The sequence below is a fragment of the Akebia trifoliata genome, chromosome 14 (genome assembly GCF_017979445.1).
Source record: "Akebia trifoliata isolate Shusen 1 chromosome 14, ASM1797944v1, whole genome shotgun sequence".
Lineage (NCBI taxonomy): Eukaryota > Viridiplantae > Streptophyta > Magnoliopsida > Ranunculales > Lardizabalaceae > Akebia > Akebia trifoliata.
In genome coordinates, this window is record NC_141388.1 from 7,717,634 (window position 1) to 7,789,088 (window position 71,455).

At 34.2% G+C, this 71,455-nt stretch overlaps 6 protein-coding genes and 1 non-coding gene across 19 annotated transcripts in view; 4 read left to right on the forward strand and 3 right to left on the reverse strand.

Annotated features, from left to right (window-relative positions):
- Nucleotides 1-289, reverse strand: part of LOC147385961 (L10-interacting MYB domain-containing protein-like) — a 3,584-nt gene extending 3,295 nt beyond the window's left edge. The window contains exon 1 of the mRNA XM_086423970.1: nt 1-289. This exon is cut by the window's left edge and continues 263 nt beyond it. The gene's annotated coding sequence lies outside the window, so the exon portion shown is untranslated.
- Nucleotides 290-7,837: 7,548 nt separating this feature from the next.
- LOC147385962 (pentatricopeptide (PPR) repeat-containing protein) lies at nt 7,838-15,245 on the forward strand. 11 transcript variants are annotated; one of them, XM_086423239.1, is made up of 5 exons: nt 7,838-10,404; nt 11,295-11,452; nt 11,964-12,034; nt 12,145-12,198; nt 13,060-13,649. In XM_086423239.1, exon 1 carries the CDS (start codon nt 7,872-7,874, stop codon nt 10,335-10,337), a length of 2,466 nt encoding a protein of 821 aa, XP_086279365.1. In that variant the 5' UTR covers nt 7,838-7,871; the 3' UTR covers nt 10,338-10,404; nt 11,295-11,452; nt 11,964-12,034; nt 12,145-12,198; nt 13,060-13,649. The 11 variants fall into 11 exon arrangements, with proteins under 11 accessions (XP_086279365.1, XP_086279368.1, XP_086279364.1 ...); XM_086423242.1 differs by having other exon boundaries at nt 11,382-11,452; nt 13,060-13,648; XM_086423238.1 differs by lacking the exon at nt 13,060-13,649 and adding an exon at nt 15,063-15,245 and having other exon boundaries at nt 11,295-12,034.
- Nucleotides 15,246-16,593: 1,348 nt separating this feature from the next.
- On the reverse strand, nt 16,594-17,372 carry LOC147385963 (Thioredoxin superfamily protein). Its single transcript, XM_086424328.1, has one exon. It carries the CDS (start codon nt 17,324-17,326, stop codon nt 16,667-16,669), a length of 660 nt encoding a protein of 219 aa, XP_086280454.1. The 5' UTR covers nt 17,327-17,372; the 3' UTR covers nt 16,594-16,666.
- Nucleotides 17,373-24,093: 6,721 nt separating this feature from the next.
- On the forward strand, nt 24,094-24,165 carry TRNAG-UCC (transfer RNA glycine (anticodon UCC)). The gene has a single exon. It is a non-coding gene; the product is annotated as a tRNA-Gly (tRNA).
- A 105-nt stretch (nt 24,166-24,270) lies between these two features.
- LOC147385965 (splicing factor U2af small subunit B-like) lies at nt 24,271-35,561 on the forward strand. Of its 3 annotated transcripts, none has more exons than XM_086422187.1 (6): nt 24,271-24,608; nt 32,027-32,113; nt 32,199-32,280; nt 32,794-32,920; nt 33,021-33,458; nt 35,098-35,561. In XM_086422187.1, the coding sequence occupies exons 1-5, from the start codon at nt 24,372-24,374 to the stop codon at nt 33,448-33,450; spliced, it is 963 nt and encodes a 320-aa protein (XP_086278313.1). In that variant the 5' UTR covers nt 24,271-24,371; the 3' UTR covers nt 33,451-33,458; nt 35,098-35,561. The 3 variants fall into 3 exon arrangements, with proteins under 3 accessions (XP_086278313.1, XP_086278312.1, XP_086278314.1); XM_086422186.1 differs by having other exon boundaries at nt 24,273-24,608; nt 35,167-35,561; XM_086422188.1 differs by having other exon boundaries at nt 24,311-24,608; nt 32,002-32,113; nt 35,167-35,561.
- A 2,424-nt stretch (nt 35,562-37,985) lies between these two features.
- On the reverse strand, nt 37,986-43,285 carry LOC147385966 (histone deacetylase HDT1-like). Its single transcript, XM_086422115.1, has 10 exons — nt 43,132-43,285; nt 42,055-42,125; nt 41,732-41,947; nt 41,578-41,593; nt 41,429-41,473; nt 40,760-40,920; nt 39,324-39,413; nt 39,100-39,190; nt 38,393-38,522; nt 37,986-38,291 (listed from the first exon to the last, which is right to left on the reverse strand). Exons 1-10 carry the CDS (start codon nt 43,142-43,144, stop codon nt 38,228-38,230), a joined length of 897 nt encoding a protein of 298 aa, XP_086278241.1. The 5' UTR covers nt 43,145-43,285; the 3' UTR covers nt 37,986-38,227.
- A 344-nt stretch (nt 43,286-43,629) lies between these two features.
- On the forward strand, nt 43,630-58,479 carry FK (Ergosterol biosynthesis ERG4/ERG24 family). The gene is made up of 13 exons (XM_086422114.1): nt 43,630-43,782; nt 43,898-44,015; nt 44,223-44,293; nt 44,411-44,467; nt 46,501-46,592; nt 47,928-47,975; nt 49,992-50,112; nt 50,209-50,255; nt 52,405-52,486; nt 55,135-55,211; nt 55,304-55,423; nt 57,974-58,048; nt 58,124-58,479. The coding sequence occupies exons 1-13, from the start codon at nt 43,735-43,737 to the stop codon at nt 58,275-58,277; spliced, it is 1,110 nt and encodes a 369-aa protein (XP_086278240.1). The 5' UTR covers nt 43,630-43,734; the 3' UTR covers nt 58,278-58,479.
- Nucleotides 58,480-71,455: the final 12,976 nt, after the last annotated feature.

Genomic DNA, 71,455 nt, shown 5'->3' on the forward strand with positions numbered 1-71,455 from the left:
GAGAGAGAGGCGAGATCGAGAGAGATCTGTCGAAGGTTATGTCGAAGAGAATAGAGTAAAGGGGCAGGGGCAAAATCGTATTTTCACCTCAACCGTTTATTCGGTGTTTTATTCCCCCGCAAACGCGATTACAAAAGCGTCTCAACCGAGCTTCTCTAATTTGCGTTTCCAAACGCAATTATGAAACGCAGATTTTAAACGCCGTTTTTAACAAACGGTAATTACGAGTGAAACCGCAGCTTTTCACCGCAAACGCAATGAAAGCCGCGTTTTGAAGCGGTAACAAACAGTCGCTTATTGTTTGTAATTATGGATTTTGTAGGTTTTTTTTTTTTGTTTTTTTGTAATTGTGGATTTATTGGGGTTTCGAACACTTGACCTACACTTCCTGAGGAGCTTATCAAGGTTCGTTTTGCCACTAAGCCAACCTTGGATTTAACCTTTTATATGAGTAAGGATTTGGATTTTTTTTTTGTTTTTTTGGTGTGTGTGTGTGTGTGTGTGTGGAGGTCTCAAATGTAAAAGTAAGGAAATCTTGTAAAATCAAATCTACTCGCATGAAATTGACATTTATTATTATAGGGTGTTTGGTATATTTGGATTATTCCTTGCAACATGCTCAATTTGTCCAGTATTTTATAGGATGCATCTAATAATAATAATAGTGTAGGATATATAGGATGCGTGTGCAAATGCACAAATATAAAAGAGGCTTATTTGTAATTTAAAATAAAAGTCATGTTGAGATTTTAAAATTGACATCGATTCTCATTTTACTGGCATGGAGGTGTGCACAGAATCATAGATGTTTTCACTCGTATCTCGATGAGAAGCATATATAATTCGGTAAACACCTCCACACCAACAAACTGAGAATTAATGTCAATTTTAAAGTCACTCTAGTATTATTCTTTAAACTATTGATTAAAAGGTTTTTATAAATTAGATAGTAATAAAAGTTGTGTTTGTAAATTTTAAAATTAAGTAACGTGATACAAAAATTTTCCTAGGTTTTTGACTAAAAGGACCCTATTAATGTTAAATGTAAGTATAAAAGTGGGGGCATATTTTATCACTCAAACTTTGGTGTTGAACCGCTTATTCACGGTCTTCTCTCATTATAATAATAAAGAATCACATGTTGAATCATGATTGTTGAGGTAAATTCCGAAACATGGAAGACTACTTGAAGTTTCAACTCTTAATGTATATCATATGTCATATTATTAGACCTGAGGCACGGGCATACTCTTTGGGATTAAGGGGGTAAAATGAAAAAATAAATAAAATTGTGGGATATTATTAAAAAAATTAGATTAAAGGGTAAAAAATAATAAATAATAAATTAGATCAAAAGGAGTAAAAGTGGAAATATAATAAAATTAGAAAAGGTGAAGAGAATAGGTAATAAAATAGATCGAACAAAAATTATGGTTCAATGGGATGCTTATCTTAGTTGGATGGAAGTGTGTCCCCGCAAAAGATAAATGTTTGTTTGGCAGTTTAATTGCATTATTATATAGAGAGTAATGAGACCTTTTGGTGCCTCTTCGGATATGATTTGTGGGCAAATCCTATGTAAGATTGTAACCTTCTTTTGTTGGTTGGGGATCTACTAAATACCCCCTATTACCTTTTAAAAAAAAAACACACAGAGAAAGGCAAGGATTATAACCTTTTTCAAGAAAAGAAGAGAATGGCGGGAAGAGATGTGTATGGCAATGGTTGAAGTAAACGATATTTTCTTTACGAGAGATTTTATTACCACACCAACCTTTACTAATGCCACCCCAATTTATAAGAGAGATTTTATTATCACACAGTTGGGGTGGTGTTAGCAACCGTTGGTGTGGTAATAGCAACTCTCTTTCTATAATTATCCATTGGATTTGATATTTTTTGTTGTTAACAAAATAAGGGTGTTAAGATGCTAAATGAATAGAATACAACCACGTGTCTTCACCTTGAGGGGTTGGTTCAATGGCAATTTCGGACCAATAAGCGGTTAATGCTCGTAGATCGTGAGTTCTATACCTAGTATGAGCATTAATAGGGGTGCAACTTGGTTCGGTTCAGTTTGGTTTGAGATCAAATTGGAATCAAACCAACATAGGTCGGTTCCACTAAATAAGAACCAGAACCGAACCAAATTCTATTGGAGCCAAACCAATCGATTCTACAGGTTGTCAATATTCTATAAATTGTAAGTAATATATTTTAATGTAAAACTAAACATATAATAAACATAAATTTCATACAATAAATCACTAATCTATTCATAAAAAGCCATGAGGTTATCCATAAAAGATGACTAAAATATGTCCTAACTCCTAAAATAATTCATAAAAATTATTATATACATATATATTTATTTATTGCCTAGGGGATTGGTTCTTGGTTTGATTCGGTTCTATACAAGCTTGATCCGAGAATTGAACTAAATTGATCGGTTCTCCATTTGTTGTAACCAAAACCGAACCGTAACTTGTTCCAAACGAATCAAACCACCTTAAAGCTATCGATTTGGTTCAGTTCTTGGTTTGAACTGGACCAAGTTATACCCTTAAGCATTAATTCCTCAGGAGCCACCTGCGAGGGCATTACGTGGTGCGTGTGATGTGCGGGCATTGCACATGCCTCGGAACTTGTCCTTGGACAAGATCATGGTATATGGACTGGGCAAAGCCCATATACGGGTTTGGTTCCCTATCTATAGGGATATTCGACCATCTAAAAGAAAAAACGCGTGTCCTCACAAAAATATAAAATTACTTAGGAAAATTTAACTCAAAAGATGTTATATTCCTAGGTATTCCCCAAGAAAATGAATATTACAAATCCAAACCATCCATCTGTTTTCTTGTTTGGTTTGGTTTGGTTTGATTTGCTTGGATGAGAATTCGGTTCGATTCTAATTCTTATTTAATGAAACCGACTTATGTTAGTACGGTTCCCATTTGGGCCCAAATTGATCCAAGTTGCACCCTTAGTTACAGGGTTTTTTTTTTTAAAAAAAAAAAATTTAATATCAACTAAGCTAATTTTGGATATAACATAATATATATATTTGCAATTTAAAAAAAATCAAATAACATGGCTCTGGGATTGAAATTTTGTTTGTTTTTAAGGAAAATTATTTAGGGTATGTTTGATTGCATGGAAAGTGACTTTCCATGAAAAAATAGTTGTGGAAAATGGGTAAGGTTGGAAAATCAAATTTTATTGTTTGATTTTATTTGGATAAAATCATGAAAAAAATATGAGGAAAAAGAAAAATAGGAGAAAGAAGGAGAGAGGAAGAAGAAGATGAGGAGGAAGAGTGAGGGGGGATGATGTGGCGGCGGTGGCAGTGGCGACGACGACGATAGCAGTGGAGGTAAGTGAGGAAGAAGAAGGGAGAATGTGGTGGTGATGGTGACGGCGACGGAGGTAAGTGAGGAAGAAGATGATGAGGAAGATGTGGGGAAAACGTGGTGGTGATGGTGGCAGAAAAGGTGAGAGAGAAAGAGAAGGTGGTCGGAAATGATGATAACGGAGACAGAGACGATGACGGCGACGGTGACGACAAAGTTAATGTAATAGTGGTGGTGGTGGTAGGGAAGAAGAAGATATGAATGGGGAAGAATTGGGGATGGAAAATATGGGTGGAAAAGTGAAATCCATGTTTTGGTGGACTTTTTGATTGGGGCGGAAAATGAATTTCCATTTCCATGTGCAATCAAATACTTGAAAATATCATTTTTCATGGAAATTGATTTTCCATCATATTTTCCATGTGCAATCAAACATACTCTTAAAGGACTGGCAGATGGATTTTTTTTTCATAGTCCCTAAATTTTGGGCATTCTCTTAATAGTCCATTTAGTGAACTTTTCTTTTCTTAACAATCCTTGGACCTCGGAAATGATTTAAGAAGGAAGAAGAAGTCATTTTCTAGGTCTTTTTCAAATATTTCTAAGATATATGTAAAAAACTATAATTTTTTCATTTTTTCCTAGTTTTTGAATGAAAATCAGTCAAGATTGATTCTTTTAGGTTGTATTCATCTAAACAAATCGTTATCTCAAGTTCTTAGCCTATGTTACCATGTATTAGTTAAAAAAAACTTGAAAATTTAAAATGGGTGGATTTTACTAGTGTCACCACTGTTTATTTAAAAAGTGGTGAACTCGATAGTAAATAAAAAGCATCGAATTCAATAATAAATAAAAAATGGTAAACTCGACAGTAAATAGTGGTGAGTTCAATAGTAAAAATTGTAACACTAAATAAAAAAGGCATCAAGTTCGACAATAAATGAAAAAACGACCAGTTAATGATACCATTAAGAAATAAAAAAGCTTGCTAAATGTCTTATCAAACTATCACACAAAACTTAGGCACTATTTAGAAATAAATCCCTCTGCCAAATCCTTTAAGTAATCTCTCCTTATTTTTAAAATAACATTTTATTATAGTAAGGTTACATGTAAATGTGGGGTATTTTTCAATTTAGAGATCTTCTATTGCCACACCAACTTTTATGCACATCACCCCAAGATGTATGCTAATTCTTTGGGGTGAATTTTCATTTGGTGAGTTGAATATGACAAATTCCCAAGTTTGATCAATTGTTCAGTTTAGTTCTCAAAACATGCATCATCATTTTTATAACCTACGAACTCGTGAGTTCGTCACTTTTTAATATCTACGAATTCGTAGATATACCATAGAATTCGTTGATTATAAAAGTGAACAGTATGCCAAAATGCATGTTTTGGGAATTAAAATGAATAGGGTGCCGAAACTAAAATTTTGGACATAAGTTACCCACATTTTGGGGAAAATCCCAATTCTTTGGTTATTTACATATGAATGGGGTGTGGTTAGCAAAAGTTGTTGTGGCAATAGGACCTCTCTTAATGTATCTGTAGTCAACCCAATAATTTGGATGACTTTAACCTTTCCAAAGGAGGTTTATGTTAAAATAATAATTATTTTACGTTACAAACCGACTTCAATATTTTCTATCAAAAATCAAAATTTTAGTTAAGAGCGGACAGATTGTGATTTTTAAAATCAAAATCCAAAAATTACAACATCCTATTCCTACCTAATAACTAGGGGTGCAACTTGGTCTGGTTCAAATCAAGAATCGAATTGACTGATAGCTTTGGGGTGGTTTTGTTCGGTTTAGAACAAGTTGTGATTCAGTTCCGAGTTATGAAAATGGAGAACTGATCAATTTGATTCAGTTCTCGAATCAAACTTGTATATAACTGAACCAAATCGAGAATTGAACCCTTATGTAATAAATAAATATATTGTGTATTATTAATTATTATGAATTATTTTAGCAGTTTAGACATATATTAGTAATCTTTTATGGATAAACTAATGATTTTTTATGGATAAATTAGTGATTTATTGAATGAAATTTATATTTCTTTTTTCATTAAAAAAAATATTACTTACAATTGGCAACCCGTAGAACCAATGAAATTTGGTTCGATTCTAATTCTTATTTAGTGGAATCGACTTATGTCAATTCGGTTCAAATTTGACCTCAAATCGAATCAAGTTGAACTCCTACTCATAATCTCAACCCAAATCGAAAATCTTACAATTATGCAACAAGTTTCTGAAATTGCAAAAATAATTGTGAAGTCATCTCAATAAGATACTACAATGTGATAGACGAATAACAATGAATATTTTGCTAAGAGAGTTAGGAAGTAGTCATGAAATTGGATTAATCAATGCATGAGTCCAAATTTTTGTAATACATGAGTGTGTACATACGGGGCTACTAGGATTGGCAATGATCCGAAATATACCTGATGTCAAAATCGATTTATCTTATTTGAAAAAAATATGAAAAATCGAATTTTTTGACCAGAATATTAGATCCAAAATGATTTCGGATTGGATTTGGATCTACCTCAATCCGCTCTGAAAAAATCCAATCCTTAATTTCATATAAATACATATAGATAAAATATTTTAATCTTTTTGGTTCCCCTCTATATTTATAGTTGAAAAGTAGATTTTTTTTTAAATTATATATATTATTTTATTTATTTATTTATTTATTATTATTTTTTTGAACATTGATCATTTGAAACTAAGATAAGTGTTTAGATTGATTTCAGATTAAGAATGAAATAAAATGGATCGGATTCAGTTCACATATTCATTAATTCGTTCAGATCGGGTACATGTTTAAAAAATTTTGAATCGGTATAAAAGTGGTATTGATCTAATACCGAACTGATCCGTTATCAGACCTAAGGGTTACTAGTGATTATAAAAAAAATCTAATCAAGCATAAACCAGAATTTTGTGTGACACACATGCTATGTAGTACCTACTAACTCAAAATAAATGGAAAAGTCTTTTCCAATATAGCACACACCCCTCTTTTTGGATGACGGGGTATCCCGACTAACAAGGTGAGACGATCTGTCATATCCCCCTCAAGAAAAATAAAATAATAGCTCACTTCAAAACAACTTTGAGGTTCAGTGTTCAAGTCCAGCTTACCCATAAAATAAAATAAAAAAAGATAACAAGATAACGTCCAAGACCGTTAAGGAGATTGAAGCCCAACACCATTGGTTCTTTTGTATATATATAAACTAGAGGATGCTTGTGCCTTACATCCTTTTTGGGATTAAAGGATGTAAAAATGAAAAATAAACAAAATTTTAGTTGAAAGTATTATTTAAAAAAAAAATCTAAGATAAAAGATAAACGATAAACGATGAAGAATAATAAAGTAGGTTAAAGAGGAAATATAGTAATAGTAAAGTTTAAAGGGTAAAGAGAAAAGATAATAAAATGGACCCTACAAAACTATTATTGGATGGAATGTTTATCCATTTATCCTCCCAAATAAATCCCACAATTGTATTTTGAATAATGTTGAAGTGACCTCAGGTTAGAACCTCATATCTCACTTCTTGACGTGAAAGTGTATCCCAATTTTAGGTCACTCCAACATGATCGTAGAGGTTAATTTTTCATCATTAAACCTTCAAAATAATTGGAAAAATATGGACAACAAAATAACGCAAGATTTTTTACGTGGTTCAACAAACATGCATACATTCACGGGTTCGAGGAATCGTTTTAGTATAAATTAACCTCCGTTACATGACCTCCCCTCCTTGGTCTCTCCCTTTATCCTCATTTTTTTTATTTTCCTTACAATAGACTCAAGACCTTTAAATATATAAAAAAGTCATAGAGAGAAATCTTAACCGTAGTTAAATTATAATAGTCATTTTTACCCTTATACAAATAAATTAATTATTTATTAGAAAATAATCTTTTTAAATTGAGATTCTTTCCTAATTACACATAATTCTACTTAAATATTGTCAAGTACCTACCTTGAAATGCGTGTTGATAGTGTGAATAAACTGTCAAGATGAAAGATGATTTTATCTCTCCACGACTCTTGTATTTTATTATGGAGACTAACATCCTCTTTGGCAGTTAAGGAGGGTAAAAAATGAAAAAAAAAAAAAAAAATTGAGGGATATTATTAAAAGATCTTTGGAGTTGGAAAGAATGATGGGGGTGGGGGGAAGATGAGACTAATAATAATAAAGTTGAAAGGGTTAGAGAAAAGTATATAAATTAAGTCCATACTGGATCTGGACACAGTTAATCCAAGAACGATCCAATGGGTTGTCAACCACAATCCGAATCCTAAAGTATTGGATCAGAACGCTTTTGATTTCAGAATTGATATCATCTCGTCCGAGTCATATGAAAGTCAACGAGTTAAATCCTAATCAACTCACTAACCGAGTTATAAAAACACAAACCATTGTTTTTTACAAGGAATGGTTCAGGGGTTTAAGCAGTAACAGCTACACCAAGAAATGGCGAAGAAGGTCTATCTTCTCCCACAATTTACTCGTATCGCCCTCATAAAATCAAGATATTCGTCTCTAGTCCCTCTCTGTAGGTTTCTCAGTTCCGACTCTGTATCAGAGAAGCTCGAACAAAGCGAGGAAAATGTGACGAAGAAGCACGAAGAAGATCTCAAAGAAGAACAAGACTGCCATGAACAAGTAAGAAAGCTTCAAATACTTCTTCAACAAGGTCGTTCTGATTCCGCTCAAACCCTAATAAAATCTCTAATTCTCTCCAAAACCCTCTTCGCCTCTCCATCTGATCTTCTCGGCCTATTCTCCAATTCTTCTCCCGCCATTAAAACCTCCTTTGTTGATCTCCTTTTCTCAGTTTGTGTGGAATTACAAATTCCGAAAGAAACAATAGAGATTTTCTTTTTTATGAAGAAAGATGGAATTTTTCCGTCCCTTAAGTCCTTAGATCAATTTTTGGCAACGCTAGTATCACTGGGAAAGTACAGAGAAACCCTAGATTTATTTTCGGAGATTATTAATTCTGGATTTCGTCCCGACTTCTTGACTTACAATAAGGCGGTTCAATCTGCTGTGAAATTGGGGGATTTTAAGAGAGCTTTTGATTTGATGGAGAGTAGAGGATGGAGACCCGATACGTTTGCGTATAATGTGATCATTTCTGGGTTTTGTAAGGAGAAGAGGATGAATGATGCAGGAAGTATGTTTGGTAAAATGCTTAAGAAGAAAGTTAAGCCGAATCGAGCTACGTTTAATACGCTAATCGATGGGTATTGTAAAATGGGCAATTTAGAGGAGGGTTTTAGGATTGGAGAACGGATGGAGGCGATGAGCGTATCTCCGAATCTGATTACATTTAATTCTTTGCTCAGTGGGCTTTGTCATGCTCAGCGGATGGATGAGGCGAAGGAATTGTTGAAAGTGATGGAAGATCGTGGGCTTTGTCCCGACGGGTTTACTTATAGTATTCTTTTCAATGGCCATTCAAGGCGTCATGATGTTGATGGTTTATTGGCTCTCTTTGATGAGATCACTAAGAAAGGAATCCAAATCAGTGATTATACTTGTAGCGTTTTGTTGAATGGGCTTTGCAAGGAAGGGAGGATGATGGAAGCGGAGGAGATTCTAAAGAAGTTAATGGGAACGGGTTTTGCTCCAACAGCAGTTATATATAACACTATGGTGGATGGATATTCTCGGGTCGGTGACATGAACAAAGCCCTTTCTACAATCCAACAAATGGAGAATATCGGATTGAAGCTGAGCTGCATCACTTTTAATTGTCTGATTAATAAGTTTTGTGAGATGAAGGATATGGCCAGGGCAGAAGAATTGGTAAGAGATATGACAAAGAAGGGAGTTCCCCCAAATTTAGAGACATATAACACCTTGATTGATGGCTACGGACATGTTTGCCAGTTCAATAAGTGTTTTGAAATACTTGAAGAAATGGGAGAGAAGGGGCTTAAGCCCAATGCCACGGGCTATGGTTCCCTCGTAAATTGTTTATGCAAAGATGGTAAGCTTCTTGAGGCTGAAATTCTCGTTATAGATATTAGAAGTAGAGGAGTTATGCCGAACGTTCAGATTTATAATATGCTTGTTAATGGTTATTGTAAAGCGGGCAATTTGCCAAATGCTTTCAGGTTGTTCGGTGAAATGAAGGAATCTGGGATTTCCCCAAATCTTGTAACGTACAATTCTCTGATAAATGGGCTCTGCAAAGAAGGAAGAGTTTCGGAAGCCGAAGAATTAGCTAGTAAAATAAAAAGTGAAAGTTTTAGTCCTGATACGATCACTTACAATTCCCTAATTTCTGCATATTCCCATATTGGAAATTCCCAACGAGCTATGGAGCTATATGAAACCATGAAGAAGTTGTCTATCAAACCCACACTGATTACTTATCATGCTCTAATTAGTTCTATTAGCAAGGAAGGAATGGTCCACGAAGTAGAGAAGTTGTATCAGGAAATTTTAGAGCAGAATCTATCTCCCGATCGAGTTCTTTATAATGCATTGATTCGTTGTCATGCAAAGTACGGAAATGTGCCCAAGGCATTTTCTCTGCACCAAGAGATGGAAAACAAGGGAATAGTTGCCGACAGGATGACATATAATAGCTTGATGATGGGGCATTTTAGGGAAGGGAAAGTTCAGGAAGCAAACCATGTCTTCATTACGATGAAGGCTAAAGAGTTAGTACCTAGTGCTGTTACTTATGAAACGTTGGTCGAGGGACATTGCAAACTAAATGATTTTGCTGGAGCCTACGTTTGGTATCGAGAAATGTTTGAGAAGGGTTTTCTACCCAATACTTGTATTTGCAATGAACTTATAACAGGCCTCAGAACAGAGGGTAGGTTGCAAGAGGCCGAGTTGCTCTTGTACGAAGCGAGGGAGAAAGGAGTGCTTGAATGGATCGGCCGCGAGGATATACTTTCTGTTGCGAAAATTTAGTGGAGGAATGTTTTCTCTTTGTGCATAAACTCTTGATGCAGTTGACGAGCACCGAAAAACGAAATAGGTAATATATTTGGAAAACTGGTTTTATGTTTTTCAATGATTTTTTTCCTAGTTTTATCTACTTTTTTATGATAAGTGGAAAAGGAGAGAAGGGAGTGTAAATAATTGTTATATTTTTCTTGTTGGTGTAAAACTGTAAATTCACATTTAGTTTCTTTTGAAGTTAAAGGTGAACTGATATTATCAAACAGTAGGCCAAGCATTCTGAAAAGCTTCTGTAATGATCAATTCTTTTATTGTGACTGTACACTATTTTTATTGTTGCACAGGTGCCTTCCAGATTCTTCTGTGAATATGGATGTCCTGATTCTCTTACCCATCAATTGGTTCAATTGAATTAAACTTACAACACGAACTCTTATGTGATCAAGTTCGTGGACGCTTTGAAATCAAAATGTTAACTTTCTTAAGTTAAAGATTTTGAATTTTAGACCATGAGTTGTATGAAATCCAAATAGACTGGTCTCTTCAAAATTACCAAGTTAATGTCCAATTGGACATGAATGTTTATTGTCGTCATTATTGATTTGTTATTTTTTGGTGCAACTTCTTTCAAGAATTTAGGGGTTTAGTCTTTGAAGACTTCATTTTGAAGTGGGATTATATGAGCAGTGACTAGATGTAGTTGGTGATGGGTTGTTATTACTTTCTTCTATTTTTCTTTGGTTGTTCTTGGATGGTCTTCTAGACCTCTTTCGTTGTTTCTTGCTTCTTTTTAGTGGTAATGAAATCTTATACTTACCACAAAAACTTGTTGGCTGAAAGTGGGGTTTCCAAAATAGTGAGAAACTTGAAAATATATTAATTTTCTTCATCAGGAAAAAAATCCCATTCACTTCATCCAGAATTTGGAAATATGCACCTTCTAATGATAGCATATTCGATGTCCAGGGTTGAGTTCCTAGTGAAATCTCACCCACATTTGCAGTGGATTTAAAGCAATTAAGGCTTTTATTGAGCTTTATGGGCTTCTCTCAGGTGATCTTTCTTGGTGTTCTTCAAGTTCTCTGGCTCCACAAATCAGTGGTGTCTGAACTGATGGAAGATAGGTATGCTTTGCCATTTGAAATCATTCTTCCCTTCATACTTTTACTGGTTTGAGTGTATTCAGGTCATAACTTAGACCCACTTTGTTTACTCAAAATGTCAGAACCATTGTTTAGGAGTTTGAAGGTATTGATTAGTGAATGTTAACCAACCCTTTGGCGGCTACAAGACAAGTTCTAGGGTTAAGGTTTTTACAGTTTAGAGGGTCCCCAGAATAGTTGTATGAGCAAGGGGCTACTATGAACCTCTCAATTAAATATGAAACAACAGTAGCAGGGGCAACACCACCACTGCCACCAAAATCTTACATGTTTCTTCTTTTTTTAGTTTAATTATTCCTATCAAATGTACTGCAACAAACCCAATTCAAATTTAACTAGGTTCGCTAGTCTTTGTAGAGTATCTAATAAAAAGGGAAGGGAGGTGGGAGACCTTCCTTCACTTTATTTGTGTCAAATTTCACCGCAAATGAAATTTCCATTTATTCTTTTTCATTTTCGGATCTCTCTGCAGCATTACCATGCTACATCTAACAGTTCCATTTTGGAGTGAAATGCCCCTCATTTGTCTTGTCTTCCACAACGGTTTGTCTCCTCTTCAATGCTGATTTACGAGATAGATGTTAAATTCTAAATTTTCTCTTTGTATGGCTCTCTCTTTGGTACAAAATTCACATTTTGTTTTGGGTTCACAGAAAGGAAGGAGAATAGGAGAGAGCTAATATTGCTTCTAAGATGATTGGTGCAAGGTTTGCCTCATCTCTTTTCATTTTCTCTCAAATTGCACCCAAAAAAAAAAAAAAAAAACGGAATAATTATTTATTATTTGAATAACATGATTTTAGTTATAAAAAAATTAACTTAATTTTTTTACAGATTGTTGACAAAATAAGGCCTGCTCCTCTGTGAAAATAAGAACGATGTGTTTTTTACAAATCATATTAGGTCTTTTTTTTTTTTTGGGGGTGAGTAAGCTGGACTTGAACCACTGAGCACCGACCTCAAAGTTGTTTTAGGTTTTCCTTTTGTGATCTAGGTTTTGTTTATCACGTTGATCTTTAGCAGAATTTTCTCCCCTTCATCGATTATTTCTTGATTCTTGAATGACGGTGAGGAATGAGCATTTATAGAACATAAAATAATAAAGTAATGATTTTTTTTCATTCGAAAATATTGATTTCTTTTCTAGCATTGACCTATTGAATCAGCGTATTTTTTTTTTTACTATGTTTGAATGATGTTTTTTATTTATTATTATGAAGAGATGAATGTGTTTCCGTTTGAAAGATTGGGGATTTGATGTCGTAAAAAGAAAGTCATTTTTCAAGGTTCTGATTTCTCTAAATTTCTCTATTGTGTAATTCGATGGTTATTGATGAATTTTTTATTCAAAGTTCGCATTTTAGTTCATTTGTGTAGTGGATTTTGTTGTTTCTTGGGTTATTTTTTATGATTTTGTTTGTTCAAATGGATTTTGAAGAATTTGGCTTCCAGGTTTAAATGAGTCTAAGAACTTTGATATATTTACCTGGTTTCATGTTGTTCTTATCCTTATCTAAACTGAATTTGTTATTCAATTAGAATGATTTTATACATTTATTTTTCTTCAGATTGCAGGGAGACCTCCTCCATTGCGCGTAAATATGAAATGTGTTTATTAATTGTATCAGGTCTTCAATTTGTTATCTAGATTTTGTTTATTGAGTTGATCTTTAATTGAATTTTCTCCCTTTCAGTCATTACTTTGTAAATGTGTTGTCGAGGCATGAGCTTTACAGAATAAAATTCACAAGAAAAGGTATGGAGGTGTTTTTGCTTGAAAGATTTGGGATTTGATGATTTAGGGTTTTTTTCACTTGCAAAGTTGAATTTGTTTGTGTTCTTAATATTTTTGTTTTCAATTTTAACTTAACATCTGTTTTTTTATGCCACATTGATTTGAAGATAATTCTGATTTAAAAGAACTTCATAAGGCTCTTTTATGATTCTATTTGTTGAAATGGATTTTGATGAATTGGGGTTCCAGGTTTGAAATGATTAGGGTTAAGAAATTTTGATATACTTAAACCTGGTTCCATGTTATCCGTATCCTTTTCAATTCAAATTGAATTTGTTACTAAAATGCTTGAAATATTGATTTTTTTTTTCTTCTAGAATTGATATATTGAATCAGGTTCATGTTTACTACAGTTGAATCGGTTTTTATTTTTTATTTTTTTAATTTTTTAAAAATTTAGACATGGAAATGTTTTGGTTTGAAAGTTTGAGGATTCGATGTTTAGGGTTTTATATCCCATTGAAAAGTTCAATTTTTTTATGCTCTTGATCTTGTTTTTATTTAAACTTAACCTTTCTTCAGAACACTTAAAAACTTTTGAAAACAGTTCCATCCAATTTTAAAGAACTTTACAAGTCTCTTTTAGATAATAAATTTTAGGGAAATGTTCAGCAACAAACATTATGGCAGAACATTTTTCAAAACATAGGTTAGAAGTTTTGGAATTGGCTGATTTTTGGTGAGGATGATCTCTACGGTGAGGAGATCATCGTCACCAAAAATCAGCCCATTCCAAAACTTCTAACCCCATCAAAAATGGTTTTCAAAAAATGGACGGTCCACTATTTTTCAACTTGTAAACTGGGGCTAGAAGTTTTAGAATGGGCTGATTTTTGGTGAGGATGATCTCCTCATCTTGGAGATCATCCCCACCAAAAATCAGCCCATTCCAAAACTTCTAACCCCATCAAAAATGGTTTACAAAAAATGGACGGTCCACTATTTTTCACCTGTAAACTGGGGCGATAAGTTTTGGAATGGGCTGATTTTTGGTGAGGATGATCTCCACGGTGAGGAGATCATCCTCATCAAAAATCAGCCCATTCCAAAACCTCTAGCCCATGTTTTGCCAAAATGTTTGTTGCTGAACCGGACCCTAAATTTTATGCCCAATGTAGTGCATGAGTAAATGTTATGATTATGTTGCTTTATAGTAATGTTAGCTCTTTTTTCCAATATACCCTTTTTCTTTTTTCTGAACAGCTTTCTTATGGAATCCGCTGAAAGAAGGTAATGCTTTGAAGATAATTTTTTTTTTTTTTTGATAAAATAAGTATAAAGTTATTGAAAAAAAGAAAGAGAAGATACAATAGGCGGTTGAGGTGACCAACCAAAGAAGAAGAACAAGCACATTACACAACTCTAGCCAATACATATAGAGCCCTATCTAACAAAGTCCTCAAAGAAAATGCCCTTAAAATCTGGACCGAGTTTGCACCTAAAAAACCAACCACCCACTATGAGGAATCACGCTGTGAAATAATAGCAATCTTCAATGTTTGGATTTCTCAAAATCATCTCTGTCGTGTCATTAGATGGTTACTAATGAGTTTGTGATTCAAAGTTCTATGTTGTAGTTAATTTATGTAGTGGAGTCTGTTGTTAAGTTATTTTTATGATTTTTTGTTTGTTTCAATGAATTTTAAGGAACTAAGTTTCCAGGTTTAAATGATTAAGAATAATAATTTTAATATATTTATTGGTTTCATTTTCATGGTGTCGTTATCATTTTCAATCTAAGCTGAGTTGTTATTTGGTTTATGTATTTTTATACAGATTGTAGAGAAAATGAGGACTCCACTCCAAATAAGGACAATAATGATTTTTCTTACTTCTTATCTAGATTTTGTTTATTATGTTGATCTTCAGTTGAATTTTCTCCCTTTCAGCAGTAATTCCTTGAATATGTTGTTGAGGGATGAGCTTTGGAGAACACAATAATGTCAAGAAATGATATGCATATATATATCTATATATTGGCAATAACTGATCAAATGAATCAATGGTTGAATTTTTTCCTTTTTGCGGATCAGAAATTGTGTTTTTGGTTTGAAAGATGGGTGTTCACTGTTTTAAATGGGGGAAGGGGTTCACTCCAAAATTTGATTTTTTTTTTTTTTTTGCTTTTAAGATAATTCCAATTTAAAAGATTTCAGAAGTTAAAAAAAAAAATAAAAAGATGATTCCTTTGCCCCTTCAAGAGGAAAGGTTCTAGTTAGCTCAATAGCAATAGGAACAAACAATGCGATAGCAAATGATCAGTGGTCAATTGTTTGCATATATTATATCCAGAAAAGGAGAATGGTGGGAACAAATGCAAGATTAAAGCAATTCCATAGCATTCAATGAGTCTTCATCATCCCAAAATATTTTGCAGCCCTTGTAATAATCTGCCATCCCTGACATGAATCCTAGCATCCAATAAAAAGAGAGCGAGACCTTTGTATGGCATATGTTGCAAAAGTTTCGATTTGCTCCACAACTAAGCATTAGTTGATAATTGGAGAGCACAATGTTTCACATTTTCCTCAAATGCCCATATGATACCTTGTTACAGTAGGGATTTTTCGATCCCAGGTATGTGCTATTACTACTCTCACATCTGGTCTTTAATAGCTTACGATAAATGATCGAGAGAAGGTGCAAAATGAAACTCTCCAAAGGCAACTAGACCATGGTTTTAAAACTCGGTTTCATGTCCCGTCTCATCCATGCCCAATACCAAGTTGTCTCAGACAAGTCATCTCGTCTCGTTTGGCAATGAGAATGATTTTAAACCATTTAAAAATTCTGAAAATCCTCTTCAATTTCTCATTTGATTCAGTAGAGGAAGATGCAGTTTTTTATCAAATCCCTTTGTTCTCTAGTTCACTTGGTTGAGAAGAGGAGAATCAATCGATTTAGAGTGAAAATGATAGGGTTTGGAGATGAAAACTTATAAATCTTGTTGGAGACGTTTCGTTCGTCTTGCAAGATTTTGCAAAATCATAAAAAGACGACCGAGATGATTTGGGCAATACGTCTCGGTCTCGGATGAGTTTGGAACCAGGACAACTGATACATTTCAGAGATGTAAAATAAACAGCAATCATCTCTTGAAGAATTGGATAATTTTCCCCACATTTTACTAACTAAGCAACTTCAGCCATTAAAGATTTATTGAGCATTTTATCAGGAAAAAGAGCATAACTTATTATTATTAGAACTCATACATCAGAAACCCAAATTCAAATTAAAAAACAAAAAAAAAAAAAAAAACAAAGAGAACAGCAAGATACCCGATGACCTCACCAAATGGGGGCAAAAAAAACAAAAGAGAACAGCAAGATACCCGATGACCTCACCAAATGGGGGCAAAAAAAACACAAAAGATAAAGAAATCAAAGAGCTTTGAGGATGTCATCCGCACTGCTGAAAGTAAACGCCCCACCTTCCTCCAAATTCAAAACCTTAACAATCCCGTCCTCCGCAAGAAGGGCATACCGCCTCGACCGTACTCCCAATCCAATAGGCTTATCGCTAAGATCAAGCTCGACCCCAATCGCTCTCGTGAAATCTCCATTCCCATCAGACAACAACATCACCATATCGTCCTCAACCTTCAAATCTTCCTTCCAAGCCTTCATCACAAACGCATCGTTCACAGAAATACAAGCAATCGTATCGATTCCTTTAGCTTTTAATTCTCCGGATTTTTCAATGAAGCCTGGGAGGTGTTTTTGAGAGCAAGTTGGAGTGAAAGCTCCGGGGACGGCGAATAATATGGTTTTTTTGCCTTTTGTGAGATCGGAGACGGTGGTGGTTTGGAGTTCTCCGGTGGAGTCCAAGTAAGATAATGTGGAATCTGGAAGCTTATCTCCGACTGAAATGGTGGTGGAGATGGTGGTGGTGGTGGTGGCGGTGATGCGGAAGGGTTTCGATCGGGATTTGAAGGATTTTGAAGAGAGGGTTTGGGGGGAGAAACGAGTGGTTGAGGAGAGGTTGATTGTGGATGGAGATGATATCAGTCTCGCCATTGTTAGGGAAGCAGTTACCGCCATTGCTCGCTCTGTCCTTGCGTGTACGTTTGCGTGTGTGTGTGTGAGAGAGAGTGAGAGAAGAAGGGTAATAGGAGGATAATTTTGGTACACCCCTCCTGGGTTTGATGAATATTTGAGATATCCCTGTAATTTCAAATTAAGACACACCCCTCCTAAGACTAAATAAAATAGCCAAAATAACCCACCCCCCTCTTTCTTTTTTATATAAAAAAAAAAAAAAATGGAAAACCAAACTCCTTCCTCTTTCAACATTGGGTTTTGGTGACAAGGTTGTCACTTGTAAGATTTTAATTACTTAATGAGTTGTGCTGGAGTAACATTGAGATTGACATCGTTTGGGATATTGGTGTGCACAGAGCTAAAGATGTTTCACTCGTATCTTAATGAAAAACATCTATGATTTTATAGACACAACCCCGTTAGCAATGTCTGAAATGATGTTAATTTCAATGTTACTTCAACATTTTCCTTACTTAATAAGTTGTTAGTTGTAAGATATGTTTAATTATTGTAGGCAAAAAGATTTACCTCACCCTTTGACTTATATTCAATGAAGATTTTACTTCTAATTTTTATAAAAAATCTTAAATTTGAAAGAATTTTCTTTATCAAGATCCTTCGATGATCAAATTAGTAAAAATGAGAAGGGTTTAATGAGAGATGAAGTCAAAAAGTCTCTTATTTGTATCACAAACCTCTAATTTATAGATGTTTTAGGATTTAATGTAATTAATAATCGTAGATATTTGTTATCTTGTAAAATTAGAAATCTTTCCATCATTTTCTCTTCAATTACCTGTTGTAGTAAAATACCTTCTAATTGCAATCCTAAAATACCTTCTAGGATAACTATTAATATTAGAATCCTAATATTACTGAAAATCTTCTGTTTGAATTCATCCTAATTCTCTTTCTAATTTCATAATCCTTCCTTGACGATCATTCGATCGTGTTCAGTTGAGCGCTCTAGGTTTAGTCACGTGTCACTTAGATTAAATCCTCCCAATACAACACTTGGAAAACTCGACTAAACCACTCATTTGTTGAATGGATTTACCATTATTACGTACACAACACACTTCTATCTTGGCTTTGCCCCGTCTTGTTTTATCAATAGCATGGAAGCATCTTATCAACCCACATTACTGTGCATAATTATGCACCCACAATTACTTAATTTTCTCTATTATTTTAGTGGATTGAATTTCAAGTTTAGCTTTGTTTCATTTACGGTTATACTCTAATGATTAAGTTAATTTCAATTTTAATAAAATAATGAGCTACAATTGATTATATGTGTGTATCTTTGCTTTGAATGCCCTTTTTCCTTTTTCCGAACAAAGTTGCTTAATGCATGCAATGGAACACATTGATAGTTGGCCTTAAGATCACACGCAATCTTCACTTTCAATCTGTTCTCTCAAGCATTTAGGCCATTCTCGGAAGCTTGCGTGTTTTGTCATGAGTTGGGATGGAAGTTTGTGTTTTTTTTTTTTTTTTTTTGCCTATGTGGGTGGATTGGAAGTAAGATATGAGAAAATAATATTTACACGTGTTTTAAGGTACCATATGTCCCAATAGAGTAAAGATAATTTTTCTACCGACAATTTCATATTCTAAATCAATGAGAAGAAAATAAATTAAAGGCTAGGGGAAATTATAAAATAAAATAAATTTAATTAAATAATTATTTATCAAAAAAAATATTATTTTTTTTGTAAATTTACAAAAGAAAAAATTTCAAAATCAACACTTGAAGTGTCGTAACTTTTTATATTTATTTATTTATTTTATTTTTAAATCTGGCACTTCAAGTGTTGCAATATTTTATTATTATTATTTTTTAAAACATTCAACACTAGGAAGTGCCCCAATGTTAACTTACTTTATAAATTTGATTGGTATGACTAACTTGATAAGATTACAAATCTTACTAAGGGTCGTAAGGCCCACATGTATTATTAAATTAGCAATCCAACAACCTAGACTTCTAGATTTCATGGACAAACTCATAGTTGAAAGAATTTTTTTTTTAAATAAATCTTTTTGAGCTTAATTGTAGATGTCGAAAATGAATGGCTATCGAACTCCCAAATTCAATAGTGGAAATTAATTATTTTATTTAAATTCTTATTTTAAGGGTCTTGAATTTTTGTGCTTTAAAGCAAGAATTTGAAAAAATAAGATAAAAAAAGTTAATTTCCACCGTTACTTTTTAGTTTTGAATTTGAGAGTTCAATAGCCATCTATTTTCAACACCTCTAGTCAAGTTCAATATGATTTATTTAAAAAAAAATTTCTTTTGAATATGTGTTTGTCAATGAAATCTAGAAGCCTGTGTTGTTGAATTGCTAATTTAATGATACATGTGGGTCCAATGACTCTTTGTAAGATTTGTAATCTTATCAAGTTAGTCATGATAGTCAAATTCATAAAGAAAAGTGAGCTCATGATTGATGCATTTAAGTGTCACATTCCTTAAATTAAAAAATTAAAAAATAATTGCAAGACACTTCAAATATCTATTTTGATTCTTTTTTGTAATTTTAACAAAAATTAGTATTTCTTTTTTATAAATAATTATTTAATTAAGATTTTTTTATTATATAATTTCCCTTCAATTTTAATCCTAAATGAATTCTCCAAATACATGAGTGAATGTATATAAACTTTCAAATAAGTTAAAACCTTTATATAAACATGGAAAAGGTTGAAGATGATCGAAGTTGAGGGTAGTAGGGGGATCAAGGATTCATTTTTTTTGGTTGAAGAAATTGAAGATAGGGGTAATTATGCCATTTTCTGTTAGTCTCTTAAAAGACCACTGTCAACTGGTATATTACAGGAGATATTTCAAATATTTATCAAAATACAGGGTTTTATGTTTAAATTGTCTTAATTATGTTGGGTTGGGTTGGGAAATCAGAGGCGGACAAGACGATATGAAGGACAGCGTCACGGTCACGTGAGACGGAGATAGATACTTTTTCGAGTCTTCTACGTATGAATTGTGTGGCTGTCTGACACTCTGTTGTCGTCGTGCGAAAGATATTTCCATGTCTACCCCATAACTGATCCTCACGATTCAACAACCATATCCCAAGGAAACTAGTGTTCAGATCCTAGTTATGACATCTTGCTCGAAGATTTAACTTGGCAACGAAATTAAGTATAAATCGACGACTTTTTCTCTTTTCGAGACGTCTTAATGGCCTCAAATCTCGGGACCGAGGATTTTGACGATAATATTAAAGAAATTTGTCTCGAGATGAGTCGTGGCACACTCAATCGACTCTTCTGACGTGACAAGCTCGAGAATCATAATTATGGGTAATTTTAATATGCCCTTGATTTTATGCAAATATTTGAGGTGCCTTTTGTTTTTTCAAACTTGTTGCCCCATCTCAATTTTAGACACCCCTCTATGATGAATATTTATGACACCCCTTGTCTTTTTCCAAATGATTACATGTCATGTTTGATTGTCTTGCCCCCTCTCCCTAATTTAAGACAACCCTCTACATTATGTAATATTAGAGACAATCCCTTGTATTTCCAAAATGATTACATGCCCCCTTTGACCCATAATAACAAAGGACTAGACTCTCTAATTATTTTGTGGTTTCAATTCTGTTAATTCAAATAAATTCGTGGAAAAAGGGAAAATTTTAAGATACAAATGATGTTTTGGGTTTCTTTTCAAAAACTATTATCTTGCAACTCTCTAAAATATCATATATTCTGCTTGAGGTTTGAATGTTAAAAAACCTAAAAAAAATTGGGTTAAAGGATAAACACGTTATCATATTTCACGATTGATTGATAAATCCTTAATTAATTTATTAAATTTTCAATTTAATAAACTAGTCAATTATTTGAAGAGTATTATGAGAATATATGACTGTGCTTTGACATTGTTGCTCCCCCCACCCCATGCATAAAACTTTTCTTTTTTACATAAATATAATTTTTATTTTTTTATGATTTGGACATCCTTCTACATTTTGGTGAATATTCGAGATATTGTTTTGCTTTCAAAACTAATAATGTCGTCCTGTAACTTGTTTTTCTTTTCTAGACTAACATAAAATAACCTAAGTATCTCATTCTATAACTTGTTAGAATAAGTCATGTTCACAATCTTTTCGTGCTCTCAAAGAGTTGAGAAGGCAATCAAAGAGAAAACTTGCAATGCCCTTCTTCTCAAGGTAAGATCACTGTTTCTCATCAGTGGGAGTGTCAAGTTTTAGTTCTTCATATGTTTTTCAACCTATTAGAAACAAAGAAACAAAAATACACACACATATCACTCGCTTGTACCTGTTTTCTAACAGGTTAACCAAATTGGATCTATGACTGAGAGCATCGAAGCTGTGAAAATGTCTAAGCGTGCTGGGTGGGGTGTCATGGCCAACCATATAGGTTGGTTATACTCATATTACAATGAAGCAGAAAATTGTGAAAATCCATCTCCACTTTTGTATTTTATATACATTACAAAATGAGTGAAATGGAGTTGTAATCATTGTATGCAGTGGCGAGACGGAGGACACCTTTATCGCTGATCTCTCTGTGGGTTTGGCCATGATTGGTAACTACCCATGACTTCACTTGAATCTAAGCACACATGTGTCATTCCAATATCTGACATGTACATTATGAGTAACTTATATTTTTCATTGTATTTGCTTACAACAATGTTAGATTAAGATAGGCGATCCATGCCAGTCAGAGCGTCTTGCCAAATACAATCAGGTATGGGTTCTGACTCAGTGGTTCTTGGTTGAAATTTTTATTTATTTATTTATTGATAATTTACTAAAACTTGATGAAAATTTATGCTGGGAGTGAGGTTGGGAAGTTACAACAATTATTTATTTACATATTTGCATTTTGTGTTCACAAGTCTTGCGAATTGAAGAGGAACTAGGTTCAGAAGCAATATATGCCGGAGCGAACTTCTACAAGCCTGTTCAACCTTATTAGATTTTAGGAAATCACTTGATTAAGAGATTTGCTTTGTAGTGAATTGGTTTATGCTTAGAATGGTTTTGGTGACAGCTTGAATAAATCTGCAGTGAAGTTTTTGTTGTTGAGAGTAAGGGCACTCATGAGTTATGGATGTGAAATGTTTCACCTCGTCTTGTGATTGATTTACATTTACAACTAAAGTGATATAATGTGAACCAAAAAAGGTTTAGTTGAGCGAAGATTGTGCAGAACTTGGTTATTACCAAGCTACCCAAGCTGAAGCAAATTACCAATGAGGCTTCAATGCATTTGCCATAACTGGGTTTTGTTTCTCCATGAAAAATTTGTAGTTGGCACCTCTATTGGTTGCTCTTTATTACTCTGTTGTTTTGGGCTTTGTTTTCCAACCAACTGATATTGGAACATGGGTGACATTAGTATCATGAGGTATTAGCTTAGAGGGAGACATCCTCTGACACTACTACAAGATTGCACGACATCATTGGGGCAAACCCATTGGAGTCTTCTCGAAGGTGGGTTGTGTGAGTCATGCAGTCATATTTTAGGACAAAATCTATATGATAAAACACAATGGTGGGTCTCACTCCAGTTATAATTTTGTGGGGGTATCAACGTCCATCAATTAGAGTGTAGTAGGGTCCACACTACCATCCTATTCACCTTAATTATCTTTCCTCCCCACCACCCTTTTCAATGATATCTCTCCAAGTTTACTATGTTTTCTTTTTTACCTCCATTTTCAATAATACCTCTCTATGTTTACCATTTTGCCTCTTTTACCCTTTTAATCTAAAAAAGAATGCAAACTCTAGTCCACATGACATGTATGAGCCAGTCAAGCTTATGGGCTTAAAGTTTTGTCTTGGGCACTTGGTGCCACTTAGATAAGTGGTAAGGTTTGAGGAGAGTTGATTGACCTAGGTTCTCTTGAACTCACTTTCACCACCATGACCCCTCCCTTGTCTAGCCAAAAAAGAAAAAAAAAAAAAAAACGGTTTTGGGCACATAACCCTTTGAATACTGAGCCCATAATGGAGGTAGATTCATCCTCAAGAGTCAGCTCATTCACAGTTTTGAACTTTGTTTTGCTTATAAGATGAATACTATGTTTAGCATGCCTTTTGACCTATCTTGCTATGTTATGGTGGTTCGAAATTCCTTATTGGTCTGTTTGCTGTTCCTTCAATCACAATCCCATCTTTCATGTCCATGGCTACCTTTTATACCAAATAAATTTTGGTTGAAGCCCCCCAAATATTAATTGAAAAATTGGGAGGAGGCTGGAGGAACAAGTCAAAATGAGTATGATATAGGTTGGAAAACACAATTGGCATCTCAATAATTATAAAATTTGTGGGGGCAAAATCAAAATACGTAAAATTATCAATAAAACAATGTAAATTTCAAAAATTCTGTTGAGGTTAGGGCAAGTGGCCCCCATTTCCCACACCCTAAATCCATCCCTGGACTAGAGCGTGCAAACCCCTATCGCTAGTTTTATCATTGATCCAACCCCTTAAGGGTAAGTAGACTCCAATCTCGACTCTCATGCATGAAACACTGGATAAAATCTCAACATTTTCAAATCCAACCAAAATCATCACTAAATTGAAATTTTCCTTGAGAACCAAATAAATAGAATTTTGGTGCACTAACATTCACAAGTTCTCACTGCATGAACAACTTGATAAAATCTCAAAACATTCTCAAATCAAATTGAACTTTTTTTTGAGTAAGAAACTAAATTAAATTTAGGTCTATTATCATCAACTAGCGCGTTTGTAGTCCAACGGTTAGGATAATTGCCTTCCAAGCAATAGACCCGGGTTCGACTCCCGGCAGACGCATTTTTATTTTAAATAACATTAAATTGCTCTCAAATATTTTTTCTTACTAAAAAAAATAATTTTTCACATTATATTTTAAAATTTTCTTTGACGGTTTTTCACTCACCGTCGGATTAAACTAACTTTTTGGACTCTTTGACGGTGTCTCTAGTCTCATTTAACCTGAAAACGAAACCCTAATTCTCAAAGACTTGATTCCTTCATCAATGGCTGAACACTTAGCTTCGATATTTGGAACTGAGAAAGATCGTGTAAATTGTCCATTTTACTTCAAGATCGGAGCTTGTAGACATGGAGATCGATGTTCGAGACTTCATACGAAGCCCAGCATCAGCCCTACTTTGCTTCTCTCGAACATGTACCAGAGGCCTGATATGGTCACTCCAGGGATGGATCCTCAAGGACAAGCCATGGATCCTCGCAAAATCCAGGATCATTTTGAGGTTCGTATTTTTGCCCCAATTTTTTTACTTTTTTAATAAGTTCAGAATTTGATTATTTTCTGATCGATTGGATTTGATTCGGTAGAAATGATCGCTTGTTTGTCTGTAATAAGGGATTTTGATTTTGCTGTGAGTTAGGGTTTTTTTTATATTTATTGTTTGATTTCAGTCGCGATCTTCTAAAGTTTTGATTTTTGGATGGAATTAGATGTATGAGTCTTGTTGATGATTATTTAATGATGCTATGCTGGCTATAAATGAAGTAATTGCTCATATTCAAGAGTAAGACCCTTGGCTGCCTCTCAATCTAAGCTTATAGGCTATCGGAATCCCGTGTCATCGACAACAATGCAAAAATAAATAAATAAATGCACTTTTTCGTGGAGCTCAGTAGTCTCCCTTAAAACCTCTACTTTTAGACAGACTTGTTGGACACTTGCATGTGGTCTCCCCATCTTCTTGATCTTGAAGGATGGGACTGAGATCATGGTACGTAAGCAACATAAGCATTAGTTTGATAATTCACCCGTTCTCCATGAACCTGACTCCTTTGATCGAGTGTGCCTTCACTTCCTTCTCTTTACTTGCTTTCAAAGTGACGGGATTCGGCATTCAATCACTCCCGACACGAGAAGCGCATACCTCTCATCTTTATGCGAGTGGTACTGAAGTCTCTTTAGAGAGCCCAAAAGTACATAACCTGAGGTTGCTGCTTCGCTTAGAGCTAAGCTTACTTAGGTTGTGAAGCAAAGCAGCTTAGATAGATAGAGCTTCTTAGTTTTGTAGCTTAGAGAAACTCCAATGGCAATGTTATGTTTGTCTCTCTCAATTTCACTTTTTGAAATAATAAAGTGGAAAAAATGTTATATTTGGTATATGCCTCTCCAATATTTCATATCAGAATATGCCGTTAAATATGTTTTGGATGGTAATTTGGTAAATTTAAATAATCCAAAAGATAAATTTTTATGTTTTGGATGGCAATTTAGTAAAAGAATAATTCAAAAGACACTTTTCCTAACCCAAAAGACACTATTACAAATTTTGAGATATTCCAAATCGTATCCAAAATTTGACATTTGTTTTAACATATTCTATTTTTGAGAGGGCACTATTTGGCACACCATTGGAGTTGTTCTTGGTGTGTTAGTCATATGAATGATCGCTTCACTTCTAAACGAAGCTACACGAAAGAGTAGGTGTAGGCAAAGGTCTTAATTAAAGAGAACACCGATTAGGAGTGACTATGAAAGTGTTTAGTATTTAAGCTATTAGTTATAAAAAAATCCACTTAAGCAACTCCAATGACATGCCAAATAGGGGTGGCATGTTCAAAATTTGGTAAGACCTCCTAAAAACATTCTCCACTGCATGTGCCAAATGCACTCTCAAAAATAAAATATGCTAAAATCGATGTCAAACTTGGCATAGGATTTAGAATATCTCAAAATTTGGAAAAGTGTCTTTTGGCTTAAAGAATTATTTTTTGGATTATTTTTTTTATTATCAAATTTTCATCTAAAGCATAAAAAAATTTCTTCTGAATTATTTCTTTTATAAAATTGCCATCAAAAGCATACCAATAGTATTTTTTTGAGATGAAGCATTGGAGAGACACGTGCCAATTATAACATTTTTTTTTTAATGTTTCAAAAAATGAAATTGAGAGAGAAAATATAGCATTGCCATTGGAGTTGCTTTTAGCAACATATACTAAACTACTTAAGCTATGGAAAGTACTTGTTTTATTATGCATCACAAGTCACTTTTCAAGTCTCTATGTAGATAGATGGTTTCGGGAGAAAGTCAAGTGTAGATAACTAATTGGGATAGAATGTTTGGGAAAGGTGTGGCTATTGGTCAATTGGTTGGATTCTTCATAGGGAACCAAATTGTGTACAAACCTACTCTTTACCCAGGTTAACTCCAAGACTAGATCTCAATCTCTTTTTCACATGAGGACCCTTATTTATACACAAAGTTGGAGGAATAATATGGGGGCCTAATTACATAAAATAATACAAAGAATGTTAGATGTCTAGTTATGTTGTCTCCCATGTCCCAAGTGCTTAGGGTAATGATTCAACCCATAATGCAACCAATAATGCATTGGTTGTGGGCATTAGAGAAGCCCAAATCCAATGATTGATCCAATAGAAGGTCAATTAAAAGCCCAAGACTTATGTTTTATTCCTCTTAAGCCATAATCCATGACTTTCTTCGAAGTTCATTGACATAGGTGTTTTTTGGTTTGACCTTTTTGACCTCGTATTCCTTTGTTCTCTTCATTACTTTGGTTGAGTATTCTTGGCCTTGCCTTGATTCTCTGCATGAATAGAACACGTAATACGAAATTCTACCATTCAAATATTCCTTGCAATTTCATTATTACTAATACTAGAATTACGTAACGACTTATTTATTTTGAATTACATTTTTTTGTAAAAACATTGAGAATTGGACCAAAAGGAATGATAAGAGCCGTAATAAATAAGGTAGAAAAATATAATTTATGGCACTTATTAGAGGCCAAGTTGGATAAGATGTTTTAGGATTTTTTGTGGCATGAGAAAGATAAGAGAAATTTCTATCTTGTGAAATGAAAACTGGTTTGCCATTCAAAGGCTAAAGGAGGGATGGGTGTTCGTAGGTTGGGAAAGATGAACAAAGCTCTTATGGGAAAGTGATTTTGGAGATTTGGTTTTGAATCTAACATTGTGGAGAAAGATGGTGGCAACTAAGTTTGGTGAGGGGGAGTTTGGATGGGAAAGTGGTTTGGAGTGGGGCACGTATGGGTGTGTTCAGAGAGGGATTATTAAGGTCTTTTTGTGGTTCCGTTCAAGGATTTGGTTTAAGGTAGGAAGTGGCTCAAGATTTCGCTTCTAAAAAGATATCTGGTGCGAGATATTTCTCTAAAGAACCAATTCCCTTGTCTATACTGGTTGTCCACAAGAAAAAAAGGTCTCCCCATTTCTAGCTTCGTAGTGGTTCTGGATGCATTGGTTGGGTGGGATTATGGTTTCAAAATGGCTTTTAATGATTGGGATATGGAGGAATTGGCTTATTTTAACTAGTTTTTTGGTAGGAACCTCTTTATCTCTTGAGTTGAATGACAATTGGGTGTGGAGAAGACCAAGGATGGTTTGTTCTCCATGTAATCTTCCTATAGATTGTTGCAGACAAAAGATGGTTCGGATTTCCCGGCCGTAGCTATTTGGGGGTCAAAAATTATATCAAAGATTTCATTTTTTATCAGGAAGGCTTCTCTAGATAGTACCCTCATGTTGGGTGGCCTTATTCCTAGTGAAGCTGTACTCTGAACTTTGCGGCATGTGTGAGAGAGATGGGGAGTCAACTAATCATTTGTTTTTGCATTGCGCGATTGCTCAGGAGGTATGGATGTACTTTTTTTGGTTTTCTTCAGTGTCTCCTCGTGTTTCCCAAAGATGGTTAAAGGTCTTTTTGAGTCTTGGATGACTGTGGGCTCTTGCTTCATGTTAGCAAAGAGAATATGTTATGATCTCTTGTGTTCTTCCTTTTATTGTGTGCCGGGGTCTTGGAAAGAGAGGAATTGTTGTGTATCCGACGGAAAGGAGACTTTAGCGAATTCAATGTCTGTAAATGGTTTCTGATTTTGTTGGTGTAAAGTTTTTGATGAATTCAAAGCAGTATTCTGTGAGAATTTTATATGCAGATGGAAGTGGGCTTGTAAGTTGGCGTGAGTGTAGTTGGGTGTTATTGTACGAGTGTCCTTGTATCTCGCTCTTGCTGGCCACCTCAGCCACATTTAATATAATGGGAAAATTATGAAAAAAAACCTAATAAAAAATTATTTTCAAAAAAGAACCTAATTTGTTGCAAATTATGAAAAGAATAATAAACCGACCATTCAATGGTCGGCTCTTCTCTTCTCTCTCCTAATTTTTTTATAAAAAAAATTCAAATTTAAAAAAAAAACTGGTAATTTAATGGCTTATTTTTTTTCTCTTTTCCTCTCTCTCCTCTATTTCTCTCCTAAATAAAAAAAAAATGAATTAAAAAAAAATCGGCCATTTAATGACCTATTTTTTTCTCTTTTCTCCTCTTTCTCTCTCTTGATTAAAAAAAAAAAAAAAACGAATTTAAAAAAAAACCAACTGTTGAATGATTGGCCATTCTCTCTATTATCTTTTCTCTCCTAAATTTTTAAGGCCATTCAATGTCCGCCCATTACTCCCTCTTCTCTTCTCTCTCTTCCCTTCTCTCTAAGAACGAAGTTTTTTTGACTTCTTCATCCTCTTCTTCTTCTTCTTCTTCTTCTTCTTCAACTTCTTCATTAAGGTAAATCAAATTTTTTTATTTATTATAAACATCTCAAGATCTTGATTTCCTGATAAGATTAAGATCATAAGATCTTAATCATAAGATATTGATCATAAGATCTTAATGATAAGATCTTGATCTTAAGATCTTCAAATCTTACTAAAGGTGGTTGAGTCCACATGTATTACCACATTGACAATCAAACACAATAACCTTATAAATTTCATGTAAAAATTCAAGATTAAAGCTTGATCTATGGTGTTGAAAATGGATGGTTACTGTACTCCCAAAACTTAAAATTAGAATTATCAACGACACATGTCAAAACAATTAACAAGTAACACTCCACAATCCACATGTTATTTTTTATTTATTGTTCACATGCCATGTTTTATTATAGATGCAAAGACATTTAAGTCATATTTTATTTAGGATAATTTCCTTGGTTTGAAACTACAAAGGGTGACTATAATATTTACACATAATTTAAATATTTACTTGAAGAATTTAAAGATTTACTCTGATATAATTTACTTGAAGAATTTAAAGATTTAAAAAAAGAGTCATAGATTGAAAGATGTTGTACCATTTGGATTATTAATGGTAGTTTGGTTTTCTTTACTTATGTTTTTGATTCATCACCAAACCATAGATTAGCAATTAAAAATCACAAATAAAAAAACAAAAAAAAAGATCAATATTGGTAAGAGTGCTGATTTTGTAACTCGTAATTTGATTATAAGGTTATGTGACATTTAAATTAAGAGTGCTGAATTTGTAAATATTTTAGTTACCCTTTTTAGTTTCTAACTAAGAAAATTAACCTAAAAGAGAAATAAAATATGACTTAAATGACTTTGCATCTATAATAAAACATGACATGTGGACAATAAATAAAAAATAACATGTGGATTGTAGAGTATTGCTTGTTGTTTATAACATGTAGATTGTGGAGTGTTGCTTGTTAATTGTTTTGACATGTGTCGTTGATAATTGTAATTTTAAGTTTTGGGAGTACGGTAACCATCCATTTTCAACACCATAGATCAAGCTCAATTTTTTATATTTTATCTTTTAATCTTGAATATTTACATGAAATTTATAAGGTTATTGTGTTTGATTGTCAATGTGGTAATACATGTGGACTCAACCATCTGTTGTGAGATTTGAAGATCATCAGATCAAGATCTTATGATCAAAATTTTATGATCTTATGATTAAGATCTTATCATAAGATCAAGATCTTGAAATGTTTATAATAATAAAAAAAAAATTCGATGTACCTTAGTGAAGTTGAAGAAGAAGCCAAAAAAATTTCGTTCTTAGAGAGAAGAGAAGAGGGAGTAATGGCTGGACCTTAAATTCGATTTTTTTTTAAAAAAATTCAGGAGAGAGAATGGTCGGTCATTCAATAGTCGTTTTTTTTTTTTTAAATTTGTTTTTAAAAAAATCAAGAGAGAAAGAGGAGAAGAGAGAAAAAAATAGGCCATTAAATGACCATTTTTTTTTTAATAAAAAAATTTAGGGAGAGATAGAGGAGAAGAGATTAAAAAAAAAAAGGGGCCATTAAATGGCCGATTTTTTTTTTTAATTTGATTTTTTTTTTTATAAAAAATTTAGGAGAGAGAGAGAAGAGAAGTGCCGGCCATTCAATGGTCGGTTTATTATTCTTTTTGTAATTTGTAATAAATTCAGTTTTTTTTTTAAAATAATTTTTTAATTAAGTTTTTTTTCATAATTTTCCCTTTAAAAAAAGTGGATGAGGGAGTAATGGTCGGACATTGAATGGACTTAAATTCGATTTTTTTTTTTAAATTCAGGAGAGAGAATGGTCGGTCATTCAATGGCCGTTTTTTTTTTAAAATCAAGAGAGAAGGAGGAGAAGAGAGAAAAAAAATAGGCCATTAAATGTTCGGTTTTTTTTTTTTTTTTTTTTAAATTTAGGAGAGAGGAGAAGAGAGAAAAAAAATGCCATTAAATGGCCAGTTTTTTTTTTTTTTAATTCAAATTTTTTTATAAAAAATTTAGGAGAGAGAGAAGAGAAGGGCCGGCCATTGAATGGCCGGTTTTATTATTCTTTTCGTAATTTGCAACAAATTAGGTTCTTTTTTGAAAATAATTTTTTATTAGGTTTTTTTCATAATTTTCCCTAATATAATTTGCATTTACTTATAAAAAAATGTTGGTTTGATTGAAAAGAAAGAGAGAGTCAAGACAAACTAGAACTTGAGTCCAAAGGGCTTTAGAATGAGTAGGATCAAGAAAAAGCATAATGAATGCAACTTTAGTAATGACACATAAAGATGATGGGCTGGTAGAAATAGATGGTCGGAAAAGACCTTGCAGTGTCCTTTGTTTCCTTGGTTCTATTACCCATAAAGATGTAGTTGTTGTCTATAAAATTAGAGGTGGGTGGTCACAGTAGAGGTGCCCTTCTAGAGAGAACTATGTGATTGACACATCCCAATAAAACTAAAAGGAAAAATTTAGAAGACAACCATATGATACAACTGCTATGCTTTATGCAGTTGAATGTTGGCAATCAAGAAACATGTTCACAAATTAAACATAATTAGAGATTAGAATTTAGAGATGGATGGATATGTGTGCATTCGTGAAAATGTAGTAGTAGACCCAATAGATGATAAACCAAGGAAAAATTAATGAGATGGTTTAGTCATGTGCAACAGAGACCAATAGCAATCCTAATTAGAAGAAAGGTGCAAGTGGAGATTCAAAGAGTGAGGAGGAGATCAAAAGGGATGTGGATTGAGGCAGTGAGTGCAGATACAAACACGCTTGAATTAATATGAGCCATGGCTTTGCACAGGATTGAATGGAGGAATGGATTCGTTTATCCGAGCCTTTGAATTAATGGAAAAGATTTTGATGAGCCCGAACTTTTGGGATTTGTTCATCTTGCAAAAAGATAAATACTTAAGATTTTGGCATATTAGTGCTTTATTCTTATGTTAAATGCATTGGTACCTTATTTTTCTTTGAGGTGTGGATCATTATTCTTATTATTTGCCATCTGGGTAACCTATTATTTCTTCTTTCCCATGCTATAGTTGTATTTTATCTTTTGTAGCTGCAAGGTTTCCTTTGGAATGCAGGATTTCTATGAAGATTTATTTGAGGAGCTGAGCAAGTATGGAGAAATGGAGAGTCTGAACATCTGCGACAACTTGGCTGACCACATGGTAGTTTTCCTTGAATCGCAAAATCTTTGTTTAATGGTCTTTCCTCATAGTTTAGTATGTAAGTTTGCTTTGATCGTTTGTGCAGGTGGGTAACGTTTATGTTCAGTTTAGAGAGGAAGAACATGCTGCAAATGCACTTCGGAATCTGAGCGGAAGATTTTATGCAGGTCAATTTTCTTCTTTTCTAATTTTTTTTTTACTTGGATGAGATTGTAATTTTCAGAATAGAGTGATCCGGTTGCTCTCATATTTTGCAATTTAAAAAAAATATATTTAGGCAGCTCTTATATTACACGTCGGTGACCTAGACTTTGGTTGTAAATAATAAAGACTATTAGAATCGCAGAAACATTTTCGTATTCCCTATTTCTTTTTGGTGACTCGGGGTGTCCCCACCCTTGCAAGTATGACTAGTCCCCGAGGATGCATAGGGTGACCCGCAAACTTCACATATCAATTTTAGTCTGTGGGTGGTATCAAGCCCAAGACCTTGTGGAAAAAACACAATGTCGTAGACCAACCTTATTCTTGATGTGATTTATCATTATTATTATTTTCACTATTTAGTATGATATTTTTAGTACAGTGATATTTTTCCAACGTTTACTGGTTATGAATGTAAGTACTAGTTTTTCTGATCATTTCTTATCTGACTTTGGAGAGAAAATTAAATATTTCAGGACGACCCATTATTATTGACTTTTCTCCAGTGACGGATTTCCGCGAAGCCACATGTAGGCAATATGAGGAGAACACATGCAATCGTGGTGGCTACTGCAACTTTATGCATCTGAAAAAAATTAGCAGGTGAACCTCCAGATGATTTATTTTCTTACCTTCTTTTTTTTACACAATTCCAGAGCACCTATTATATTGCAACTTATGCATTTTGCTTCATTATTTCCAGAGAGCTGAGGCGAAAATTATTCGGCAGATCCCGACGAAGGCATAGTCGCAGCAGAAGCCGAAGTCCATATAGACATCACAGCTATGAGGAGCATTCACATGGTGGTCGTGGTTATGGTAGAAGGCATGATGATAGGGGCCACCACTACCATGATGACCGCGGGAGGAGGCCCAGAAGGGGAAGAAGCAGGAGCCCTGGAGGAAGAAGAGATAAGAGTCCTGTTAGGGAAGATAGTGCTGAGAGGAGGGCTAAAATTGAGCAATGGAACAGAGAAAGAGAACAGGCGGAATCTGGTGTTAAGAATAATAATGCTGCTGGTAACAATAACTATGATAACAATGAATTTGCGGAAAATGGAGAGAATTATTATGGACAGCAGCAACAGCAGCCACCGCAGCAGTCACCACAGCAAGGAGGATATGACTATTGATCTGATAGGTGGTTTGCCCCTTTGTGCTTCTTTTATTTTTGCTCTCTGCTTTCATCTTTGAAGAAAGGGTTGCATTTGTACAAGAACCACACATTTACCAAAGAGTCCGACTATCCTTACTAACTTGGTAAGATTTCAACTCTTACTAAGGGTCATTGACCTCAACTTGTGGCATCCAAAAACATGATCCAATCCCACAGGATTTTAGAGCAGAAAACTCTTATAATCTTTGAAATTTTTTTTTATAAAAGAAAGAGATTATTTTTCACCGTTGCATTTTAATTTTAAATTTGGAAGTTCCGTGGAAATTCAGTAGCCGTCGATTTTCAAAACCTTGTATGAAGCCCATTATTTATTTACTGGAATTTTTTCAGATCTGAGTTTTCCCATGAAATCTAGAGGGCTGTGGTGTTGGGTTGCTAATGTGGTTATCCATTTGAGCCAATCAACCCTTAGTAAGACTTGAACATCTTACTAAGTTAGTAAGGAAAGTGTTTTTCTTTATCAAATATAGCTTACAACCCATTTTCCAGTGTGCAGGTGGAGTGCAGGTTCACAGTCCTGTGCTATGGAATGTTGAAACTTTTCTTCTTCTTTCCTATTTTTTTGCTTCCTTGTGTCTGACTTGCATGGATGATGGTGTGCTTGTAAAAAAAGATTTCTTGTTTACTTCTCATCGTCTTTTTCTCTAGTAGCTTTCTTGTTTGCTTCTTGGATAGATGCTCTCTGCTTGCTTCTTAGAAAAAAGGTTACATTTGTACAAAAACCACATATTTGATCAAATATGGCTTACAGGCTATTTTCCATTGTCCAGGTGGAGTTCAGCTTCACATATTTTAGCAAATATACCATGCATGCATGGGGCGTGTGTGAAATCACTTGAGACTTCTTGTTAATCCTCATTACCTCTTTTCTTGTAGGTTTCTTCTATTCCCTCTATCCCTCACCTATACCTTTTTTTTCTATCGGTAAAAAAAAGATAGGTGAGGGAAATAGTTATATTCCCATGGTACAAGCTATCCATTTTATGAAATTTAGCGTTGGTTGGAGACACTCACCTAGTATGCACCACACGTCACTGATATGCTGAGACCTTATTATCGAAACATCTCATTATATATGACATATACTTTACCCATAAAAAAAGAATTTATTGGATGAGCTTTGTGGAGACTTGTCTGTGCAGCACGTTTGTTGAGGCTGGTGTTTCCAACAACTGAAATGTGTGTCGAGTTATATCAAGCAGATGCTTCAAAATGGTTAATGTATCCATATTGGGTACTCCTGTCTTAAGTGTAACTGCAAATATAATTTGTTAGGTCTTATATCTTTGCTTTATCTGGGTGACATAGTGTCTGAAGGTTAAAATATCATTTTGTTGTACTTTAAACACTCCAAATGGTTTCAAATGTAGAATTTTTTTTGAGTGAGGAATGCTGAGGGGTAAGGAATTCTACTTCAATGTCTCTTTGCAATTTTGTGTTTGTGTGCCATGAGTGCCGTGGTGAATTAACCAATTTTATGGGACCACCACATTTCCATGATAGTGACAATACATTTTCCCAAGGTTTGATGAGATGTTTGCTGCTTATATCCATTTTTTTTTTCAGAAAAGTCCATATCTTACGTACTTTATAAGTTTTGCAGGTTCAGGTATCCCTGCTTCTGAGGACCAGGCCTAGTTTTATGGAAGCTTACCATGAAATTTGTGTACAGGTTGTTGGGTGCGTAATCAGCGGAATGAGTTTACAGGACTTGACAGATTACATGGTGGCAGAGTTGTCAAGAAAGCTTTCTCAATCTACAAACGAACTTGGCTGGGTAGTTTCGTTCTGGCAGGTGAGGTATTTTGAGTGATGTACATCTCTGTATCAGAGTGCAGGTTTATCTTTAGGGGAGCCGGAAGAAGGCAAACAGAACCCTCAATTTATCAGCCAATTTCATCTAGTACTTGTTAGGAAGCTTTCAGAGAATATTTGAAAAAAAAAAAAAAAATCAGAATTTATGTGCTGTACTTATTAGGGAATCTTATCTTAAACTATCCTTTGCATGGGAAATCATGTATTGGTAGTACATGTATATGCTTTTCATTTGTTCTTGTTTGTGTGTTATTGTTCTTGTTGAATTGTTATGTTAATCTTTCAGATGTTCTGCTAGGAGAACTAGAAAAACCATAACCTCAAGTGGTTCACCCCATAAGGCCCATTTTCCAAACCATATCTGAACTGTGAGGCAACAATATCTACTTGAGCTGTAAATCATAGTGGGTAGCTGCATCACTTAGCCCTGGCTATCAAATTATTCTTGCATTCAAATAGGCTACCATTTAGAATATTGCAACTGAATCATCTGAGGATAGGGTGGGCCATAATTGGATCCAATCTTTACCTATTCATATATAGGTAAGGGATAATCTGACCAAGTTTAAGTTTCGCCCCCTAAGGATGTACAACTTGCCAGCTGATTTGATTTTGTCTGGAATGCTGATATCCTAAGTTTGATTCTGAGATATGATACCAACCTCCACAGAATGCCACAATGATTTTCTTTGACCCACTCACATAATCTATGTTTTGTTTTTTCTAGGGCATAAATTTTCTTTTAGCTGGATCTGAATCTGATTCGGATCGTACGAGATAAATCATATTTGAATCAGTTTAATTTCACATGATCTGGATCTGACCTGACCAATTTATTTGAGTGGGGTTGGATAATTTGGGATCGAGATAGTTCTACATTTTTTCTTTTATACTTACTGTTAATTGCTATACTATTCTATTTTACCAATTATAATTATTTTATAAGAGAATTTATGTTATATTAAAGTAGTATAAAAGGATATTTTGAAAAATCTAAAATTTTAATTTTCAAAGTAATATATAATTTGGATCTATATCGATATGTGGATGGATTTGTATCTGACATAATTACGGAACATGGAACCATATTTGACCCATTTTTTCATTTGGACCTACACAAGGACCCAAACCAGCTAAATTTGTATTTCGGATCATTCGGATATCAGTTAAATGCAGCCTATTTTATGCCCTACTTTTTCCCCTTATTGCTTCCACCAAAATTTACTTTGATTGTTGATCTGAGTATCCAAAAAAGTATCAAATCAATGTGTTTTGGGTCCCCCATTAATCAGAAATTTTTTATGCATGAGGTATTGGCAAAACATCACATTTTCTCATTTCGAAATGAAACTTTTAGGTAAAACAATCCTAATCTAGGTCCATGAGCTACGCATGTTCAACTGAGCCTCATGTAATTTGAATGCTGCTATTGCCACATTAACTTCTACTAATGCCACACCAATTCCTACTTTATTTTAGACAGATTTGAACATCGATAAAAATTTATCATATGACTAATTTATGTGGCATGTATGAATAACTCCAAGACTCATTAAACATGACATCCTCTTTATTATAAAGAGCCTGATCACAAAATTGGATCCAACAGACTCTTTACTGACAAATGTTGAAGTAAGGAATACGAAAATCGAGAGACTCGTTACATGTAGCGAGGCGGAAAAAATATTTCCTTACTAATTTAGTAAGTTTTGAAGGGTCATTGAGGTTGCATGGATTATCACATTGACAATCAATCTCAACAGCCTTCTCAACTTTATGAAATAACTTGCATCCACAAAAAAAACAATATATATATATATATATATATGGGGGCGGTTCAAGGGCCATATGAGAAAACATATGAAAATACTTTCATTTTTCAAAATAAGAGTTAGAGGTTTTGGATTGAGCTGATTTTTTACAATGATGGTCACTATGATGAAAAGATCATCCTCACAAAAAATCAGCTCAATCAGAAACTTTTAAATCCATCAAAAGTGATTTACAAATTAGTGATAAAAATTGATAAAAAATCGACGATCCACATTCTAAATCACTTTTAATGGGGTTAGAAGTTTCAGATTGGACTGATTTTATTTTTTTGGATGATCTTCCCATCATAGAGATCATCCTCACAAAAAATCAACTCAATCCAAAATTTCTAACCCATATTTTAAAATTTTATTAAAAACGAAAGTTTTTACATATGTTTTCTCATATGGCCCTTGAACCTGACCCTATATATATATATATATATATATATATATATTATTTTTTTCAAATTTCTTAATATTTCATTATCTAGAAACATGTGGCATCAGATCATGTTTTTAGATTCCAAAATTTGATGTCAAGACTTTAATTACAATTTGATTCAATTTTCAACAAATGAAAGATTTGTTGAGCCTCTCGGAGCACCTAACAAAATTTGAACTGGCTAAACTAACATTTGTCAGATTTGGACAAAATATGCTCTTTATAGTAAAGAGCATTGTTGGAGATGCTCCAAGTCTCGAGGATGGCTTAGACCTTTACAAGTTAGTTGGCCTGTGATCTATGACCTAAACTCAAACTCTCAACAAGAAAGACACACGAGTGCAAATTTCCCGGATCTGTTAAAGTATAGTCCCATCAATATAGAAATTGATTTATCTATCCACCCAAGGAGAAGACATCTAAAAATAAACACTCCAAAAGCAGAATGATCGAAGAAACAGTAGTGTGTCCAATTCAGAATATGGTTGAAAACTCACTCCCAAATTAACACAAACCAACAAAAGTTGCTACTGCTACTAGCTAATTTTCACCTCAATGTCATATATCTCATTCAACCACCCCTTTTGTACCTTTCCTCTTGAAACAAGACCTAAAAGCATTAAGTAAGAAGCTTTTGTCCCATACTGTTTAGTCCCCTCTAGTCAATTGCCACCGCTGTGCTTTGCCTTTGTATGAGCTTCTACAGCACTATCTGAGTTGAATTTCCTACGTGGAGAGATCAAAGATAAGTACGCACAATGCATAATTAGGATTAGCATGGTAAAACGAAAGTACTTCCACTATTTATACAAAATGAATAATAATACCTGCTACAGCTCTTGCACTGGATTTGACCAGTAGATTTTGGACTCTGTTGCTTTGCCTTGTCTTTGTTTGCTGGATTCTTTTTAGGGTAGGGAGTATCTATATGTACAGCGCCCTTCTTTCCATCACCACCTAGAAATGATTGATTATTTAACAATTGAACCAAACAAAACTCAGTTTTGAAATATTGACTAAAACAGATATGGTTGAGCTTTCCAGATGTAACACGTTTGAGATATGGTGGCTACATACATCTTCATGTATGTAAATGCATAAAGATTCTTCATGTAGTATCTTCCAGAAGAAATATATAGTCCCGACTGACATAGAATTGGCCCTAGGGTTAGATTTGGATCACTCCTTTTTAAACTTCAGGTCCAAACACCAATACACAGACTACAGGACTATTTACTATTTCCAATATGGAGATGGGTGTCCTCAATGGAATGTTGAAGTTGAGGGTCTTGAAAGAACAAGAGGAAGACCGAAAAAAAATAAGAGATGGGTTGATAATGCAATAGAATTTACAGAAGACATGGCTTTGGGCATAACTAACAGAGGAAAAGAATTCATACAGCTAACCCTACGTTTTGGGATAGGGTTTGTGCTTGTTCCAATGCCTTGTGAAACCCTATGCTGAAAACCAGCAATCTAAGTCATACCCAAAATAATGATTACAAGCAAGAAAAAGGGACCAGTAGGGGATCACCTGTCTTCAGAGGTGTAACCAGTTTTGCCTTTTTCTCAGGAGCAGGGGTCTTTGTAGCTGATTCTGCAGGTCTCTTCTTGAGTTGCTCAGCCTTCATGGAAGAAGAGAGGAATAAACTAGTAAGTTACGGTCAATGGAGAATGATTACATTGAAGGCTTCACGACATTTCACCTCTTACTATGAAATGTCCACCAGCAAAATTTAACAGGGAAGGAGTAAAAACCTTCATAGGTGGTGTGGGTTCATCTTCCTCGTCAGAGCTTTCATCATCATCATCCTCTTCATCACTTCCATCCTCAGCACCAAGCATGTCCTGAACAATAGTGCACGGTAAAAAGCAATGAAGAGATCCTATGAAAATATGATGGATGAAGAATGCAAAAAACTTAAAACACCCAAGTATAAAAACTATATTATAGCCCAAAACATTATAAATAAAATAAAAATGGAAATGTTTTGTCCTAGCCAAATGAAAAATTGAGCTTGAAGGCAATTCACATTAGGGGCATGCAGCGACATTATTCGCCCACCTACATGAATCCTAATAATCTCAAAATTAAAAATAAACCTTTGACAAAATGGCTCACTTAGTGGTAGTTGGAAACTGCAGGGAATGTAAAGCATCAAAAAGATCTCCACATGACATGAGAATCTAGTTTCAAAGATTGTGTTGCAAGATTATAAATTAGATCTTTTTATCCTCCAATAGAAAATGGAAACATAAGAAAGATCTTGTAGAAGGTCATCAGCATCACCAAGAAGAGACTCTGGAACAATATAGTTGGGTTCTCATCACACCTCAAAAAATGGCTCCAAAGGGCCCCAGCTTGAGATCTCCCTGAAGCTCCAAGATAAGGAGCAGGGGGCATCACTTGTACTTTGTTCCCAAGAAGTCTGACATTAAGGCAGATGTCCTCAGGGTTGAAAAGGAAGCATCATGCAGGCAGAATGTCCCACATTCCTGAGGGTGCTGGGATTTTTGCAGGGGATAATGATGATCTTAATAATATTGAGTTACTGTTACTTGGTATTTGGGTCTCAATAGTTTTGGCTTTAAGATAAAATTTTTAATTTAAGTTGCACTAGTAAAGATATTTTCTAGTTGTGTCAATGGAGAGATCATTGACTTGCTTGCTGCCCTTGGCATGATCAACCACCCTGCTGTCATTAAGTTGGCTGAACTCACTCACACCCCTGTGCCTGCTTTTGGTAGAGGGAGTGCTGGTGTGCCCATATACTTACACTAAGCTTTTTTCCATCATTTAGTAGTGATCATAATAGGGGGTTAGGATTTTTGTTTCGGTTTGTATGTTTGTTAGTGTTAATTAGGCTTGGGTCATTGATAGTTTTGGCCTTAAGATGGAGATTTTACTTTGAATTGCAGTTTTAAAATATCACTGCTAGTTGTTCTGATGGACAGATCTGAAGTTTTGCCAGTTACAACTATGTTAGGCTTTAGACAAATTGCAGATATAGGTGGGGTTATTTTGTGTAAGTTTCTGTGTGTGCATTTGTAAGTGTTCATGGTTTTGATTTGGTAGTGATTGTTGTAGGAAATAAGTTCTTTCTTGGATATGCCTTGGATAAAAAATAAATAAAAATAAAAAAAATGAATGAAAGAAAAAAACAAAAGAACCTGAATTTTCTGAGGAAGAATACCTCATCATCAGATTCATCGTCCTCAGAATCATCCTCATCTTCATCATCATCATCATTATCATATGCCTTGGATTTACCAGCCTTGTCCAGCTCCACCATTTTCATCTTTTGTTTAGCTGCAGAAGAACCAGGCTTGGCAGCAGCATCAGGCTCAGGTTTTCCTAAAAAATCAAATGGATACAACACGACCAAGATTACAAAGCTGGAGAAGTGTTATTAAGAAAGGGGGGAGAAGTGGAAATACAGTAAAGTTGATTGGGTAATATTGGAAAAGGAGAGAAGAAGAAAGATAGGAGTATTTTTGGAAAGGGGAAGAGAAAAGCTAAGACATGTCCTTGAGATACATTGTGTATGGGTGTAAATCTTGAGACAGAGAGTGGGACCCACTGTTGTGTTTTATTATTACATATATAGTCAGGATATCTTGATGGAAAAAACACATGATCCCAACCATTTAACACAAAATCCAATGGTTCAGATTTATCCTCAGGATGAGTATCTCCGAGATATGTGTTGTCAAGATACATATAAATCTCAACTGTGGGATATTGTTGGGATCATGTGTTTTCTCATGAGTCATTCTTCATGAGTCAACGGATCCCAACCCATATAAATATATATAAATATATATATATAAAAGTTCCAAGTAAAGAAACAATAGTATCCTACCATTCTCAATAGCATTGAGTGGAAGATCCTCTCCAGAATCAGAATCTGGAAATTCACATGATTAGAAATAAAATTAATCAGTCGTAACAATATAGATTTGAAGGGGATGGGCAAATGGAAGTAAGAGCAACTCGGATTCCAAGTAATACCAGTAAAGTCATTTGGTGTGGCGGAAGATTCCAAACAGTCAAGGGAACCAAAACTGAAGAAAACAATTACCAGAGACAACTAAAATTTTATGAATATATTAAATTACAAGACCTCAAAAACAATATATCTGACAACAAAACAATCATAAGGATATTCTTCCTCTACGACAGATCTGTAGCCACAGAAGTACACGCTCCCATTTTTCCAGTTGTGCGAGAGTTCAAATCCTTTCTCAAACACCAAATCATAAGATATTTGAGGGCACTTCTCAGGGGAGAGTGTTCCCAGGATAAGCTTTTCACCACCAACTTTCACAAAAAGGACTATTGATTCATTTCCTTTGTCCTTCTTTACCTCACCAAGAGATGCCTACATGATGAGAGTATTCAGTACATTTTAACAACAGAATACTTACTTCACTAAATGCAATAAACAAACACTGATCTATTAGACAAAAGTTGTAGGTCCTTGATAACCTGTGAGAGATGCAAAATCCTATCTCGTCCAGGTTCAACCTTAAGGGGCTCTCCTGCTTTTACTTCGACACCTAAATCATGACAAATCAAGACTTTAATGCATCTAGAGAAAGTACATCTGAAAATAAGACTAACTGAAACTAACAACATGATAATATATATAGATTTAAAGATGATAGGGAAGAAAGAATCAATGTTACCCATTCAAAAAAGTTAATTAAAAAATAACAATAAAACAAAGGAGCTTTACCAAGTTCCAGACAATTCTTTAAAATGCAGTTACCTCATTGAAGATTGGCTCTTCACTACTTCAGCAATGAAAAGGGTGGTTTTTTTATTATTTATTATTATTATAAATTTTGATTCAATTTAAATTAGAAAAGAACCCATTTGTTACATATGTAAGACCGAAGAGAATCAGTAGGTCTCTCTCTCTCAATGAAGGGTTGAAATCCACAAAATAACTCGGCTACCCAAAATCATGTATACATCGGCCAAATCATCATGTCACCCTCTCATAACAGCCCCACATTTTTCTTTCAAAACCATTAGATTTTAATTTTTCAAAGAAATATTGACCAAATTGATAAGTTGATGATCACTAACCTACACGTCGACTCAAGACATAATAACGTTCAACCAAGTCAGGTCTTTATAGATACATATTCAGAATGACTCCTTCAATTCTAAACATATAATGGCAGAAGAATCCAAAAAAAAAAAACACAGCATCATCAACTTATCAACATTGCAAGCTAACAATATCATCAGGTCTTGCTCGGTTCGATTATTATATCCAGATGTCTGTAGTTTTCGGAGACTGTTAGAGATTACTAAACAGCAGAAGTAGAAGCATAGATCATAGAGAGACCTCACTCACACATAAGAGCACACACACGTGTACAAATCTACAAACTTCCTTTTAAACAACCATCCAAAATCAAAATCAACATAATAAAAAATCAAAAAAGAAGATAAAATTAATAGAAGATGAACCTTGGGAGACGAAGAAAACCATTAAACTCGAAAAAATCTAGAAATCTAAGAAGAATCACACATAGATCACCAAATTCTTACCCCAAAACTCCATAGATGCAGACAAAAATAGCGATTTAAGGAGAAAGGTTTGGGAGGATTTCAAGAGAACGATGAACTCCAAAAGGGTAAATGAGATTTTGAGGGAAGCGGACTAGCGGAGACACTAGGGCTTGGCGAGTGTGCTGGCATTTATAGGGTTACGATCTTATAGAGCGCGTACCATAAACGTTTGTTGTGTGGTTGATGATTTAATAATACACGTGTCGTTTGGTCCACGTGGCCCACCGAAACCTGGATGTTTCTCTCACTTTTGGTGGACTTATGGTGAACCAAAACAATCAAGCACATTTTATATTTATTATTAATATGGACGATACAGGGAGAATATTTCTCGAGATTCCAACAGAGACAGATTCGTGATGTAGTATGAATTCCTAGGAAAACCAGGTTCTAATCTCAAACGATGTTTGATGTCGAGAATCAAACATACGGCTGAGATGAGAAGATATTCCTCGGGATTCATTACATCTGAACTCATTTTGTTTATTTTTTCCGACTTTCTACAGAAATTGCGAGACTTTATCAGACCAGGAGCCTTGACACCATTACCTAAGAGACAGAACGAATCACAGAGAGAGAAAAATGGATTTTGAATCTCTTCTTCATGCTCTAATCCCTTCATGGAGCTCAGTGAGTAAAAAAAAACCCTAATCAAACCCTAATCAACTTTCTTTTCTGAAAAAAATCCTTTTTTTTTTTAAATACGAAATTTCAATCTTACTGACCTGTTCATCTTCTACCCTAGGTGGTTCTTCTTCTTTCCTTTTTCCTTTACTTAGGGTTTGCTGGATCTCTTCTACCTGGTAAGATCGTTCCTGGTGCGACACTTTCAGATTCTACTCGACTCCATTACTGCTGCAATGGTTAGTTCATCCTACTTAATCTCTCTACAAAATACAAATTTGACATTTTGACTAGTTATTGTAACTTTTTATTTATGCTTCCATTGAACTTCTTCACTGATAATCGGATCTGAAATTAGTCATTTTCTGAATGTTTGAGATCTTATCTGCTCTAATGTCTCTGTAAGCGTTACAATGTTCTTACATTGTGGATTCCTTCATTGCCAGGCTTGTACTCTCTTCTTCTGCTGGTTGCGCTTCTAGGAATCGGATTTGGAATGAATTTAATATCGCCTACGGTCTCTACATCTCTATCTTCCTCTGACTTGCAGTATTTTGAGTTAAAAAGTAGTGAAAATTATAGTGTCTTTTGATTTGTGTGCGGGGTTGGAATTATATAATTAGAGTGATTTCAGATGATCGCAGACAGAGGACTTGAGCTGCTTTCTACAACTTTTGCATTCAGTGTTCTCGTAAGTTCAATTTATGTATTTCATTACTATTAGAATCAAAAAAGAATTTCTTATATAATGGACGGGATTCCTGTCTAGCGTTGGGTTGCTTTTTTAAATTATGATCTAAAATGGGCGTGATTCTGCTAATAAGTTTAGATAATGAAGTTAGTGAATATTACCAAATCCATAAATGTGAGTTATGAGGCAAGGGAGAAGAAAAGCTTATCAAGTTGTTTTTGTTTGGTACAGAGTATGAGTTAGATTTGAAAATTGAACAATTTTATGTTTTGTTATAACCAGACCTTTGTATATATATATACACACATCAAACAAGGGAAAATTATGCAAAATCCTTTGAGAAGGTTATGCCAATAGTTTCACCAAGTATATAACATTTATTAAATGTGAGGGAACTGAAATGTAAATCTTATCACTATTTTCCCTAAATCCAATTGGGTGAAACATCTAGAATTTGCAAAAAATAATTATACTAATCTTTTAGAAGTGGTAATGGGAAAGTTAGTCAGTCGGCGCTGTCAAGATATGGGGTTTTTCATCACCAAGTATATACATTCACATTTTTCATGTAAGAAGTAATGGTTTGTCTTGATATGCTATTTTCTTGTGCGAGTAACATTATTCGGCACTAGCGACTAACCCTCCAATTATCATGTTACTAGGGGAAAGCCTTGTGAAATATACGTGATTCTTCATTGGTAGAACTGCTCTTGAAATACTAAAATATTATGAAATGCTTTTATGGACTTAAACAATCTTTTAACTATTTTTATATTTCATTCATAGTCATAAAAATCCATGTTTATAATGGTACTAAAAGAAGTTCGGAGGTTAAAGCAATTATCAATTCTATAGTTTGATAAAAATTGTATCAACCTAAGCCTCACTTTTGAACTTTAAGGGAGCTTTTATCAATCAGCATCTGAAGAGGTTTATGGTACTACTTGGGATCGGTGTGTATGGAGGGATCTCAATGATTCAGAGGTTGCTGTGATGGTTTCTCTCAGTGTTGTCAAAAGATGTGTCTAGGTCTTGCTTTGGCCTCCTAGACCATCCAAGTGTCTAGGCCTACCTGCTTTAAGTTGGGTTATAAAATTTTGGGTTAAAATTGTAATTCTATGTAAATTTTTTTGTAAAAATCATGGTAGAAAGGGTCTTTATCAATTTTAGAACTTAAGGGGTGTTTCAAATATTCACCAAAACTTGGAGGGCATGTCTAAATTAGACCGCTTGAATATTCACGATTACATGTTTTTATTTTACTTACATGTTAGTTCTGTTGACTTACCAGCTTTGTTGGTTGCTGGTATCACCTTTGTAATGGTACATTTATACTTTTTTTGGATCGGTTTTTTGTTCTTTTTTCTCAACCTAGCACTTTTAACAACCTTGGTGTCTCTCCTTGAACGGATTACTGGTGACCTCATCCCCTATACAGGTCTGGCTAAGAGAGGTGGATATGTTTTTGAATGATAGGTTTACAGTGAGATCTTTTTATAGGGAAATAGAAAAAAAAATCAGTAGCGTGTTTCATCCTGAAGACTCATTAGACTGGGAAAACTCAATTTTTTGTCTAAAGTAGCTTTCTTTTGTGATCCATGATGTCAGATAATTTACTCACCATCAATATAGGCTGCGTAATTCTAAATAGTGCATCAGCTGTTTTTAGTGAGGTTGTTTTCTCCAAAAATCAGGCCTCAAGTCATATCACCATATGGGCTCACATAACCTTATAAAAAAACCATGTTTGCCAAAACTTACTAGGAATGTGCATGCGTGCATGTGTTGTACAAACACTCTATTTGTTATTTACTTCTATTTCTCGTCTCTTATTATTTTCCAAAATTTACCCTTTCCTATGGGTTTTTATCAGAAAGTGCACATTGTATTGTTCAACATGTACCATTTTTGCACCACGATTCCTAAATTTTACATTTGATTGCAACTGTGGCTCTCAGTCACATACACACACTCTTAGCCTCACGAGTCTTGATTCCCTTTAAAATTTCTTCCTCTCTATTTTCTTATGCCAGGTGACATTGGTACTTTACATTGTTGGTTGCAAGGCTCGTGACCAGAGTTCTTCTTTAAAACCGCATGTCACGGGAAACTTAATTCATGACTGGTACTTCTGAATAGATCTCTTAATGTCCTGCATCATCTCCTATCTTTTTGAATAAATTTATAGGTTTTATTCAGCTGACCCCAACTTTTTGGGATAAGGTTTTGATGACGATGTTGATAATCCTATAGTTAAAATTTCATGCCAAGTGTATCAGTACGTTTTTTCAAATAGAAAACTGGAATGTGGAAAGCTATCTCAAAATATTATGCCTCAAATTCTAGTAATTTATTCCTTGCTGCAATGTCAAGCATACAATCATCTAATCTTCTCAAGGTAAATATTCATCGGATTAGATTCTTGGATCACCAGTTCCAAAATTTGGACTAAAATGCAGAAATGGTTCAAAGTTCCATTTCATTTCGGTTGAAATTGGAAATGAAACATTGACCCCAAGACATTGAGTATTTTGAATGTCTCGGAATGTAACCAATAAAATTCTGATCATTTCCCAATACAATGTGCTATCAATTCAGCCTAACACGATAAATAATCCCATTTCAATTTAGTGCTTGGCAATATGATGGGATACTTCGGTATCTCTTATTTTGCCATTTGATCTGTAATAATGTTAGTGTGTTGCTTATTTGTTCCACTTTTCTAGAGCATCACACCTTTATCTTGCAATGATCCTTACATCTTTGAAAGCGAGATATGGAGCTAGATCTTTGGAAAAAAGGAATGTGAGTGTGATTGTGATTGGAAGCACACTAAGATGTGCTAAATGTAACTTTGATTTGTTTTGGTTAATGAAGTTCTAAAATATGCTTTCATTGAGTTTTGAACTCAAGACTTCCTGCATAGTGTAAAAACAATTCATATACAACCGCATGTCAAAATTTGAAATGCATGATATTGTGATTTGTGACCGAGTATACCAAAAATAAATATGATATCTTTTTAGATAGTTGTTTGTTCTACCAACCTTCCATGGCTAAAATCATCTTGAATTTTTGTATCCCCCTTCATTTTCCTTACATGAGTGTCATTTGGTCTCACTTCTTTTCGCTGTTTCATACTTATCTTAGGCACCTTGTAGTTGTGCTGGACATCGCCACATACGTTCATGTCATTTAAGTTTCTTTTGCTTAGTATTTCAGCGAGTAGACAGCTGCTGGAACACTTGTAATTGCAGGTTTTAGTACTGGAAGTTTCATAAATTAGTATCTCATTACCATGCAGTGGTTCTTGTTGGTTCAACTAATTGACTTGAATTAAGTATTTGGTAATGATGCCTTCAGGAACAAATAAATTTATGTCAATATTGTTTTCTTTGTTTCCCTATTGAATGCATCAAGCAACCATCTTGACTGTTATGTCTACTATCTTATCCAATAGGTGGTTTGGGATACAGTTGAATCCTCATTTTATGGGAATCGACCTCAAGTATGTCTTCTACTTTTTATTTTTCATCTTCTGGTAAATTTTAGAATTGCTAACTACATGTTAAGACTCCCTGACATTTAGTTTTATACAAAATAGTTTCTTTTAAATATGCAAAAGTGCCAACTTGGTAAAGTCTGTGGATATTAAAACCACATGCCTGGGATCAAAACGCTGCCTTCACACTTATTCCTATTGAAAGAAAAAAAAAGTGCGGAAGTAGTGATTCTTTTCTTTCTAATTACAGTTAGTTAGTTTGTTCAATAAGAAATGTAGTCAAGTCTGTGGCAACTCTTAGATCACCCAATCTGTTAAATTTGGCTGTGATGATCCTTTACTTTCCAGACCCATCAGTGCAGTTGAACTTTTAACCTACTCCAATTCTACAGCCATAATTCATCCACCAGACTTAGATTTGTGCAAGATGTACAACTCAAGATTCAAATGTTGATCTTTTTTATTTTTCTGTTGATAGGTTTAATGTGTAAACTCCAATCAGCACGCACACACACAAACAAATAAATAAATAAATACAAGAAACAGAGGTTTCGAAGACCTACTAATAATAAAAGCTAACAGGTCAACACGAAGGAGAAGAAAGAAGACAGAACACGAAAGATGGAGAAACAACAACCAGTTGGAATGACACCACAACCTCCCATCTAAATACAAAATCATCAAACAACAAATCCTTTATGTCACAATGGAGTTTGAATGATAGAAACATGAAGCTCTTCTCGCTGAAAATAATATCATGAGTGGGCTCCTCCTTACTTGAAAAACATTCCAGTTATGTTCTTTCCTAACACCCGCAACTCACAACAAATGATAACATTCTCCTTGGGTTCCTACCCCTAGCCAAATAGGTCTAATTATGCTGAATTTGAAAGGTAATCATAGCAGAAAAAGGAAGGGTTCGATAGAGGCCAAAGAGATAAAATAAGTAAGACCATGGTAAATCACAATGAATAAGGAGATGGTTTTTGAATTTTTCACTGGATTTGCACATACTATCATTTTCCTTCGACTAATTAGGTGATTGGTTGTCAATATCCTTTCCCCAAATGACCAAAGTTGGAAAGGGTGCATTATAGAACAATCCAACACGGAGTGAAAGAATCACACTAAGAAATGAACATTTTGACCTCTTCCAATTGCTTTTGTCATCGTCCACATTATTTACAAACTCAGATTAACTATAGTGAATACATTGTCGCATCCCACAACCAGAGGGAAAATTGATGTCACCACTATCCCACCTTAGATTCCTACTCCCGTAAAATCACTTCTCTTTAAATATAGGATTCCTAGATTTCAAACCTCCATAACCACTCTCCAGAGAGAGACACAAACATACCCAACCCTCCCTTTTCTTGGGGGAACCATCTTCTAGTTAATAAAGGGTACTTGTGGTTGCCTTCTTTGTCTTTCCAAAGAAAATCCATGGTTAATTTGTTTGGTCCTTTTCATAACCCGATAACACACTGGCAATTGTTGTGGACCTAAATTCATTTATAATTGCTCTCTATAAACCATGTCTCTGACATTGTAGACTATGTTGGCTAGGTTGATTGGTCCTCCTATTTCAAAATTGGCATCTCAAAATGAAGTCCCATAATAGAAGAATCCTTGGCTGGATATCTGGTTGGAACAAAACAGTAGGGTCTTTGAAGAGAAGGAGTATCCATTGCACGAGGTTCTTGTATCCATAGTGGGGCTAATCTTTTCTTGGAGTAGGATCTCATTAAAAAGTTTAGAAGAGTCTTTTTTGAAGATTTTTTGTTTAAGTGGGATCTCATCTATGATGATTGAATGCTTTTTTTTTTTTTTTTTGGCCTTTTGCTTTCTTAGGTGGCCGCCCTAGTCATTTCTATCTATCCAAAAAAAGAAAAATTGGTCCACTATTCAAATAACTCATTTGCAACATTCTTATCACTGGTAAACATGACATAGAAGTGAAGAGATGTATTATGATGTGTATGTTCATGCTTACAATATGACTGGTTGTTTCTTCCACAGATTTTTCTTTGTTAGAGCTGGAATGATGGGATGGCTACTTATCAATCTTTCAGTACTAGCGAAAAGCATCCAAGATGGCAGCGTGGGCCGATCAATGATCCTTTACCAGATTTTTTGTTTGGTAATCTGAATATAGTATTTTATATTATTCAATTTTGTGCAAACATTACCCCTTGCAAATTTTGAAGTTTATTTTTGTATTCTTCTTCCTTTTCAGTTCTACATTCTAGACTACTTCTTTTATGAGGAGTACATGACCTCTACGTAAGTTGACTACCTTTCCTATCCAAAAAATAATGTTTTGCATCTACCTTTTTTTTTCATGTGTGTGATAATTGGGCTTCTGTTTATCTAGAGAACCTTTTTTTTTACTTTACCATTCTCTAAATTATAGAGGATTATTTGTTCTAACAGTAGTGGAAGGTGCTAGCTTGCTAAGTTGGTTAGGTATGTGAACACTAATACCTCAATCTAGATTCAAAGCCTGCAGTCACCCACTAACAACTAAGCATTAACTCACCTATCACCGGATGGGGCACTGTAGAATGTCTTCAACTGTAACTAGTGCAAAAAAGACAGACTCAACTGACTCCTGGTGCAAAATCATAGTAATTGGGATCTCACTTGTCACACTATATTTGTTTCTCACACTAGTTACTACTACAGCATTTTTTCCTATTAATATCAATGTATTTTGTTGCGACTCCTTTTTCCATTATACCCAAATTATCAACTCTTTGGGGTCTCTATCTTGGTCTTTTTGAGTTAATGTATGGAGTTCTTTTTCCTGAAACTTCTTTTCTAATAAAATAAGCTCGATGATTAATCTCCTTGGCATGACGTAATACTTTTTCTTTGATATCCTTGTTTATTTCATAGTATTTCTCAGCGTATGATCCCATTAGTTGTTGCATTTTGGTCCATTACTCTCCCTTGTGCATGTAAATAGGTATTACAGTTCTTTTCTTCCATCATCCAACATTTTCTCAGTTGTTAGATTTTGTTGAACAATTTAGTTAATGAGAACAACAATCCAATTTACTCATGCATTCCGACCCTCTATTTCGAATTCATATGAACCCGAAGCCCTTCTTATCTTCATCCTTGTCCAAGCTTTCTTCACTGCTATAGCCATAGTCCTAGGGTATTTTATACAATCTTGGATCTCTCAAGTCTCAAGAATTAGCTTTGCTAATCCTAAGCTTGCTACCTCCCATGTGGTCTTCATTTTGTAACTGAAACAAAATGCTCCTCCACGTTTCCTTAATCTACTTGTCCCTAATAAGATCTTTCAGTCTTCACCCTAAATGCGCCCCAACTTGATTTGGTTATCTAGTTTTCCTCTCCATTTTTGCAAGTTTATAATTTACTTTATCATTTTCTTGTTGGACCCTTGTGGCTTATAGTGCAAATCATGGTACATTTGGTGTTTGCCGCTACTTTCTTTGCTCCCTTTTTTGCGCATTTATTTTTTTGTTCCTCACATTTAGTTCAGTACGAAGTCCTGTCCATGACCTCTGTTTTTTATGGCCTGTTGGATTTCACTCAACCACCAACTTTCTTTCTAGGAGTAACTTTTCTCTTTAGAGTTGCTTAATGAAATTCTCTTAGCCTTCAATACAATTAACAATTTTATGACATCTTTCTAATTCCTTCATTTAAATTCGACCTACTATTATTGGTAAAGTGGTTCTTGTTATCAATCATGAAGGTCAGCCTACGGCTTTGTATATACCGTTGTCTGCCAGTGCTTCTTCGATTGGATTTGTCTTGATAATATTTTCTTTTCTAAATTCTGCTCATATGTTTATAGCCAGATTCTTTCCCTGGGTGACCTTAACATTATTTTGTGTTGAATGTTAGGGTTGCACCAGGTTGGCAGCCATTAAAAAACTTGTGGCAAATATCTTCCCTGAATTTTGATGATCTATATTGTTAGCCTCATCAGAAGAGAAAACTGTGGTGATTAGCTTTTTTTTTTTTTTTTTTTTCTTTATGTGTTTAATTGATACCCATATGAAACCAGATAATACTGATATATAAAAAAATATGAAACCATGTAATAGTGCTTCAGAGCATTAAATTATAAAAGATAATTGGTAATTGGGTCAGTCCACACCATTAGAGAGTTGAAATAGCACTTCAGTTGAAGCAATTGCTTCTCTGTGATTTTGTTGTTTGGTTTACTTCTTATGAATGTAATCAAGTTTCTTAATGGACAGAAATGTGTATTTTCATCATTTTCATTTTTTCATTGCTAAAGTTTGTCAATTTCATTCAATTTATGTCTCTTCCCAAGCTTTGTGTTGGCTCCTTGTCCTTCCATTTGGTTTCCGTGATGTAGTTGGTTCTATCACCTGTATGTGATTATATCTTCAAAGCTGATCCGTTTTTGTGTGGTTATGTTTTATAGATGGGACATCATTGCAGAGAGATTAGGCTTCATGCTGGTATTTGGTGATTTAGTGTGGATTCCTTTCACTTTTAGCATCCAGGTATGTAACGCTAAACTAGAAATTATATAGCTCAACAAATTGTCTTTTTCATAACATAAAAAATTGAGACACTTGATGATATCTGATGCTTTTGTGCTTGTTTTACCTTCCTTGGGTTAGTGAAGACCTCTATGCTATTGTTTTTGGGGATATGTCTATGTATGTGGTCTCCCTATGCTTGCAAATGTTTGTCAAGTGCTTTAATCACCTTAGTGGACTCTATTGCTGCTACAGTGAACAGTTTATAAAACTGGAAAAACATCTTCCTTTAAAAGTACATTTAGTTGGAGATCACTGTCTCAGTTTTTGAGAATGGGGCTTTAATATCTATAGTTACACTGTATGTCATATCTATTACATGTTTCACGAAACTTGAAATTCTAGGGATGAGTATTTTACTTTTTTGACAATAGCTGCAGATTGATGATGCTTAAAGGTCTTATTTCCCAGTGATATTTCAGTGTTACCTATGGTTTGCCCATCAGCTCCAATGCAACTTAATGCTTAAGGCTGATCCTGGGACTTTGCTCTGGATTTGGTTAGTTTGAGTTCTCGTGCATTGGAACTGATGGCCATGGACACGAATCCATTAGTATGGAACATTTTATGTGAAATCCCCTAGTATATGAAAGTGTGAAAAAGTTCAGCTTTTTCAATGTATCTTCTTTTCAGTTATCTTATAGATCATCCGTGTTTTTCCTTAAGCTTCTTGTCATCTCCATCAGATTCTTCCTGCAATTTTTGTTCCAAGCACTTGCTTTGTAATGCTGTAAGATTCGTAGAGTTTGTTAGCCAAAAGGTTTCTAATATGTGCATTTGTTTTTTTAACTTCCTTCTCGAATCTAGAGAATTTCCTTTTCTTGGTCAATCTGTCACAAAATTCGCTGAATAATGTTGAAAATTTGGAAAAAAAAAAATTAATTGCTGAAAATCAGCCGAAAAAATAGCCAATTATTTTTTGAAAAAAATATTGGCTATTTTTTGGAGTCTCTTTGCTCTTTTTTACGGCCTACACTTCCACCCTTAATTTTCCCAAACCTTTCCTGGATTTGTTCATATTAACCAAACCGACCCCTCCTCTCCCCAGTGCCAAGTAATTACCAAATCTGGACTAGTTTATTATGTCTGTAACCATTCCGAAATTCATTTAGCAGCCATTTTTCCACAACTGTTTTTTCATTCCAGAATGTTACCTCTTTGTCATCCTGACTTGCTGGCCCTTCTTTCCATTCACCTAGAAAGTTGAAAGCCTTGGATTTTTATAACATTAAGGTTTGTGTTTGAAACATCCTATATTCTACTGTAAACAACTAAAAAATCTTTTTCTCATATGTCTCTTATCCTTTTGATGCTTTGCCTGGCTTCTATTCAGGCTGTGTGTCGAGACAGAAAAATTAATCTACTCATGTCTATGGATCATGTAAACCCTCATGTCTGTGTCCAATAGAAATATATGTAACGAGCACACAACACTTACAGGATTTTCACCAAGTCAGACACATCTACACACGGAGTACACCCTTCGCACTTATCCTAACATGTGAGTTAGTGTCAGCCTTTGTTTTAATGTTTTTCGATAAGATAATTTATGGAAGAGGGTTGGTTTAATCCATCCTACATATAGATTAAATTGTTAAAACACAAACATGATTTGTGATTAGAATTCTATCCTTCTTAATTGTTGGCGTGTAGAATTTTTTATTATTTTACTTTTCATGTATTCTATCTTTACTTTTATTTGAAACAAAACCTTGTGTTTAATATAGCTAAATATTATATTGTAATACATGTATATAGATGTGTAAGCCTTTTGAGCATCTCAAGGGCTCCATATCAGACACCCATTATCTGTGTTGGACACCGATACACGTGCTTGTGTCCTTCCTACACAGATAGACATTTACATGTTGATTTTTTCCTGGTACTTTAGTGCATTGTAAGTTGGATCTAATATGTTGAAATTTTTTCCTTTTGTCAAGATTGGGATTTAAATCCTACAAATATATTGCCTTTCATTAACATATGAGGTTTATTTAATGTTGGAGTGGGATTTTAACCAGAAAATTTCATATTTTCTCTCTTTGTATATGAACTGACTAAGATTGTGATGACCTGGACATTTGTCCAAAGATTGAAACCCCTTATAAGGTGTGGGATCATACCACGAACATAAGTAAAGCTACTAGACTATTCAATCCCTTACATAGAATCAAGGTCTCCTAGAACACAAGACCAAACGTTCAAAGGTTCCATGAGTGCTTTTTTTTTTTTTTTAATGAGACTCACCTGTGGTTAATGTCTTTCCCAGTACTGGCTTTCTCTCTCTGTTTCCATCCGTAGTTCACATCCTTCATCTTTTTGTTCTCACTGATATGTAGTTTCTGCTTCTTACAAAATTTCACCCTTCAGCTTCTATGCATGCTTTCTGCAGTCACCCTGCTCTGCAGGGAACACTTAACATAGTTTCATTTTTCTGTACCTGTAATTCTGAAGTATGCACTTTTATAGCTTTTGAGATTGAATTATTTATTTATTTATTGAAATACCTTTTGGGATGGTACCTTTAGTACTACAAAAATCTAGTGCAGTTTCTTCTATCATTTTTCACTAAATCTTTCAGATGATAAATAATTTTGTATTTGATGCAGGGTTGGTGGCTTTTGAATAATAAAGCGGATCTAACAACAGCTGCTGCTATTGCGAATTGCTTAGTGTTTCTGATTGGGTGAGTTCATCATATTATAAATAGTTCACAGTCGACACTTCACTAATATTAAGTTTACCTGCGTGAAGAGCACTAATCCATAAATCATGCAGGTACCTGGTCTTCAGAGGAGCTAACAAGCAAAAGCATGTATTTAAGAAGAACCCTAAAACCTCCATATGGGGTATGCCTCCAAAAGTAATTGGGGGAAAGTTGCTTGCTTCTGGTTACTGGTAAGTTTTTGAATATATTCCATTTCTTTCCAGGAAACTGTTACTTCAATGTTGAACTTTTCTGGTTGTTAACATGTTCGTAAATATAATGCAATATGAAGTGAGAATGAATGCAAAGGCTCGAATGTTATGCATCATGCAAACAGATAACTGATACAATTATAAATATGAGTATGGTATATAGTTAATGTGTTACTTAAATATAACGAAGGAACTATTGAAAATTCTAATGGAGAAATAAGATTCATATTTTTTCAACCCAGTAATTGGGTTTTGGGATAAGGTGGGACGATGATGTTGAAAAGCTATTAAAAACTCTAAGAAATGAAAGAAATCCATAATATACTAACCAATTGAATCGATATAAATCATAAAATAGTAAGGAGTAGGATTTGATTCAAATCACTGGATTGTAAGATTCATAAAGTTTTTTCTTCGAGTGAAAAATATCTAATATATCTAATTACTCCATAATTCAATGATATTTTGAACACTAAAAAGACCTCAACGACCTTCAGTGAGAACCAGCTTGCACTAGATGCCAAACAAATGGACAAAAGTACAGTAGTACCTACATAGAAACAAAAGAGACATACAAAACTGCACCCCAACTATCACGACATTAGTCTTTCAGAAATTATGGGAAAGAGTGATGAAAAAGATTAAGACAAAAAACAGAGATATGAGATAACCAATTTGTTTTTATGTTGAGGAGGTCAATGATCAGGGTTATTTTACTTGGATGACATTTTAGATAAAAGAAGAATGATCTACATATGGATTTTATTGACATAGAGAAAGTGTATGAAAAAGTCCCTTGATAGTTAATTTGGTGAATATTGGGAAAGAAAGGAGTCCGAAGTAGATATTCTACATAATTAAGGTAATGTAAGGAAGTTGTGATTAGGTGAACAAATGATGACGAAACAAATGAGTTCCCAGTTGCAATTGGTTTATGTCAATGATTGACTTTGAATCTTATTTATTTTCTCTAGTTATAAATGAAGTAATTTCTCATATTCAAGAGCAAGTCCCTTGGTGTATGTTATTTGCAGATTGGCCCATCGTTAATTAATGAGTCTGGAGAGGAATTCGATGCAAAACTAGAATTGTTGAATACTTTGGAATCCAAGAGCTTCTGAATGAGTATGACCAAGATGGTATATGGAATAGCCAACCCCAAATTTTGAGGATAAGCCTTTATGACAATGAAGATGAAGTATATGGATTGGAACTTTAATAATGAGACACATATTAAACATGGGGGAGAAGAGGATATTGAGATGGATGATTGAAATGGCTAAGATATATTTAAGGGATAGTCAATTAGAAGTGATAGGGTCATGTGCAACTAGAATCAATCATTGTCACTTAAAAAATGACCTTGCAAGTCCTCTGAATAGAGGAACAAGGTTTGTTAGTCGCACCAATTATTCTGTTTAGGACAAAGAAAAAATGCATATGTAGCACTCATTGTTTTCACCTAGAAATTGTGCTTCATAAGATTCAATCATGCATTTTTTTTTTTTTTTTGATAAGTAGAACTTTTATTAATGGGGGACAAGGGGTACTCAAAACATACAAAGAGAACAAGATGAGAACAAAAAAAGAGAAGACTCTTTGTGAGGCTTTCTCGGCCTCCTTGTTTCTTGTTTTCCCTCTTTTTCAATATATTATACTAATAAAAAAAAAAAAAAAAGAACCAAGAAAACAAAGAGCAAAGCATACTACTCCCTAGTACCAGAATCCCATCTAAAAACAAAATCTTCAACAAACAAAAAAAAACACCCCGAAATTCCTTGAACTGCTTGCACCAAAAAACAACAAGCCGACGATGTTGAAGATAATCTCTTGTAAAGTGCTTTTCCTTCCCATCGAAAGTCCGGGAGTTCCTCTCTTTCCACAAGCCCCAACAAATTGCAAAAGGTGTTAAATGCCATAAAATCCTTAACTTAGCTAATACCATTAGAGGGAGACTTCCAACCAAATAAAAGAGAAAGGACTGGATGGGGTTGACACCAAGAAACTTGAAAAGAGGAAGGAAATGAGACCAAATTGCATAGGCCAACTTACAATGAATGACACTTTTTATGGGACGATTTGCAGTTGATTGTTATTGAGAGAATATGGACAATAAGGACATAACATTAATACCGATGGTTAGAAATCACGATTTGATGGTACCCTAAAGGAAATGTCCCATGTCAAATATTAAAACAATTGGATAATGGAAACCTCAAAATCTTGTTGGTTAGATTTTTCTGGACCACTTGTTAGATGAATAGAGGAGATGGTTGAGATCATTCCTTCATACAACCATGTGTCCTGACATCATTCCTTCATATTTGTCTACAATACTGACATCTCGTATTTACCGTTCTTTGCATTCTCTAACAATTTCATCTCCCACAATGTTTTTTTGGTTATTTTCCTGACTCAATAAGATATTTTAAGTATTATTTGTACGTGTTCCACTTCACACTTTTCAATAGGTTTGGAATGCAACATTCCCTGCTGAAGTCCTTGAAACTCTCCCTTATTTTGTTTCAGGGGAGTAGCCCGGCACTGCAATTACCTTGGTGACTTGCTGCTTGCACTATCCTTTAGTTTACCATGTGGTGCGAGGTAAGTCAAATAAAATTAGTTCACATACTGCATTACATGATAAAAACATTTTTAAGATTTCAAACCATTTTGCAGTTCCCCTGTTCCATACTTTTACCCGATTTATCTTTTCATTCTACTGATCTGGAGAGAGAGAAGAGATGAAGCTCGGTGTGCTGAGAAATATAAAGAAGTCTGGGTAGAATACTGCAAGCTCGTTCCATGTAGAATATTTCCATATCTTTATTGAAAAAATCACTCAAGGGTGAACATAATCCATGTCTAAGTAAGCCAATTTTATTTAATGGTACAGTTTTATGTGACAAGAACAGATTTCTATTGAAGAGAGGATTGTATTTGTAGGAAGAACCTATTGGTTCTTATTTGTACATTATATGTATCTTTTGACTATTGTGTTTATGTCATTTTTATATCCTTGTGGGATGACAAAATGCTTTCTTCCAAAATTCGAAGTTTTCATCTTGGGACATCACTTCGGTTGTTGCATAGAAAATATAGTTTTTCAATCCACATCATCTTGACCTTTTACTTGCTCTTTTATGCCTTTGAATTGCAATGAAGTGCTCATTCTAACTGATGTTGGGTCTTCTTCACCCACACTTATTTTCAAGATTTGTTAAGGTAGGGTTTGTGATCCCAGGTCTATGGTTTTACCACAAATGTAATTTATCACCTCGCCAACGTGAGAACTTCGATGTTGGTATTGGTCTTCTTTGTACATTATCAAACAATCTCGAATGGTTTCCTTTGTTTTATCTCCTATGAGTTATTTTTAAATTCTCTATGATCATGGTTTAAGTCTCAATTATTGCGGTTTCTCTTAACAATCAGTCCGCATCCAATTATTATATTGATCTGCTGCTTTAATGGCCAATGGATATTGTGTCAGGACCAGAATCTTAGATAAGGTTGGGTTCACTGAAACGATGCATGCAAATTCATTCCAGCCTTAAGCCATCGCTGGCACAGATGCATGAAGAGCTTATCAAGGGGTTGGCGTAGTGGCAAGCCGAGCCTTGATAAGCTCCTCAAAAAGAGTAGGTCAAGTATTCGAAACCCCAAGAAGCTATGAATTTCTTGGGACCACCTCCAGGGTCAGGTTGACCCTCAACTCAACATGTTGCACGTAGGACTTTCTGAGGGGGCGGTGTGTGTGACCGCAGGATTAGTCCCATCCGAAGGGTGGGGATACCCATGATATTAAAAAAAAAAATGCATGAAGAGCAACTCCATGTGCATTTGTCGCGGAAGGATCCACTTTGTTTTGCATTTCTTGCATTTCAAGAAGTGCTTTTCCCTCTTTGAGCCTCAAAGTCAAAAGCCTTTTTCGAATCAAAATTAGAGTCCGACTAGCCATACTAAGTTGGTACGGATTTCACCCTTACTAAGGGTCCTTAGGCTCACCTTGTGGCATAAAAAAATATGATCCAATGATTCAGGGTAGAGGACAAAATTCTATGAACTTTGAATTTATTTTTTCCAAAAAATGTTTTTCTTCACCAATGAATTTCATTTAAGTTGGTAGAGTCATGTGGAAGTTTGGTTGCCATCCATTTTCAAAACTTTGAATCAAAGTTCAAAAGAAATTGTTTTTTTTTTTTTTTTGTTGGAGGTGGGGTGAGGGTATCCGAGTTATTTCAATGAAACTTAGAGGGTTATGGTGTTGGATCAGTGATGTTGTAATCCATTGGAGCAAATGGACCCTTAGTAAGACTTAAGTCAGGAAGGAAAATGTTTCTCTCTAAATTATCGCTGGGCAAACATTTGAAAAGCACTTCTCACTTTCGTAGGAAGCTAAAAAGGGCCAAAATTTCTATGATCACACCAAAACACAACCACTCTCTTCTCTCTTCTCTCTTCTCTCTTCTCTCTTCTCTTCTCTGTTGTTTTGTTAACGTGCCCTTCTGAGAAGAAAAGCTTTTTAATATCTTTATTGTCCATTTCACCAAATACAAGACAAATGAAATGAGTAAGGGAGGTGGGCTTTTATGACATTTTGGCTTCATGTTTCTTTTCTACCAAACTTGGAAAAAGAGGACATTATGTTATCTATTATTGTAAAGGGAATGAGAGAAATTACACTCTCTCTCTCTCTCTCTCTCACACACACACACACACACACAGCTTACCAATCGATTTCAGTGGTCCCTCACACTTGCAAAGTTATAATAGATGGAGATAGGGGGCGTGGACGCAATCGATGGTTGCGTAACTTACGCTCTAAGACTTGTTTTCTAAAGAAAATGCTTGTCTCAAACAACGTGTTTGACACTTTGACTCACATCATCAAACATAGGGCTGAGATTGAGGGATGTTTATGGTTGTATAATTGAATATTTATTAATCCAATATAAAAATTATTCTATATGTAAATATATTTATAAAACTTATTTTAGTGAGTTTATTGAGATATGATGTGAGACTATAAGGGTGAGTAAAATTTTTGTGGGTGTCAAAATCATGAGAATTGGATTTGAAAACCATGTAACCAGGACCCATTGAACAACCAAGTTTTCTACCCAAAGTTTTAAAAGGGAAAAAAATTTCCTCTTCTTACCATATGTCACGATTCTAGTCGATCGTTGTGTAGCGTTTGCACGACAATTATCATAATTTAACTCAAGTCAGCCTTTCCAATGAATCTTAAGAGTTTCCCCAACTCTCAGTGGCACTCACTCGTAGACAAGAATATCCACACACTTATGTTTAACTCTTGGGACTGAATTTTAATTTCAAAATATTTTTAAAAGATCAATGATTTGGACACTTAGATGGAGATTTGCATCAAAAGGTACCTATACCAAAAGAATGGTTCTCATTCAAGAGTGCAAAATTTCTTAATCATTTGGAGTATATCATATCTAGAAGACTTTTGAAAGGAAAGTTTAATCCCATCAGATGATCCTAACTATCCAAGTAATTGTATTCTTTTTTAATGGCCATAAATATAAGGAAAAAAGACTCTCAAGAAAAGATAAAATGTCAAATTGTTAGTGTGTGAAGAAGAAATATTCACATAGAGCATATGAGATCTTTCCATAGGTTTTCTATGTCTTAACACCATGATGATACTTGCCAATTACACTTTCAAGGAAGAAAGGAGGAATAAAGACTTCAAATAAGTATTTCTACAAATTTTTCAAACCTTTTTTTGTATCCTTTAAACAAGGAATCACCCCCAATTTATAGATTTTTCATGTAGTAACTGTTATTTCATGAGTAGAAATATTGCATATTTTTCTTTGGACTATTTACCCTTAAATGCACCATTATTCCTTTTGATGATCATGTTATGTCCTTGTTTTGATTTATAACTTGATCCCTTGTCCAACTTGACCTCTAATATTATATTTAATGTTAAGAGATTCGCAATAATCCCTTTTAATTGAAGTTTAAATGAGATGTTTTGTGAAAAGTATGATCAAGATCTCCTTTGGTCTGTGATCAAAGATTTATTTTTTTATTTTTCGATATAATATGGTTTCCCCACACCCTTTTAGGATGACTAGTCTCTATGATCACACACCCTGATCCCACAAATGTTTTCGAACGTGAAACAGGATAAGTCAGGAGGCCACCAAGTTTCAAAAATACGACCAGAGGGAATAAATCCCAATTGTTAGAGTTATCATGGAGCCAACGCTGTGGGTCATAATTGTAAACAACCGCTAGTAGTTTGAATGTATTATAATGCTTTGTAATGTTGGAATGATGTGTTTAAGTCTTACATTAGGGTGGGATAATTGAAATAATTTAAGAAATTGGGATGAATAAGATAAAGTTGGGGTGCCAATAACAACTCTATTTTATTTCCTCGTAAAGGTGAAAGGCCCCACTTCAAAGCGACTACTTATGAAACATATGGATGGGGTTGGGCCCACAAAAGAGATTCTTCTTTTTGAAAGAAAAATATGCCTAGGTGTGAATGGTGTGTACCAATGCTACAAATATCAAGCATAAATAAAAGGTTGAAATGACTTTTTGACTATTTCTTTTTAGTCTTCAGTGTGCGTGATGATGCTCTTTTAGAAACATTTAGGCTGATGATGTTGCCCATCAATCATCAACGAAGTTTAATGTGGACCGTTCGATCGATCAACCTCACATAGGACGTCCCATGGCATTAAGCATCTTATAATTCACCTTGCTCGAGCATCGATCATGCTGATGATCTTATATAAATGATGCTTTGATGACTGTATCATAATTTTTAGATGGATGAGTGGTCGTGAAAATAAAAGATAAAAACTATAAGCCAATCAAACCCAAAAGAAAAAAATTTATAAGAAAAGAAAATATATGATAAGCTGGACTTGAACCCATTGTGACAAAGTCGGGTTCTTGGAATAAAAATATGCAATGGTAGAGCCAGGAATATGCCTATATGAGGGCAATTAACAAGGGAAAAGTTTTTTGTGGTGGCAGCTAAGAGGGAATTTTTTTTTTGTGGGGGTAATATATGTTGCAATAGCTCATAACCTTTCATAATTTTGAAATTTCTATCCTCCCTTAACATATGTAATTTATACATTAAATGAAAAAAAAATGAAAAATTAATCCGTGATTTTTTTAAAAAAAATCATGACTAATCGTAATGTTTTGAAAAATCAAAGATTTAAAAGAAAAAAAAAACGTGATTTAGTCAACAACTATTAAAATTGTGTTTTAATCACGACCTTTTCAAAAAATTGCAGATTTTATCACTATCCTCGAACCTACAACCTCAAAGTTGTTTTGCAATGTGTCAAACCAATTGAGCTATCAGTCTAAGCCCAAAAAATATATATAATTTTTCAACACTACAATGAATAGGGGCAGATTTGCCCCCACAAGAATTTTTGAAGTCTATGGATTAGTTAGCTATTGCAATAGAATTTAGCAGTAGATAAAAAAATTTGCTACTATTGCCCCCACAAGAAAAAATTCCACTCTTAGTTGCCCCCACAACTATTTTTTTTCACCTTTAGTTGTCCCTACAAAAAGATTTCTACTCTTGGTTGCCCCCAAATGGGCAAAATCCTGGCTCCACCCTGACAACAAACAAGGATGGAGTAGCCAAAATATTTTAACAAGATGCGAAAGAGATTTTAGAGAATCTCAAGGGGAAAAGATCATATATGACCAAGAGTCCATCCTTAATCCAAGTCGAGATTTGCATTCATTAGCTTGATGCAAAAGACTTTTCTTTTCTTTTTCATCCGTTTATGAAAAAAAAGGTTCTTATTGGTCCTTTTTCAAGTCCATCTCAAATACAATGGCTTAAAAGCACCTGTTGATGGTTACCACTACCCCACACTCAAATGCCACCAGCTCTACTTAAGGCATTTGTGACCAAGTTAAACAAACTATGAGGTTAAAAGTATTAAAAATACAAAACAATAAAAGAAATATGATCACTGCAAACAAAACACAAGGATTTACGTGGTTCGACAATGTGCTTACATCCACGAATCAGATTGAAATCTAAGTATTGTATTCTTGAAAGTTCTAGTCCTAGAGATCTCTAGCAAACGAGATCAAGGAAAAGCTTTTCTTCCTTTTCCCTCAAGAAAATCCTAGACAACTTCCCCCAAAACGTCGAAAAAACTCGGACTATGCTTCAGAAAAGGTCCTCTTTGATTTAATCTCTATGAAGCCCAAGCCCAAACAGAATACAAGACATCTTACGCAACAAAAAAATCATTATAAGAAAAATTTGAGGAAATTGACAACAAAACAAAAGTAGTGATATGTAAAGGTAATATAAAAGACAAAAAAAATCTATACAATGAGTTTTTTTTTTTTCTTGGCAATCAACATTGTTAGTCATCAATGTGAAAGTGGGTTCAATTGGATTTGAACCTAGGTCGTGGGATCAACACTCCAGATGCCTTTACCCACTTAGCTAAGATGGCACCATCTATACAATAACTTGGGCACTACAAACTAACATGAATTGATAAGAGAGTAATCATAATACCAAGAAAAAAATGTAGAGTAAGAGATGTACTAGAGTTACTACCAAGATTTACTGAATGAAGATTATGCAAAAGGTTTGAGAATAGGAAAAAAAAGATGATTAAGAGATCAAAGAGCATACTATTTCGTGGAATTATGGAGTACACAAATGAAACTAACTATAAGAAAATTGAAGATAAATATGGCTTTATTCAACAATAATGTATAATTTTCATATTTTTTGAATTGATGTAAAGGTGAGTTAATTATCTTAGTTAAATTTTATATCTATAAAAAAAAAAGAATTTATATTTATGATCATCACATTAAATACTTGAATTTTTGTTTTATTTTTTTATTTATTATGAATGAATGTTACATGTATATCTTAAAGAATCTCTGCAATATGTGAATGTGTTACATATGACAACCTTTGATATTTAAAATATTTTAGTAAATAAATTTTTTTGGTTTTTAATTGAAATATTTTCCCATTAGATATAGACAAGATTGAACAAAATAAAGTTGTGGATTTTTAGTGAATCTCCGATGTCTTACCAATTATTAAATTTTGTTTCAAACACATTAATTTTACTCCATATGAAAGTGTGAAAAATCATTTATTTTTTTTACTAATTTAGGTTAAATCTCTTTTAATTCACATGTTTTTTTGTTCACTTTTAACACAATCCTTGTGGATCAACCTCAAACTCAAGTAGTTTATTACTTCCCTACATACACACCCTGCACTTGGGGTTATTATTAATCTACACTATAAATGATTCTTAGTCATCTTAGTCAATAAATGATTTTGCTTCATCTTATTTGTCGACTATTATTTTATCTTTGTTTCTATTGTTTTAGATTTTGAATTATTTGTGTAACGTCAATTCAAAAATAATGAATTAATTGTTTTGTTATCTTCTTCATTTTGATTTTGTTTTTATACTATATTGTGGGTGGGCCAGGCTAGAAAATTCAAATGGTACGAATAGTGAAAAATGAGTAAAAAAGATATTAGGTTGAGAAATCTCGCAATAATATCATGAAGGTGGGGTTCCATATGACACAAAGAAGATTGAGAGAAAAGCAAAGTACAACGCAAAGTAAGGGAGGAGTCAAGGTACCATTTTGCATAAGTGTTTAGAAGTAAGACTAAGAGCCAAATCACCTCATGTGCACAATGATTCTTTGAAGTCTTCCCATCCTATGTTACCTCATTCGTTGGCCCGCTCAATACGAATTCAGGTTTTGAATGAACCTAATTCATAGAGGTAGTTGGTGGAAGATATTTAAGTCATTTGTGTTAATCTCATAGAAGAAGACTTAGGTCAATGACACATGTCTTCAATTTATTTTTTTTAAAGGTGTATCTTTATTATTGACCAAATCTTGGGATTCTAAAATAAGGGTTATCTCTAACATTGACCAAACCATGGCGGATCTCTAAAATTCATCAAAATAAGGGGGTTTGATACCCAATATGAATATTAATTCCTCAAGGCCACTCGCAAGGATACACCCTCACTTACCTTATGCGTGTGACGTGTGGGCGTTGCACGTGCCGAGGGGAAGGGATCCACACGCCTTGGCCCAACCTCTGGCCCTTCTGATCCCACTAGTCGGATATAAGTTCAAATACCCCCATTATCAACACAAAAAAAAAAGTGGTTCATTAGGTTTTTTTTTTTTTTTTTGGTTTTTTTTTTTGTTTTGTATGAATCGAACCTCGAATTGATTTAGTTTGTATTGTTTGTGATTCACTACTATAATAGTGAATCCCGTAACATAGATCCCATCCGACATTCTACAAATTAGTTAGAGACATTAATTCCTTAATTAGACTTGCACACTAACTGAGGATGCACGCAACTTGGCATACAATAATCTTCATAGTAGAGGCATCCACACTACTACATGTCATCATCCTGTCAACGATACAACCAAGCTTGTACGTGTTGCAAGCAGATACCCCACAATTACAAAATGGACAAATTTGAAAACAAAGCTATGCAATTTCTAATCTAAAATATTGAAAATGTGTGGAATTATTAAATGACCTCATAGTTAGAGTATTTTTCACAGGAAGTATCGCGAGCCAAGGAATCTTAGTATTATCATCATCTGATGTAAGAAGAAGCGAAACCCGATACTCAACAGATAAAAATATCCACAATTATAATAATATTCAGTAAAGTGAAATTGATGAAAACTAACAAATGTCCTTATCGACAAGATCATCAAAAAAACCTTCTTCTTTTTTTTTTCGAATGAGTTCAAAATTATAAATTACCCTTAAGGATAGGATATTCAGTGTCCTTTTATTTAAAATAAAAACTTTAATTTAATTATGTTGATCAGGCTAAAAGCCTTAGTCTTTAAGAGACTATGTCAATCAAACTCACCCTACTCAATTTTGTATGAGTCGTGATACTAGGTCTAATACTGAGTAGACTTGGTAGCATACAGATAATTATAGATTTATTTTCTCGAGATATAAATTAAAAAATCAACAGTTGTCTGTGCACTATCAGGTTAACTCAGTGTTGGACCCAGTGTTCAAGGGAGACAGTAAAGCATTTTCCATTTTATATTCATTAGCGAATGATTATATTAGCTTTAAAAGAAGATACATCATAGTCGTTAGGAGTTGCGTATCAGGGTATCAGCCTCGGGAATTGGTTCTAACATCGTCCCCACGTAGGATTATATGATCCTAGCGTGACCAAGCAGCCAACCTAGTGCTGATGTGAGGTTCCCTACAAAACCTACGGTTACGTAACCCAAAGTTCAAAACTAATGAGATTGAGTAAGCCTATCCTTACTAACTTAGTAAGATATCAAATCTTACTAAGAGTTGTTGAGCTAACTCCTAAAATCTTGGGTCAAGTCCCAAACATAAAATCTTGGAACAAGTCTCAAAAAATAAAATCCACAAGAATGCAGAAGACAAAAAAAATTAAGAACCTTAAAATTAAAAACTAAAAAAAAATATTTTTTACTATTAAATTTTAATTTAAAATTTGAGAGTTTAGTGAAAGTTCAATAACCGTCCATTTTTAAGATCTTAGATTAAGTCTTAAAAAATTTTATTTTTTGAATTTTATTTTATGTGAGTATTTTCATAAAATGTAAAAAGATGTAGTGTTTTACCAATTTGATAATCCATTTGATCTCAATGACCCTTAATAAGATTTGAAATCTTACAAAGTTTGTAAGGAAAGTGTTTCCCAGTCAAAAAGAATGTCTCATTAAAATCAGATTTATATGATCACATCAACTTTTTATTATGTCGCACCAATCATAAATTAATTGCATTTAAACTATGAAGTAGTTGGGATAAGTTTATTTTGTTTAATTATTATTATTATTTTTTTGATAACTGGGTATCCCTTCGAGATATCTTTAATTATTAGTGTCATGATTTCTCTATCAAATTCGAGGGGAAAAAACTTTCAATGGGACATCCCGCTTCAAAATCTTGATAGAGCTCTCTCTTTTGAAGACGCAAGCATTTCCAAGGAGGTATTTCAAATATTGACAAAAATTTAGGGACATGAAATAAGTACAAAATGCCACGTGTCCTTTAACAAAGAGGGTTCTCCAAAATTTTGAATTGGCAGCTTCAAAGTCAGACTCAATTCGAGAACAGAGCATAGAGGAGAGAGAATAAAAGGGGGATAGTAGAAGGAGTGAAAGTATTTGGCAACATCCAGGAGTGGAGTCAGGATTTTGCTCATGCAAGAACAACCAAACAAGAAAAAAATTTGTGAGAACAATTAAGAGTGAAAATATTAGTTGTGGGGGCAATAGTGACAGATGTCTTTATCTACTACTAAAACCTGTCGCAATAGCACATTAATCCATAGAATTTGAAAACTCTTGTGGGGGCACTTGCCCCCACTCTAAATCTGTCTCTGGCAATGTCTCGGCTTTTCCTGCTTTTTGATTCATAAGTCTTTCGAAGTTGATGTAATTTTTTCTTGCTCTCACAAAACACCATGATCAACGTTTAAATCATCAATTTGAAAACCCAAAGGTTAGTCAAATATAAACCAAAATATAGAGGGGTATATGCCAAAATTGCCAAACTATTTTATATCCGGGGTCTTTCATCTCAAAACTGAAAGAATCGTGATGATATGACACTCCTCTCTGACAAACATTCTCATCACAAAATCGTAGATCAAATGCCTTGGGATATACAGAAAAAAAAAAAAAATTTATTCTACGTATCTCTAGACAAATGATCTATGATTCTATGATAGGGGAGTATGGGGCGTTTGTCAGAAGGGGGCGTCATATTATCACGACTCAAACTCAAAACACATTTGAGGCTAGAAAGTCATTCTTATCACGTGTTGCTCTTTGATTTTCTCTTATGAATTTTTCTAAGCTGAAATGAAGTAAGAGGAGATGTGAGAAAAACACATATTTCCTAGGGATGATTCCAATTTTTTGAGTTTCCGTTGTTATCACTAAGAGCATACTCTCATCTAAGCCGTTGGTTTGATGGAGAGCCTGAAAAGTAGTTTTCCCTTCTTTTTTACATATAGGGTCTTATTAATGTTAACAACGCATTAAATATGCCTTGGGAACAAGACCTTAGGGGTATTTTTGGTAAAAAATCAGATCTTAAGGTGTATTTAATGCACTTTAACATCTGTCCTAAACGCACAGGTACCAAAATCCTTACATTTGTAGATCGGCTAGAAAAAGAGAAGTGGCTCACTTTTTTAAGCTGGCTTTCCTTGTCGGCATCAAACATTTTCATTCTCCTTGTCCAAAAGTTCAAAAGCAAGATAAAAACGATTCCTTCATTAATAATTTTACAAAACTTCTTTAATAGAATCTCCCTTATTCACACCAATTAGAAGAAAAAAAAAATTTCTCACAATGTAATTAAAATTTTCTAATCTTAATTAACTTTGAAAACAAGGACCTAAATCCACCAAACATTCCATGTGCAATGGCTTCCTAATTATGTGCTTTGAAACGATAAATTCAAATTAAAAGTTGGTCTAGAAAATTTATGATTTAGACCCATTTTCAACTTCTACTTTTGATGAGAAGTGAAAAGTCGAAATGTCATCAAACCAAAATTAAAAAATCCTAAAATGCTTTTTTAAGAGTCAAAAGCCATCAAAGTGGACCCCAAACATATTCCCAACATTATCTTAATATATGCCATGACTAGTTCTCTTGACACATTGATTTTCCAAAAAAGACATTTTTGACAAAGACTTAAGGTCAAGATGGAAAGAAAAATACATGTTACTTAGGAATCAATTTTCAAAAGAATCTCTACGCAACTTAGTTAAGGACACACAAGAATTTTTATGTCGTTCTCAAATTCGATCGTCAGTAATAGTAGAAAACCATGTGAAGGTCATTAAAAACACGAGAAATGACACGTGCTATATTTATCAATCGAATTTAATAGATAAAGAATATATATCACTTTATTTGTATTATTCTAAATAAATTATTTTGAATGAACTAATAGATCTATGAAAGATTACTTTTGTAATTTTAAAATTTTAATGGATACAGAATCGCGCCAAATAAAGTCCTTACCCTTCCTCCATTATAAGAATCAGTGGGTGGTATATGCATTTGCACGTGAGTGATGCCAAATTAGACCTCATAAAATTTTGGAATTACTTTTATATTAATTTCGACAATTATTTGATGGGATTCAATTCAGTTAAGTTCCAAGAATTTTGTGACTGCTCCGAGCATAATCACAAAATTCTCCAAATACTTCGAAAAATATGAAGTAAGTTGGCAATTGAACTAATGAATTAATTGATGATTTATTAATTAATCGTTCAATATGGTAATATTTTCTTTTTTCACCCCCAAAAATAAAACTCAAGAACAAGATAGGATTTCTAGGAAGGTTAAAGATGATGAGCTTTTGGTAAAAAACTTAAAAATGTCATTTGTATATTCTCCACACAAAAAAAAAATTACATTTTTTTTTATGAATTTTGAATTTATCTGAATTACAAAATAATTGCATGCGCTGACTTTGTTATTAGGATGGCCAGTTCAAAATCTTGACATGACATGTGATTTTTTGTATTTATTTCACATCCCTACTTTTTGGTTAATATTTGGGATACTTCTTTCCAAACACCACATCTAATCCAAAAGGAGAGGGTTGTATCAAAATTTTGAAGGGGGATGGCCGTTTCAAAGTTTTTCCAGAGAAAATGAAATATGTATTAGTCATTTCTTGAAAAAGATTGGAATTTTATACATGCCTACAAAATTAAAAACCTGAATAACTTGATTTGTCCAATAGATGCTTTACTTATTGAGTCGCGATCGACGTGATATCACTATCCTTTTTTTATAACAACATACTATGTCTACTTGGCACGTTTTGGTTGGAGGTTAAACTCAGCGGATTACATGCAACATAGAAAACTACTTGGTTAAGAGTCAAGAGTCATGATTTTCATACTCCCCCCACTGACAAACTCCCTTGATGTGGCTATGCATATAATCATAGATTTTTTTCTTGGGATACACAAATGCACATATTTATAGGGATGTGCAATGGTGTACCCTAAGGAAAAAAAAAATTATATGGTTCTATGCATGGAAGTGGATCCTCTATAGCACATTATTCCTAAAAAATTAACATCTCAGCCTCTAGTAATCATGACTTAGATTTGATTAAAAAAATAAATAAATAAATAAGTTTTTTAATGCCGATCCATCTCTTTAAAAATGAACAGCTACTGAACTCCCCATATTTAAAGTTGCAAAATTTAATTTTATCGTTATGTGGTGCTCTTTCAATTGTTGAATATGTTTTGCAGGATTTGTGTGCCCCTCCACTTCCTTTATGCATAGTCACGTCAGGAGAGTTTGGGGCGAGTTTGTCAGAGGGGGTCATTTTATCATTATTCAGAGTCAATGTATTTTAAATTATTAAAAAAAGTACCACGTAGACATTATTTATATTCTATAAAATAGGATATCTTCCTTCACCCTTATTTTACATGTGAGGAAATATAAATTGGTAGCATCTCATTTGTGGGTTCCATTTCTTAAATTTACTTTTTCAAAGTTTTTTTAATTATTCATGACAAAAAACTCAAGAGCCGTTCCACACGTGGTACCTTTAAAGAGTAAGTCTAACTAGCGTTACTAAGATAGTAAGGATTTCACCCTCACTAAGGGTCCTTGCACTTATCCCGTGGCATAAAAAAAATTTAAGAATTTTTTTTGAAAAATTATATGTAAATAAAAATTATTTTTTATCATTAAATTTTAATTTTAAATTTGAGAGATTCATAAAAGTTCTATAGCCATCTATTTTCAAAACCTTGGATCAAGTTTTTTTATAATAAAAAAAATTAAAAAAGAAATTATGATGAAACGTAGAGTGGTGTGGTGTTGGATTACTAATGTGGCGATCCATTTGAATAAAATCAACCTTAGCAAGGCTTAAAA

What these genes read in the sequence shown, in the direction of transcription:
- LOC147385965 (XM_086422187.1), top strand. Translation starts at nt 24,372, where the DNA reads ATGGCTGAACACTTAGCTTCGATATTTGGAACTGAGAAAGATCGTGTA. An exon ending in ACAACTTGGCTGACCACATG is followed by an intron (nt 32,114 to 32,198) that starts GTAGTTTTCCTT and finishes TCGTTTGTGCAG; the next exon opens with GTGGGTAACGTTTATGTTCA. An exon ending in CATCTGAAAAAAATTAGCAG is followed by an intron (nt 32,921 to 33,020) that starts GTGAACCTCCAG and finishes CATTATTTCCAG; the next exon opens with AGAGCTGAGGCGAAAATTAT.
- LOC147385963 (XM_086424328.1), bottom strand. Translation starts at nt 17,326, where the DNA reads ATGGCGGTAACTGCTTCCCTAACAATGGCGAGACTGATATCATCTCCA.
- LOC147385966 (XM_086422115.1), bottom strand. An exon ending in GGTTACACCTCTGAAGACAG is followed by an intron (nt 38,523 to 39,099) that starts GTGATCCCCTAC and finishes AATCATTTCTAG; the next exon opens with GTGGTGATGGAAAGAAGGGC. An exon ending in CAGTGCAAGAGCTGTAGCAG is followed by an intron (nt 38,292 to 38,392) that starts GTATTATTATTC and finishes CTCTCCACGTAG; the next exon opens with GAAATTCAACTCAGATAGTG.
- LOC147385962 (XM_086423238.1), top strand. Translation starts at nt 7,872, where the DNA reads ATGGCGAAGAAGGTCTATCTTCTCCCACAATTTACTCGTATCGCCCTC.
- FK (XM_086422114.1), top strand. Translation starts at nt 43,735, where the DNA reads ATGGATTTTGAATCTCTTCTTCATGCTCTAATCCCTTCATGGAGCTCA. An exon ending in GAGGAGTACATGACCTCTAC is followed by an intron (nt 50,256 to 52,404) that starts GTAAGTTGACTA and finishes TATGTTTTATAG; the next exon opens with ATGGGACATCATTGCAGAGA. An exon ending in TTGCTTGCTTCTGGTTACTG is followed by an intron (nt 55,424 to 57,973) that starts GTAAGTTTTTGA and finishes ATTTTGTTTCAG; the next exon opens with GGGAGTAGCCCGGCACTGCA.